Source organism: Cucurbita maxima, unplaced genomic scaffold (assembly GCF_002738345.1).
Source record: "Cucurbita maxima cultivar Rimu unplaced genomic scaffold, Cmax_1.0 Cma_Scf00019, whole genome shotgun sequence".
Lineage (NCBI taxonomy): Eukaryota > Viridiplantae > Streptophyta > Magnoliopsida > Cucurbitales > Cucurbitaceae > Cucurbita > Cucurbita maxima.
Genome location: NW_019272035.1, coordinates 3,850,895 through 3,922,685, shown reverse-complemented (window position 1 = coordinate 3,922,685; position 71,791 = coordinate 3,850,895). Strand labels below are relative to the sequence as shown.

The 71,791-nt window shown below is 34.7% G+C and overlaps 5 protein-coding genes and 1 long non-coding RNA gene across 9 annotated transcripts in view; 3 read left to right on the top strand and 3 right to left on the bottom strand.

Moving 5' to 3' along the window:
• Positions 1–7,689: 7,689 nt before the first annotated feature.
• Positions 7,690–8,082, top strand: LOC111493759. The gene is made up of 2 exons (XR_002720061.1): positions 7,690–7,842; positions 7,920–8,082. It is a non-coding gene; the product is annotated as an uncharacterized LOC111493759 (long non-coding RNA).
• A 3,341-nt stretch (positions 8,083–11,423) lies between these two features.
• LOC111493514 lies at positions 11,424–12,064 on the top strand. Its single transcript, XM_023143218.1, has 3 exons — positions 11,424–11,429; positions 11,534–11,739; positions 11,827–12,064. The coding sequence occupies exons 1-3, from the start codon at positions 11,424–11,426 to the stop codon at positions 12,062–12,064; spliced, it is 450 nt and encodes a 149-aa protein (XP_022998986.1).
• A 28,485-nt stretch (positions 12,065–40,549) lies between these two features.
• Positions 40,550–42,776, bottom strand: LOC111493886 (trafficking protein particle complex subunit 4-like). Its single transcript, XM_023143790.1, has 3 exons — positions 42,564–42,776; positions 42,166–42,334; positions 40,550–40,975 (listed from the first exon to the last, which is right to left on the bottom strand). Exons 1-3 carry the CDS (start codon positions 42,621–42,623, stop codon positions 40,779–40,781), a joined length of 426 nt encoding a protein of 141 aa, XP_022999558.1. The 5' UTR covers positions 42,624–42,776; the 3' UTR covers positions 40,550–40,778.
• A 1,442-nt stretch (positions 42,777–44,218) lies between these two features.
• On the bottom strand, positions 44,219–48,395 carry LOC111493775 (peptidyl-prolyl cis-trans isomerase NIMA-interacting 4). The gene is made up of 4 exons (XM_023143621.1): positions 48,083–48,395; positions 47,828–47,937; positions 44,822–44,964; positions 44,219–44,539 (listed from the first exon to the last, which is right to left on the bottom strand). The coding sequence occupies exons 1-4, from the start codon at positions 48,234–48,236 to the stop codon at positions 44,497–44,499; spliced, it is 450 nt and encodes a 149-aa protein (XP_022999389.1). The 5' UTR covers positions 48,237–48,395; the 3' UTR covers positions 44,219–44,496.
• Positions 48,396–52,137: 3,742 nt separating this feature from the next.
• LOC111493557 (zinc finger CCCH domain-containing protein 13-like) lies at positions 52,138–64,614 on the top strand. Of its 4 annotated transcripts, none has more exons than XM_023143284.1 (22): positions 52,139–52,276; positions 52,406–52,512; positions 53,188–53,385; positions 55,810–56,106; positions 56,213–56,316; positions 56,545–57,258; positions 57,354–57,399; positions 58,338–58,430; positions 58,518–58,573; positions 59,142–59,259; positions 60,027–60,238; positions 60,320–60,383; positions 60,502–60,675; positions 61,281–61,311; positions 61,398–62,449; positions 62,549–62,623; positions 62,764–62,838; positions 62,919–63,257; positions 63,565–63,855; positions 63,949–63,990; positions 64,112–64,174; positions 64,264–64,614. In XM_023143284.1, exons 2-22 carry the CDS (start codon positions 52,438–52,440, stop codon positions 64,351–64,353), a joined length of 4,209 nt encoding a protein of 1,402 aa, XP_022999052.1. In that variant the 5' UTR covers positions 52,139–52,276; positions 52,406–52,437; the 3' UTR covers positions 64,354–64,614. The 4 variants fall into 4 exon arrangements, with proteins under 4 accessions (XP_022999056.1, XP_022999052.1, XP_022999053.1 ...); XM_023143285.1 differs by having other exon boundaries at positions 52,140–52,276; positions 61,428–62,449; XM_023143286.1 differs by having other exon boundaries at positions 52,140–52,276; positions 62,919–63,224.
• Positions 64,615–67,547: 2,933 nt separating this feature from the next.
• The window catches only part of LOC111493558 (anaphase-promoting complex subunit 2), a 13,808-nt gene continuing 9,564 nt past the window's right edge, over positions 67,548–71,791 (bottom strand). The window contains exons 9-16 of the mRNA XM_023143289.1: positions 71,587–71,701; positions 70,054–70,133; positions 69,593–69,712; positions 69,381–69,469; positions 69,208–69,289; positions 68,402–68,593; positions 68,160–68,228; positions 67,548–68,080 (exon numbers count right to left, since the gene is read on the bottom strand). Coding sequence (XP_022999057.1) covers positions 67,958–68,080; positions 68,160–68,228; positions 68,402–68,593; positions 69,208–69,289; positions 69,381–69,469; positions 69,593–69,712; positions 70,054–70,133; positions 71,587–71,701 — 870 coding nt within the window. The 3' untranslated portion in view covers positions 67,548–67,957. The remainder of the gene's footprint in view (positions 68,081–68,159; positions 68,229–68,401; positions 68,594–69,207; positions 69,290–69,380; positions 69,470–69,592; positions 69,713–70,053; positions 70,134–71,586; positions 71,702–71,791) is intronic.

Sequence of the window (71,791 nt, the reverse complement as noted above, 5' to 3'; positions counted from 1 at the left end):
TCAAAGGAAAGTGGAGGAGCTCATGGAGAAGGGCTATGTACGAGAAAGTTTGAGTTCATGTTCTATACGAGACTTATTGATGCCAAAGAAAGATGAAACTTTGCGCATATGCATGGATAATAGAGTCATCACAAAATCACAGTAAAGTATTGACATCATATTCCTAGGTTAGACGATATGCTTGATTTATTGCATGATTCGTGTCTATTTATAAAAATTTTGAAATCTGGATATCATCAAATTTTATGAATGACTTGTTATGCCTTTTAGGTTAACTAATGTTCGTAGTACACCTATGCACTTAACATATAATGTTTTGAGAAAATATCTGAGAAAACATGTTGTTTATATTGATGATATTTGAATTTATTTGAAGATTTTGCTTGAGCATGTGGAGCATGTTAAATTAGTTTTGATTACACATAGAGAAATTTAATTTTAATAGGTGTAGTTTTTGCATGGAAAAAGTTCACTCTCTTGGCTTCCTAGTTGGTAAAAGTAGAGTAGCATTAGATAGAAACAATGTTAAATTCATTATGGATTTACCAACACCAAAAAGTGCACGTAAAGTTCAGATCATGAGTTAGCTAACCTCTATAAGAGATTTATAAATGATTTTAGAACCATAACTGAACTATTGAATGACTTAGTGAAAAAAGAAGGTTGTTTTTAAATGGGGAGAAATGCAAGAGATTGCATTCAATTTGCTTAGGAAGAAATTAAGCAATGCATCATTATTTGTTTTGCCTAGCTTTTATAAAACTTCTGAAATTGAATGTGATGTATGTGGTTTGGTCATAAGTGTTGTTTTAATTCAAGATGGAAAGACGTTAATATATTTGAGTGACAAACTAAATGGGGCAACATTGAAATGTCCTACTTGTGACAAAAAATTGTTTGTAGTTCATAAATTGCATGTGTCGCAACACTACTTATGACCTAGAGAATTTGTGATCCACTTTGATCATGAAAACTTGAGTATGTGGAGGGTCAAAGAAAACTGGGACGTAGACATGCAAAGTGGGTGGAATTTATTGAAATATTTTCGTATGTCATCAAATATAAGCAAAGTAAAGATAATATGCTCATGTGTTATCTAAAAGGTATGATCTTTTTACTTCTCTTACTACAAAAATTCTTGGATTTGAGCCTATTACAGAATTATATAGAGATGACCAAGACTTCAGAACTATTTATGCATCTTGTCTTGCAAAAAAAGTGATGGATGATTATTATGTGTTTCATGAATTTTTAATTAAGAAAAGTATGTTTTGTATTCTTAAATGCTCTATAAAAGATTTGTTGTTGAGAGAAGCGTATGGTGATGCCTTAATAGGACATCTCAGGATTAATAAAGTTTATAAGACGTTGCATAAACACTTTTGTTGGCCGAAAATGAAGCATGATGATTCGATTCTCAAAACATTTCAAAAGGAGGTGAAAGAAAGAGGTAAAGGAAAGAAGGGGATGATTTTTCTGATTCGAGGACGAATCCTTTTGAAGAGAGGGAAGATGATGAGAATGATTCGAGGACGAATCCTTTTAAAGAGAGGGAAGATGATGAGAATCACGGTGTTCCAAATGGACATATTGGCAAGAAGATTCAAAAAATGTCAATTAAAAAATATCAACAACAAAATTCAAACCTACACACAGAGAACTTAATTGATTTCGAACCTGTTGCATTAGCCACTCAAGCACATCAACATTTATTAGAAAGAACTATTTTTAATTTCATAAATTATGTAAAAGTCAAATGGTCAATTTGACTTATTCTTTTGTGGAGATTAAAGGGGATTCGGAATAAATCTCATCCACAAACGTCTTTTGTCGGGAGACTATAAATACCCACAATATGTTATGTAAAAATTTAGATGGGTGGATGAATGTAATTCATATCTCAAATTGAGATGTTTCCCTTAGAAATCCGAGCATCATATTTGTCATTTCTAAGTTTCAAGCAATTCTTGTGGTAGAATTGCACCCGAGCCATTCAATCAAGTCTTGATAAGTTAGATTGTGGAGTGACTCAATTTAGAACAATATTCCAAATCTTGCTCCTAGATCTTTGATCGTAAGAGGTAATCTAATTCTAGCCTTATTTCTTGGTTGATCCAAATTTTGTATAAGGAAATGTTAATTACTTCGATTCAAGGGTTCTTGTTAAAACAAAAGCTTGGATCGTTGGGCTGAGCATTAGGGTTGCCTTATCAGGGCATCACTATATATCACATATCTCTTTGAGACATATCTCTTTGAGCTCTCTTGCACAGTAAGCACTGTGGCTGACATGAACCTCTGTTTTAGGTCTTGAAAACTTGTTTCACATGCATCGCTCCATACAAATGGAACACCCTTTTTCGTCAAATATGTGAGCGGAGAGGCTATTCTAGCGAAGTCTTGCACAAACCACCGGTAGTATCCTACAAGCGTAGAAAACTGCTTACCTCAGTAACTGTGGTCGGGTGGTCTCACTTAGTGATTGTTTGGCGCAACCTCCTTGTTGGATGAGATTTTTGACATTCATCATTGAAACTACACTAGGGGTAAATCTAGTGCATGTACCCATGAATATAAAATTTGATCCGAACGGCAGTGAGAATACCTTTCTAACAATCTATATTGGCCTGATTCTCAGCTGACCAATCCATCTCTAGTATTACGTCAAAGTCCGACATATTAACAACTATCAGGTTTACATTCAAGGTTCGTCTCGCCACTATTAATTGTCCATCTTTTACTTTATCCTTAGCAACTAGGTCTAATGATGGAGTACTAACAGTCAATACATACCATAAGAGTTCTAGTTCAAACCCTGCTTAAATGTACCGATATAAACCAAAGTGTAGAGCTTGAACTCAATACCAACCTCCATTTTTCAAGATAGAGGTAGTAGTTGAAGTTTATTTGAAAACACATCTATAAACTTTATTACTATATCTACCAAGGTCACCTAAGATATTATATTAATGTTGTTGGCTTATTGGCCCTTGATCTCACATTAATTAATTTCAATGAATTAATTATTGATGTTTTGATGATAACAAACCTACTTTTAATTATTAACTATTTTCAGTTTTTTGAACTGTCCACAGTATAAGGTCGGGAATAACGATTACAACAACTTTTCAATTACTCAAATCAGAGCTAAAACGAAGAAATTAGAGTCGAGACAACATACCCGACGTGATGATGTGGCAACAAAATCAAAATGATGGACAAATCAAAATATATCAAAGTATGACATTTATAATATTGGAAGAGTAACACATGGTGGAGTTTTTCTTATTATTACATTTCTAAATAAAATTATTTTTACAAATATAAATTTGAATATAACCGTTACTCACATCGAATTTTATTATTACTATATTATATTATTATATTATTATATTTTAAAATTTTGGTAGTTACTCACATCATTTTTATTATTATTATATTATTATATTTATAATAAATTTTGAATTACATTTTACCGTTACTCACATAACTTTTTATTATTATTATATTATATTACTATTATATTAAAATTTTGAAATAAATGAATTTAGAAAATTTTCTTACTTAATTACTTTTAATCTCCACCTTCCATTATTCCTAACACAATCCAATGGTCAATATTCAATCCTACATTTTGCCACTTTTCTCCTCTATATAAACTCATCTTCCCCACATTTTTAAAAGATACAACTTACATACATTCTTCAATCCTCATTTGTTCAAAGTCTCCATTGTTTATTGCTCTCTCCAAGCTTACAAGTTTATTTCTTTTCATCTTATTCTTGAGAGGGATTATTATTATATTGTGAGGAAATAGTTGTCAGTATCCCAAATTGTAAATCTACTCTTTGAGAGAGTTGTGGTGTGTTATTATCAAACTCAAATACTTGTATCGGTTTGATCCTGCGTCGTTGAAAGGATTGAGTTTGCTCTTGAACTCGTAAAAAGAGCGGTGTACCGGTTTGGCTCTGATCCGTGGAAAGAGTCGGAAAAGTTCTTTATTCAAATTCCCAAGAGGCGCTTGGGGAGTGGAGTAGGTCGAGTTTGACCGAACCCCTATAAAACTACGGTGTCATTTTCTCTAACTCTTTCCTATTCAATTTCAAGATTATTATTATGTTTATTGCATGTTCTACTTGATTATTGTCTTGACTTGAATTATTTTGTTTTAGGAATTATCATCTTCTACTTATTTGTAAAAAGTTTTATCATTAGAAAAATTAATCAAGTTTAAACACTTTTATCGTTAAAACCCTATTCACCCCCCCTCTAGGGTTGCCATACCGATCCAACAATTGGTATCAGAGCAGGTTGCTCCTATAGATTTTTTATCTAAACTTTATTGTTCGAGCTTATGGCAAACCTACGTGTTAAAAATGGTTTTAGTGAAGGACAATCAACTTCTAGGCCACCTTATTTTGATGGAACAAATTATACATGTTGGAAAGCTAGGATGAAAATTTATTTGCAATCCGTTGATTATCAATTGTGGTTAAATGTTAGTAATGGTCCTTACATTCCAATAAAAATTGTTAATAATATTGAGGTGCCTAAATTAGAAAATGAATTTGATGAGCATGATATGAAAAAATGTTCTTTGAATGCTAGTGCTATCAATTGTCTGTATTGTGCCTTAAGTAATGATGAATTTAATAGAGTATGTATGTGTTCTTCGGCATATGAAATTTGGAAAACTCTTGAAGTAACTCATGAGGGAACCAATCAAGTTAAAGAAACAAAAATTAGCATGTTAGTTCATAATTATGAACTATTTAAAATGGAGGAAAATGAACCTATTGGTGATATGTTTACTAGATTTACTAATATTTTAAATGCTTTGAAAAATCTTGGAAAAGTATATTCTACCTCCGAAAATGTAAGAAAAATTCTTAGGTCTCTGCCTAAAAGTTGGGAGGCAAAAGTGACGGCGATTCAAGAAGCAAAGGATCTCACAAAGCTTCCTTTGGATGAACTCATTGGTTCTCTCATGACACATGAGATTACCATGAACGGGCACATGGAAGAAGAATCCAAAAAGAAGAAAAGTATAGCCCTAAAATCCATCAAAGTTGACTCTGAAGATGAGGACGTCCTTGATGAAGATGATGTCGCCTACTTCACACGTAAGTATAAAAATTTTATTAAAAGGAAGAAACAATTAAAAAAACATTTCACAAATCAAAAAGAGTCAAAAGGTGAAAAGAGCAAAAACGATGAGGTAATATGTTATGAATGTAAAAAGCCGGGTCATATAAGAACGGATTGTCCTCTCCTCAAATCATCTAAGAAATCCAAGAAGAAAGCAATGAAGGCTACTTGGGATGATAGTGATGAAAGTGCAAGTGGAAGTGATGAAGAAGTTGCAAATTTTTGCTTCATGGCTCATAGTGACAAAGAGGATGAACAAGAAGATGAACAAGAAGATGAGGTAACTCTTGAATCTCTTTCTTATCATGAATTATTTAAACTTGTTGATGAGATGACAATTGATTTAGAAAAACTTAGTTCAAAGTATGTTGTGCTTAAAAAGAAATATAAGACTTCAATTATTGAAAATAAGTCTTTGCTAAATGAAATTTCTTGCTTGAAGGAGAAGGATCATAATATTGTTAAAATTGATGTACCTTGTGAAAAGCATGTATTTGATTGTGATGAGAAAAAAGCATTAATTGATAAAGTCAAGACTCTTGAGCATGATTGTGGTGAAAAAGATAAATTAATTAAATTGCTCAAAGAGAATGAATCAAATAATTTGCAAGAACTTGGTAGGGCTAAGGAATCTATTAAAATGTTAACAATAGGTGCTCAAAAATTAGATAAAATACTTGAAGGAGGTAAGTCATATGGTGATAAAAGAGGATTAGGCTATATTGATGAATGTTCTACACCTTCAAGTTCTAAAACAATCTTTGTTAAAGCATCCCCTATCTTGCCTAAATCTAACACATGTAAATTTGTATCTAAGTATGATAAATCTAGATTTGTGCCTATATGACATTATTGTGGTGTTGAAGGTCATATTAGACCTAAGTGCTTTAAATTGAAAAATTCTCAAAATATTCATTTAGGAAGAAAAGTTTCTCAAAATACAAAGTTTAACAATGTTTTAGAAAATAATTTTTCGAATAAAAATAGAATACACAAATTTAGTCCAAGAAATAAATTCTTGCATAATGTCGTTTGTTTCTCGTGTGGTAAGTTTGGACATAAAGATTATTCTTGTTACTTATCTAAATACAATGTCTTTAATATGAATGCAAATATGAAATGGATTCCTAAATTTGTGAATACTAACTTTCTAGGACCCAAACAAGTATGGGTACCAAAAGGTCAATTTTGAATATCTTTGTTTTTAGGTTTGTTTGAAAGCCTCCAAGAAAAATAAGTGGGACTTGGATAGTGGTTGCTCAAGACACATGACGGGTAATCCATCCAAGTTTGTCAATCTTTCCAAGAAGGATGGTGGCTTAGTAACCTTTGGTGATAACAAGAAGGCTAAAATAATTGGTAAGGGTACTATAGGTAATGACTCTTGTACTCTCATTAAAAATGTATTGTTAGTTGATGGTTTAAAGCATGACTTACTTAGCATTAGTCAATTATGTGATAAAGGTTTTAGAGTTGTATTTGATAAGAATAATTGCATAATTGAAAATGCTAGTGATAGAAAAGTTTCGTTTGTAGGAAATAGAGACGATAATGTGTATACTATTGATTTGAATGATTGTCCTACAAATGATAAATGTCTTTCGGTTTTGATTGATAACTCTTGGCTATGGCATAGAAGACTAGGACATGCTAGTATGTACTTGATTTCAAATATTTCAAAAAATTCATTAGTGAGAGGTCTCCCTCAACTTAAATTTGAAAAAGATAAAATTTGTGACGCTTGTCAAATGGGTAAGCAAACTAAGTCTTCTTTCAAATCTAAAAATATGATTTCTACTACTAGACCTCTTCAACTACTCCATATAGACTTATTTGGCCCTTCTAAAATAGCTAGTTATGGAGGAAATTATTATGCTTTTGTGATAGTGGATGATTTTTCAAGATTTACTTGGGTTTTGATGATAAAACATAAGAATGATGTTTTGAAAAGATTTGCTAGTTTTGTAAAAAGAGTTCAAAATGAAAAAGGGTTTTTAATTACTAAAATTAGGAGTGACCATGGGGGAGAATTTAACAGTGTTGCCTTTGAAAAATTTTGTGAAGATAATGGTTTTTCTCATGAATTCTCCTTTCCAAGGACTCCTCAACAAAACGGTGTGGTTGAAAGGAAAAATCGTACTTTACAAGAATTTGCTAGATCAATGTTAAATGAGTATGATTTACCTAAATATTTTTGGGCGGAAGCCGTTAATACCGCTTGTTATATTTTAAATAGAGTTTTAATTAGACCTTCATTAAATAAAACTCCTTATGAACTCTGGCATAACAAAATTCCAAATGTTGGGTATTTCAAAGTTTTTGGTTGTAAATGTTTTATTTTGAACAACAAAGAAAAACTTGGAAAGTTTGATTCAAAAACGGATATTGGTATTTTTCTTGGTTATTCATCTACCAGTAAAGCTTATAGAATTTTCAATAAGAGAACTTTAGTTATTGAAGAATCTATGCATGTGGTATTTGATGAATCTTGCAATAATATTTCTAATGAGTCTATTTGTAGTGATGATTTAGAAAGAAATTTTGGAGATTTACTCGTTAGTGACAACGGCAAAGAAATTGTTACGAGTAAAGAAGAGATGAGCTTAAAGGAAGAAGGTTCTTCATCAATGCCAAAAGAATGGAGGTATGCCTTGTCTCATCCCAAGGACTTGATTCTTGGTGATCTCGAACAAGGTGTGAAAACTCGCTCTTCTATTAATTTATTTAATAATCTTGCTTTTGTTTCTCAAATTGAACCAAAAAGTCTTAAGGATGCCGAAAATGATGAGTTTTGGATTTTAGCCATGCAAGAAGAGCTAAATCAATTTGAAAGGAACAAAGTTTGGGAATTAGTCCATAGGCCATCTAATACTTCTATTATTGGAACCAAATGGGTTTTTAGAAATAAAATGGATGAAAATGGGAATATCATTAGAAATAAAGCTAGGCTTGTAGCTCAAGGTTATTGTCAAGAGGAAGGCATAGATTATGAAGAAACTTTTGCACCCGTTGCTAGATTAGAAGCTATTAGAATGTTACTTGCTTTTGCTTCTTACAAAAATTTTGTGTTATATCAAATGGATGTGAAAAGTGCATTTTTGAATGGTTATATTATGGAGGAAGTTTATGTAGAACAACCTCCCGGATTTGAAAATGTAGAATTTCCTCATCATGTCTATAAGTTGAAAAAGGCTCTTTATGGCTTAAAACAAGCTCCAAGAGCTTGGTATGATAGACTTAGTAATTTTCTTATTGGGAATGATTTTAAAATGGGCAAACTCGACACTACACTCTTTATTAAGATTAAAGAAAACGATATGCTATTAGTGCAAATATATGTGGATGATATCATATTTGGTTCTACTAATCCTTCTTTATGTGAAGAATTTTCTAAATGTATGCATAGTGAGTTTGAGATGAGTATGATGGGAGAACTCAGTTTCTTTCTTGGACTTCAAATCAAACAACTCAAGAATGGTATCTTCATCAATCAAGAGAAATACACTAAAGATTTGCTCAAAAGATTCAAGTTCAATGGAGGTAAGATTGCAAGAACTCCCATGAGCACATCCACTAAGCTTGACAAGGATGAAAAAGGTAAAAGTGTGGATATTAAAGCTTATCGAGGTATGATTGGATCTTTACTTTACTTGACCGCTAGTAGACCCGATATTATGTTTAGTGTATGTCTTTGTGCTAGATTTCAATCTTGTCCTAAGGAATCTCATTTACATGCCGTTAAGAGAATATTTAAATATTTGCTTGGAACTATTGATCTAGGATTGTGGTATCCTAGAAATGTTGAATTTAAATTGGTAGGATATTCTGATGCAGATTTTGCCGGAAGCTTACTTGATCGTAAAAGTACTAGTGGAACTTGTCAATTTCTTGGTAGTTCCTTAGTTTCTTGGTTTAGTAAAAAGCAAAATTCGGTTGCCTTATCTACTACCGAAGCGGAATATATTGCGGTTGCTAGTTGCTGTGCTCAAATTCTTTGGATGAAACAAACTCTTTGTGATTTTGGATTAAAGTTTCATAGTGTGCCTATATTTTGTGATAATACAAGTGCTATTAATTTAACTAAAAATCCTATTCATCATTCTAGAACTAAACATATTGACATTAGACATCATTTTATTAGAGAGCATGTGCAAAATGGACATATTATTCTTGATTTTGTAAACTCTAATAATCAACTGGCCGATATTTTCACCAAGCCATTGAATGAAGAAATTTTTTGCAAAAATAGGCTTGAGCTTGGTATTATTCGTTGTGATATATCTTGAATTTTATAATTTTTGAATGCATGTTTTTAGGGGGAGCCATTATGTCATTATTAAATGCATTCTCTTTCAATTGTTCATTTTGATGATTACAAAGGGGGAGAAAATTAAGAAAAATATGTTCTAAATTTGTTATTTTATAATTTATGAATCATTTACTTGGTGTTTCATAATTTCTTGAGGCATTAATATAAGGGAGAATATGCTCTTGAGTGAAATTTATGATAATATATTAGTATGTAGTGATATTATTACATGGATGTTGCATTATTGGTTTTTATGAATTTTTCTTTAAATGATTTGTCATCATCAAAAAGGGGGAGATTGTTGGCTTATTGGCCCTTGATCTCACATTAATTAATTTCAATGAATTAATTATTGATGTTTTGATGATAACAAACCTACTTTTAATTATTAACTATTTTCAGTTTTTTGAACTGTCCACAGTATAAGGACGGGAATAACGATTACAACAACTTTTCAATTACTCAAATCAGAGCTAAAACGAAGAAATTAGAGTCGAGACAACATACCCGACGTGATGATGTGGCAACAAAATCAAAATGATGGACAAATCAAAATATATCAAAGGATGACATTTATAATATTGGAAGAGTAACACATGGAGGAGTTTTTCTTATTATTACATTTCTAAATAAAATTATTTTTACAAATATAAATTTGAATATAACCGTTACTCACATCGAATTTTATTATTACTATATTATATTATTATATTATTATATTTTAAAATTTTGGTAGTTACTCACATCATTTTTATTATTATTATATTATTATATTTATAATAAATTTTGAATTACATTTTACCGTTACTCACATAACTTTTTATTATTATTATATTATATTACTATTATATTAAAATTTTGAAATAAATGAATTTAGAAATTTTTCTTACTTAATTACTTTTAATCTCCACCTTCCATTATTCCTAACACAATCCAATGGTCAATATTCAATCCTACATTTTGCCACTTTTCTCCTCTATATAAACTCATCTTCCCCACATTTTTAAAAGATACAACTTACATACATTCTTCAATCCTCATTTGTTCAAAGTCTCCATTGTTTATTGCTCTCTCCAAGCTTACAAGTTTATTTCTTTTCATCTTATTCTTGAGAGGGATTATTATTATATTGTGAGGAAATAGTTGTCAGTATCCCAAATTGTAAATCTACTCTTTGAGAGAGTTGTGGTGTGTTATTATCAAACTCAAATACTTGTATCGGTTTGATCCTGCGTCGTTGAAAGGATTGAGTTTGCTCTTGAACTCGTAAAAAGAGCGGTGTACCGGTTTGGCTCTGATCCGTGGAAAGAGTCGGAAAAGTTCTTTATTCAAATTCCCAAGAGGCGCTTGGGGAGTGGAGTAGGTCGAGTTTGACCGAACCACTATAAAACTACGGTGTCATTTTCTCTAACTCTTTCCTATTCAATTTCAAGATTATTATTATGTTTATTGCATGTTCTACTTGATTATTGTTTTGACTTGAATTATTTTGTTTTAGTAATTATCATCTTCTACTTATTTGTAAAAAGTTTTATCATTAGAAAAATTAATCAAGTTTAAACACTTTTATCGTTAAAACCCTATTCACCCCCCCTCTAGGGTTGCCATACCGATCCAACAAATGTCATATCCTCTCAATTATGTTTGGATCAACACACCTTTAAAGTGAATTAACAACCAAGAATGTCTTTCATAAATATATAAAATTAAAAACTTTAGAATTTATTTATAAAAACTAATTGGGATGTTTAATTATTTTTAAAAAAATAATTTTAAGATTTATGATATTAAGTTTAATTATAATTAATAGAAGAATTTTAGAGAATTTTGAACTTTAATATCAACTTCCACACCTTCCACTTCCACAACTATATAAAGAGCAAATTCTTCTATTTTTATAAGACAAAGAACATTTGTGAATTTTTTCTTAATATATATATTTTTTTATATGAACTAAGAATACAAAATGCAGGTAAATATAAAGTTTTCATTTTATTTATTTATTTTTCTATAATTAGTTACGTTAATATTGTTGGCATTTTCATGATTTTTTATTTTTTATTTTTATCTTCTCAGTCGTTGCTTGTCTTTTTCATCGTCTTCCTTGCGGTTCTATCAACTAGGGCCGATAATGAAACTGAGGAGAGGATCAATAAGTTGCGCCATCAAAGGGAGGAATTTGGATTCGGTCGCCAAACCTTCCCTGAGAATTTGAAGGGTCCAACAGATAATATAGAATTAACCCAAATAGCAATGGTCCAAACCACTGGCAATGCAAGCAAGTATTCTTATTAAAAGTATAAATAAAATCTAAAAATTTAAAAGCATTTAAGTTGATAGGTTACGATAAATACTTGTTTTCTTAATAGGTATATTCAAGAGCTTCTGCCATCGACAACTGATCTTGCATTGAAGAACCACCTTATAGTTTGTGAAAATGCATACAAGGTAGTGAGTAAAGCATTTCAAGAAGGAATTGAGTTATTCTTCAAAAAGGATTATAGAAGCATGTTGATGGCTGAGAAGATTGCCCCGAAAGAACAGGAGAGTTGTAGCGTAATTTACAACACCACCTCAGAAACAAAGCCCATTAGAGGAGAGGAATAGGGAGATGAGGATTCTCATTGCCATGGCTACAGTTTCTGGCAACATCATTGCATTTTAGTGACCTACTCTAACTCTATCTACTCTCTTTTCGAGTTTCAAAATGATTTCTTCTCTATTTTAACACATGTTTATTTGGAAGGATTTATCTGATATAATCTACCATGAAACATAATCATAAAACATGATCACAAAGAGATGTTTGGTTTTTATAATTATTAATATACCTTCGTTTTAGTTTAAAAATGGGCAGAGATAAAAGATTTGAATTTTTGATCTTTTGGCTAATGATAATAACTTAATCGGGTTAATCTATTCCTATTTAAATGAAAAATGGGGAGGGAATGTGAAGATTGTTTTGTTAGTTAAATGAAGCTGGATGAGGGAATTATATTCTCCATCTGTCTATGCTCTCAACCCCACCAAATCATTGCCCCGTCCTTCTCACTTTATATATATATATGAATTTGTATTAAAAGTAAGGTTAAAAACTAATTTTTATATATTTATATTATACAAATATATTTCTTTCTTTATTTACTTAATAAATAATATATATTTCTGTATATGTCTTTAATAGAAATTATATTAAAAAATGAAAATTATACATAAAAAGCACATTAAATAATATATATCTATGTGCAATAATGTATTAGTAATATGTTCAAAAATCATATCTTTAGATAAAGCACAGTAGAATTGACCAACACAATATTCGAGAAAAAATGGCTTACAAAGACATCTTATAAGACTTGCATGTGCAACTCGTTAACCTTCGACCCTAACAAAAAAAATGCAACCTAAACCTGATCTAATGACTCCATGACTATCCAGGTCTACAAAAAACCTTCGTGTGCGAAATTGTACGTGAAAAGCCTTTGTCGGCGTGTGTAAGTGCATGTGAGTATTATTTTGTCTCGTTCGACCTCCGTTTGCCAGTTTTTCATCTTGATTTTGATATAACATAATTATGCTTGAATTATTAGGATCTACCAGAGAAATTTCATGAATTATTGAGCTCCAAACACGTGGAATAGCTAGCTCAAGAAGGCACGCGTCATTCAAGTAAGTAACCATAGAGACTTTAGGCAAGTAATACTTGTACGGATCGCTAGGACATGCTAGCATTCCTTAACTCGCTAGGACATGCTAGCATTCCTTAACTCGCTAGGACATGCTAGCATTCCTTAACTTAGTTGGTCACAAATACATGTTAAGGACCTGAGAAATGTTTTTTTTTTTTTTTATGAGTATGTAATGTATGTGTGTGTGTTTTTTTATGTATTATATGCATGATTGAAGTACAAATTGAGTAATATGGATGAGAATCTTATGCATGGGGTAAGAAATTACTAAAATGCCCCTATGATGAAATTTCGGATGAATGTCGTTTTCGTAAGAGCAACTTGTGCTCTAGGTGATTGATAGATGTTATCTCTGTTAGATGAACACGACTCTCCACAATGGTATGATATTGTCCACTTTGAGTGTAAGTTCTCATGGTTTTGCTTTGGGCTTCCCCAAAAGGCCTCAACCAATGGAGTTAGTATAAACCCATGATCATTCCCTAAATTAGCCGATGTGGGACTTTCATCATCCAACACCTCCCCTCGAACAAAGCACGCCTCCCCTTAATCGAGGCTTGACTCCTTTTTTCTTTTTGGAGTCCTTTGTTTGACATTCGAGGATTTGCCAATATATTGGCACGGCTAAGTTTAGGGCATGACTCTGATACCACGTTAGATGAACACGACTCTCTACAATTGTATGATATTGTCCACTTTGAGCATAAGCTCTCATGACTTTGCTTTGGGCTTTCCCAAAAGACCTCAACCAATGGAGTTAGTATTCCTCACTTATAAACCCATGATCATTCCCTAAATTAGCTGATGTGGGACTTTCATCATCCAACAATCTCCTTGTTGAACTTTTGTGCTCGTATGTTAGCTCAAGGTGTTTGACTGTGTGTCCTCCTTGTAGAGCATGTTTATCGACACAAAGCTAGAGCGTTAGACTTAGGTTCGCTAATGATGACCTAGGTCATGACGCCTCCAATAGACTAAGCACCGTAGGATCGTGAGCGCCCCAAGCGCTCCCATACTAAGAAAGATTGGAGGAGTCTAAACAAAGAAATCCTGTCCTAGAAGTCTACGTTAAGCCACATAGCCTCGCTAGGAATCCAATAGACCTTCTCAACTCACAGGAATGACCCAAATGATGTTTAGATTATGTTATCTTATCCATTAGGTGATCAGTAAGTTTATCTCCCTAAAAAACATGCACTAGAGAACCTTGATAAGATTAGGACGCGATAGCTTGTGCAGTTTACATGTTGACCAAGGTCAATAGACTTCTAGTGGACTAAATACCTAGGATAGTGAGCGGTGATAAAAAAAAATCTAGACTTGTGTTTACCCAAACATGTGATTAGAAGCCCTCTAATAAAATAGTAGACCTCCACGACTCCAAAGAATGACCAAGGTAACTATCTAGGCTATGAGCAGCGTGAACGCTACACTATCTTCAGACCCTCGATATCCTTTCCACTCCAATATTAGTACTATTGAGCTAGGCTCATGCTAGTTAGGGTAGTTTGAGCTTCTATTTCGCTGAATGGCCCGTAGTCTTTTGAACCGACCACTTTGTTGATAACCTTTTCTTTAAAGGGGAGTGTGGGACAACATCAAATAGCTTAGTAGCTGGGTAGTGCAAAAGAATCGCATCCCCCAAACAAAGTTGACTCTATTGTCCTAAGCAATAAACCAACCAACCTCCTTTCGATGATGTTAAGACTAGAAATCACTGTATTGTATCGTCGGAATTATATGAGGTCGTGCCTCAACCCAGGTATTTGATCATTCACTGCATAAGTAAAACAAGTTGCCATGGTCAAAAAATAGACATATGGTACAAATAAGCAAGAAAAGGTCGCATCTAAGCCGTCAACATTGCTTCAACTTCCTTTTTCACTTTGGTACAAGTACTGTCGAGCCCGGCCTAGGCCAACTAGGATTGTGTGAACAATAGTTCATTTTGATTATTTTGCATAATAAATCCGTCAAGAGAGGGGATGTAGGATTATGCGGGTAATCTTAGTAGTTGACAAGCATAGGGGATCACTTCCCTAACCTTGGGTAACTTGATTGTCCTGTGGGTAGGGTTCGCCAACTAACCTCCCATGGATGATGAGAGCAGGCAAACACTTACCATGCTATCTCAACTAGACGCCTCGACCAAGAATATCAGTTACTTTGTGCTTAGGCAGAGCAAGCTACCTAAGTCTAAAAACAAGAAAAGTAGTTCAATCTAGAGATAAGATTTGTCACCTAACAGATCTGCAATGGTAGAAATTGGTGAACCACCCTCTCCGTACCAAGATTGGATCAAGAGCAGCTAAAGTACCCAGATGCTCAAACTTCCTAAAGCCTAGAGAATAGTGTGTGGATATCTACTACGTTAAGGATGGGATGAGAGACTATAAATAGGTTTCTTATTGAGTATATTTTTATTTTCACTCCTTTTAACTTTCTTTTTCAGTTGTTCACATGTTGTTGGTCGAGATGGATAAGCATTCGAGAACTGTGCAGTCATAGAGAGGGTTGTTGCGAAGCGTTAGTCTACTTTTAAATTTTGGAGTCTTTGGTATTTTGATTTATAATGGTACCCGAAACTCGTTTTTCCTTTGTAATATTTTAGACAACACAATCTTGCTTTAATTTTGCATATACTTTTGGTGTTGTTGACATTATTTGGATTCAAATTTAATCAAATTTTCATCTTTTATTTTATTTTACTTTTATTTTTTCTTTCGTCTTTTTAGTCAAAGTCCGAGAGTCAAACCCTGGATATGTGATACAAATGTCATGATAAACACTTTGGTGAAGGTCATCAAAGTGAGAATATTTTTTGGCAAATTAAAAAAATAGTTAACGTGAGTAACGAAAATACTTTTCTCGTGTTATTGTTACAAACATATCTGGGAAGCTTTTAATACAAGTTCAAGTAAAAATAGTTAGACTTTAGAACATTTACAAAAAAAGCTGATATTATTTTTTTTGGAATCTAAGAAAACTTAATAGCATATGAGACTAATTTTAAATCAAACAACAAAAACTTTGATTAAAAAAACTCTACGAAGTCAAATGAAAAGCTAAACAAAGTAACATATTTTGACCCCAATGAGTAAAAATGTTAGAAAATGTGGAAGCGGACTACAATGAATTGTCCAAACCATAATAACCAATGCATCACTTGTCTAGTAGACACTTGCCTTCACCCGAAAAAAGTTGATTTTTTAAAAATACCAAAAAAGTGACTTCATTTTTTTGTGAGTTGAATTTTTTGAAAATAGAAATAGGAAAATTAGTATGAGAAGTTCTGAAATTTAGATAAAAATTAAAAAAATATCATGTTCAAGATAAAGAGTAAGTATCATCCATCTTAAAGCTTTTGGAAGAGAAATTCCTCAAAATCATATGCACAAGTCACGAGTTTTATGATTCATAATGGATTATTTTCTCAAAAGCAGCGCGTAGGCACAGATGTCCTATGAGTACTAGTAGATGTAAACTTACACTTTGACTTTTGTTGGTGCCCATGTGGCATGTAGGAGTTGGCAGTAGACGTCGAGTTAGACAACAGGTCGTCGGATCACTTCACGACATGTGCGTCGATTATTGGTCGACAGTTTGGGTAGCAAGCGAGTGACGTGTTTCCCTCTCGCTGGTTGTCATGTGTTCGCCGTCAATTGCCTACAACATTTTCATTTTCCAAATTGCGGCAAGTTTCTCATATCAATGTATTTGTTTCTTATTTTTGTAACTTCCTATTCATAATTCGAATCAACTAGCTTCTTTCACAAAAATTCAAGACCCCATGTCTACCTATCCATATATATTTTTCTTGTATTTATTTCAACTCACTTTTTTTTTTTTTTTGTTCGTTGAGATGTATATTTTATTTTGGAACTAGGTCTCAACCGAACGAAGAGGGAATTTCCTATTTAGACAGGAAGGGAGTGGAACATTTCCGCTTAATATCAATATATATAGTTTTTGTTATGAAATATACTGATTTATTATAATTATTTTTACAATTTTTGAATAAAGATTCATGTCTACTAAAAAGTTTAACCAACTGGGGGTTTAAGGGTCTTAAAAATGTTTCCATGTATTACCAACTAGACTACTCTCTCGTATAATGTTCTTTTACATCATTCAACCTTGGAATTTTTGAACAATTCAAATCATCGTCTTCATGACCTCTATCGTTGAGATCGTAAAAACTATACCCATCGTCAAAAACTCTGAGATATTTTTGAGCAGACAATCTATTGCTTGTGATACACCTTCCAGATCCTCCAAGAAATCCACGTTGATCCATTTCAATAAATCCACCACAATCATTTAAAGTCTTTCTCCTTAAGTCACGATTGCCTTTTAATTTATCACATATAGCTTTGGCGAGTGTAGCCTCTGCAGATGTCATCCATTCCACGAATCCTTGTAACACCATGAGTTGTTACATGTAAGGGAAAGTTCAAAACTTGTTTTATTTTGGAATCAATTTCAACTGAGAAGTCCTGCGCATGCAACATTGCATTGCAATCTGATCCAGCAGAGACTTCTTGAGCGAAGGATTTGATAACATCCCTATAGCAATTATCTAACATCCTACCTAAAAAAAAACTTACAAATAAACCTTCCTTATTTAGTGTCAAAATAAGGAACCTAATACAATTCTTTGGGGCAAGACAGTGATTTGGATTAGGAATAGAATAAACCTTTTAGAAATTAATAGGCTAAATTAACAAGCCTTCCTATTCAGCTGCAAACGAAGGCCCACATAGGACAACCAACCTCAGCGTAGATGAACAAAGAACTCAGGTAAATTTGTGGTTAAAAGGGGGAGAGAAAGAGAGTAATATTATCGCTGAAATGTTGTTCAACTTAATTTCAGATGACTTTATGGTGTATGGCCAAGTCTCCAATTATGTATGGAGGAGATTTGAGGAATATTGACGATGCCACCTTTACTCTCATCTCAAATCCAACGCTTCTGGAGATTAACTCCTTCAGCTCAAATAACATGGAGGCAAGTTGAGTTTTTTCAAGTTCGGATGATCGAATATCTCAATGCAAAAACATTGTTTGAGATTCGAATCACTCCACAAGCAAGATCGATCATGTCTAGCTTGAATGATTCTTGTTGATCAAATATCTCAAGGCAAGAACACTTGATTGAGATTCAAATCACTCCACAAGCAAGATTGATCATGTCGAGCTTGAATGATTCTACATGTAACCTAACTACATAGAATTGCAAGAAACTTAACAATTGGCTAAAGAAGAGCACAAATGCTTCTTTTACTATATTTTCCAAGTCTTTACACATACAACATACATGCGCCTCAAAATGAAACTATTAAAGGCATTCCAAGAGTGTTAACATTTTAATGACCATAATTATCCATTTTGTAATTGTAACCTATATTAAATAAAAAGTCTTAAAATACATTAATAAAATACAATAACTCTAAATTACTCTAAATTGTAATCCACTCAAAATTTATGACATGAAACTTTATTGTTCTTCAATGTGGAATGAATTGAAATATCTTTTAATAATTTCAACAATATTTTCTTCACATCTTTATTGAAGTATATTGTATAATTGATGTCTCTCAGTTTATATCAATAACTATAAAGGAAAAGAAAATCTGAGATAGAATTTTACCGTAATAACCGACCAAAATCTCTAAATCTGCATCTGCCTATGTTGAAAGCAATTTTACTCTTTCTCAAATCTTACCATTGTTGTCTTTTTGTTTCTTTTTGTAGTAATTGTTACTCTATCATAAGGATGGGTTGAGGAGAGATAATTGTGGGAAGGGATGAGAGGATATAGTAAGGATGGCTTGAGGAGAGATAATTGTGGGAAGGGATGAGAGGTTAGTGGAGAGAAGGGAGAAAAGTTGTTTTTTTTATTTTTTGTTTATTTATTTATTTATTTATTAATATTAATATTATTGTTATTTAACTTTTTTTTTTTTTGTTTATAATTATTTTTATTTCTTTTTTTTTTTTTTTTTTTTTTTTTTGATTTTATTTTATTTTTTAATTTTTTGGTTATTACAAAATATGACTCTATAAATAGAGTGATCAAGGTACATTGAAATTCTTCCTTAAAAAACTTTGAGAAAATTTCTTAAAATACTAAATTCCTATCAAGTTTCATCACTCACCGGATTCCACAATCCCATTCTAAGCCCGAAGAATAGTAGGAAAGACACTAGCGGTAGGTCAAAATCGGTTCGTGAGGAAAAAAAAATTGAACTACAAAAGGTTAGTATTCAAACTCATTGAGTTTTAATGTTTTTGAACATGATAGCTAATTTACTATAATTGATGTACTTAGAGTGCCTAAGATCCAAATTGCTTCCGTATGTGTTATAGTAACACCATCAAGTATATGTATTTTTAATAATATATATGCATAGTGATAAACCTTAGACTTAAAAGATGTTATCTTGGTTTCTAGAACCATGCTGCCTAGAGCGAAAGAGTAAGACAAGGAAGGGGACAATCTCCTATTAGAGGTAGAGAACGAGGTGAGATTGGAGAGAGTCCATCTCAAGAAAGATCAGAGTTAGGGTTTGAATTAGAACCCTTATTGCATGAAATGTCTTTAAGCACCCCTTTGGGGATAGACTTAGTAGCTAGGGATAGAGTAAAGAATGACCAAGTAATCATAGGGAACCAAACTCTAAGCGTTGACCTGATGATAGTAAACATGATGGACTTTGACGTCATACTAGGCATGGATTGGCTAGCTGAAAACCGTGCTAGTATAAACTATCGTAAAAAAAAAAGAAGTAAAATTTTCACTATTGGTGGGACCAAACTTTAAATTTAAAGGCACCAGTACTAGGATTACCCCCAAGGTAGTCTCAATGATGAAAGCAAAGAGGTTAGTCCAACAAAGCAGATGCGCTATATTAACATGTGTCGTAGACGTAAGAGGAAAAGAAAAGATCCTAAAATACGTGCCAATAGTAAACGAGTTCTCGGATGTATTTCCAAACGACCAACCTGTAATACCCCCTTTCCAAGAGGTGTACTTCGTCATCGAACCCGAGCCAAGAAATGGGCCTATTTCCAAAGCACCCCTATCGCATGGCGCCAGCAAAGTTGAAGGAACTCAAGGCGTAATTACAAGACTTACTGGATAAAGGGTTCATTTGACCTAGCATATCCCCCTGGAATACACCAGTGTTGTTTGCTAAGAAGAAAGATGGATCGATGCGTATATGCATCGATTACAGAGAGCTAAACAAGAGAACCATAAAGAACAAATACCCTTTGCCTAGAATAGAAGACTTATTCGATCAACTAAGAGAGACAACAATATTTTCTAAGATAGATTTGCGATCAGGTTACCAGTAAATATAGAGTAAAAAAAAAAAAAGATGTACGAAAGACAACATTTAAGACAAGGTACGATCACTACAAGTTCGTAGTGATGTCATTTGGCATCACCAATGCCCCACCTATTTTAATGGAGTTAAAGAACTGAGTGTTCAAGAACTGTCTAGACATTTTTGGGATCGTGCTCATTGATGACTGTTAGGGTCGCCCAACAATGCACACGCTCGATCTAAATGAACACAAAGAACAGAATAGAGAAAAGTGCAAGGAGAACTCTGGCTAAAAGAACTTTTTTTTTTTATTGAAGACTTCACGTATGTACAGTAAGAGAGAATTACAAAGAATACAGAAAGTACATTTTCAAAGCTCTACCGGACAGGATATATATATGGTTCAGTTTACTATATATAGCTTTACCAGATTTAACCATCTACTATATATAGCTATTTATCATATATAGCTTTTGTTAAGGATATTTAGTAATAAATTATTGTTTACCATATATATTTTATTGTTTACCATATATATTATATTTGATATTTTATTATAAGGCAAATATTAGACTAATATTTGCCTTATTATCGTATCTTTCTATTTATTGTTATTTCCATTTATTACTATTTCCATATCCTTGTAATTCATTTGATTATAAATAAGATACTTTCACACCATTTAGGTGTGGTGAATTAATCAAACATTCACAGCTTTACTATATATAGCTTTACCATATATAGTTTACCAAATATAACAGTTGATCAAGCTATAAATAAGAGAGTAGACTCCATAACCTAACAATTCTCCCACCTAGAGATTGGTCCTACATCATACCAATTAAGGCTTTGCATAACCTTAATTTTCCAACATCAACACATTTTGTCAACATGTCTGCTGGATTCTTTGCACCCTCTATCTTCTCTAAACACATATCGCCTTCTTCCACTAACCTGCGAGTGAAATGGTATCGTCTTCTAATGTGTTTTGTCCTTGAATCATAAACTTGGTTTTTCACCAACTGTATGACACTTTGACTATCTGCATAAAGGATATTCTTGCACTGCTTCCGGCCTAATTCTTCTAGATAGTCTGTCATCCATATCATCTTCTTTCCACCTTCAGCTATGGCCACGTACTCAGCTTCAGTAGATGAAAGAGCAACGCATTTCTGAAGTTTGGATATCCAACTCACTGTTGTTCCATCTATAGTGTAGATATATCCAGATGTGCTCTTATTGAAGTCTACATCTTTACTCAGATCAGCATCCACAAAACCTTGCATAACTACTTTGTCATTGTCATAACAAAGTGAAGTATTGCATGTACCTCTCAGATATCTCAGAAGCCACTTCACAGCTTCCCAATGTTTCTTCCCTGGATTTGCCATGTACTTGCTAACAACTTCCACTACATGTGTTATGTCAGGTCTAGTGCAGACCATAGCATACATCAAACTCCCAACTGCAGAAGCGTACGAAACTGATGTCATGTGCTCACATTCCTCAACTGTCTTGGGAGATTGCCCCTTAGACAATTTAATATGATTTTCCAAGGGGGTAGTCCTGGGTTTAGCGTTATTCATCTTGAATTTGGACAACACCTTCTCAATGTACTGCTTTTGGGATAGATTTAATGTGCCAGCAGTTCTATCTCGAGAAATTCTCATCCCAAGAATCTGCTTCGCTGCACCTAAATCTTTCATCTCAAATACTGAAGACAAGCTTACCTTCAGGTGGTTTATCTCTCTCATACTTGATCCAGCAATTAGTATATCATTCACATACAAGAGTAGAAACACATAAGAATTAGTGTATTTCTTGAGGTAGCAACACTGATCCTTTTCACTCCTGTGGAAACCACTCTTGCACATGAAGGAGTCAAACTTCTTGTACCATTGTCTCGGTGCTTGTTTCAGTCCATACAAGCTCTTATTGAGCTTACACACCATGTGCTCCTTGCCTGGAGCTGCAAACCCTTCTGGTTGTTGCATATAGATCTCCTCATCTATAGCTCCATGTAAAAACGCCGTTTTTACATGCATTTTCTCAAGGTGCAAATTCTCCGATGCAACAATACTCAGCATAATTCGGATAGTAGTTAATTTCACCACTGGAGAAAAGATCTCAGCATAATCAATGTCTTTTCTTTGTGAATATCCTTTAACTACTAACCGAGCCTTAAACCTCCTTCTGCCATCTGGTTGAACCTTGATTCTGAACACCCATTTGTTCAACAAAGCTCTCTTTCCTGTAGGCAACTCACTCAGCACCCACGTATTATTCTTTTCAAGTGAGCTCATCTCATCATCCATGGCTTGCTCCCACTTGGTTGAATCTTCCACTTGTAGGGCCTCATCAAAGAACTCTGGTTCTTCTTCGTTAGTCAGCAATAGATAATGTAATGAGGCTGAATATTTATCTGGTGCTCTGATAGTTCTGGATAATCTTCTCAACACCTGCTCAGGTGCAACTTGCTTCACGTCTGGTTCTTCAGCAATAGGATCAAGAGTTTCTTGAGCTTCGGTTGTAACATCACTACTTGAATTTTCCTGCCACTCAAGTTCAACACCCACTTGTTTTGTAGTCTCAGAGTTTATCTTCTCTCTGTTCTTGTACATGACATTTTCATCAAAGGTCACATCGCAGTGTCTTAGGATTTTCATATTTTCTCATCCCAAAACCTGTACCCGAACATGTTAGAGCCATAGCCTATGAAGTACAACCTTAGCATCAAGCTTATCTCTCTTCTCTGGATCAACATGAACATACGCAGTACAACCAAAAGTTCTCTAGTGAGAGTACTTGAGTTCTTTTTCTGTCCATACTTCTTCGGGCAATTTGAACTTCAAGGGTACTGACGGCCCTCTATTAATCAAATATGTTGTTGTCTTTACCGCATCAGCCCAGAATGTCTTTGGTAGTCCAGAGTGAATTCTCATGCTTCTTGCTCGCTCATTCAATGTTCTGTTCATTCTTTCTGCAATACCATTTTGTCTTGCCTTACCGAGAATTGTTCTTATTACTCTAATTCCCTCAGCTGCACAAAATGTTATAAACTCTGATTTGTTGTACTCTCCTTCATTGTCAGACCTCAGGCATTTGATCTTCAAGTCGGTCTGATTTTCAACTTCAGCTTTCCACTTCTTGGTGGTAAACACATCTGACTTGTGTTTCAGAAAGTAAACTCATACCTTCCTGCTGAAGACCTCGATGAAGGTGACGTAGTACCTTGATCCACCAAGTGATGAAACTGCTGAAGACATTTTGTGCTTTCCACTTCTAGAGCAAAGATTTAATTTTGAATTCTTGGTCGATTAAAAACTAAAAAGATAAAAATAAATAAAAATCAAATTGAGAAAAAAAACGCAAAGGAAACATATATCTGATCTTGAGCCTGAAGTTCTGATACCAATTGATAAGATAAGAAACCAAATCATTGCGCTTATCTCTTTTAATTCTTTTATAATTTTTTTTCTCAATTTGTGTAGAATTGTTCATATTCTATCACAAAAATATATAACAAAAAAATATATATATATTTATTACGTTCTTTAAAGTGTTAGATCTAGATCTTATCAAACTTTGTTCTTCTTTCTAAATCAATTTTCTTGTTGGTAAATTGTTACTACGTCTAAATTAGTCCTTAATTATTTTCTTTCTTTAATTCGTTTCTTTGTCGTTATTCGGATGGCTCTTTCAATACCCTTGTTTATGTGTTGAGTGTGCTGTCTATTCATTTTAAATTGCACTTATTTCTATAACATAGCTTGTCTCACATCCCAATTTGATTTTTGGAGTGTGATTTGTGTGTGCTCAATTGTGAGGGTGAGTTTGTAAGGGAGTGACACATTGATTTGAGTGTTGAGTGCTAAACACGAGTGAACTACATTTACGAGTGAATACACGTGAGGGAGTGCTTGTGAGGTCCTTTTTTTTTTTTCTTTTACCTTTCTTTTGTAGCATGGAAAATCCAAACGACAATACTGACATTACTGATGCACAATTGAGAGAAGCACAACAACAAACCACGGAAAGACTAATTCGAGGAATAGTAGAGATGAATAATCGAATAGGAAGATTGGAGATTCAAAATCAAGCTCGACAGAGGATTTCACTACCTACGCTCTCAACCGATACATATGAGGGCGACAATACTGATCACCACGAGGATAATCCACATGCGGTTGGTCATGGCTTGATGCTAGGGAGAGACCATGGAAGAAGGTATCATAATTTACAACAACGAGTTCCTTATGGTGATAGAATTGATCGTAACGTGGGGAGCATCAAATTAAAACTTTCCAAGTTATATGGCAAACCGATCCAGAGGAGTACCTTGAATAGGAGAAAACGGTGTAGTCGGTGCTCAACTGTCATAATTTTAGTGATGAAAAGAAGGAACTGTTATGCATTGCTCAATTCAAACAATATGCTCAAATTTGGTGGGATAAATTGATATCAAGTAGGAGAAGAAACCTTGAAGCACCAATTGATTCATGGAACGAGTTCAAAGAGTCCATGAGGAAGCGTTTTGTTCCAAACTATTTTCAACGGGACATGGAGGCTCTCATGGCGCGGTTTCTTAATGGGTTAAACATAGAGATTGCAGACAAGACTGGTTTACAGCCTTATTCTAATATTGAAGAGTTGTTGCACATTGCAATTAAAATCGAGAGGCAAATCCAACGACGGTCAAAACGGTATTCTTCTAAAAGTTTTCTCAATTCTACTTCTACATGGAAAAATGATAGTAAGAACATTGATTATAAGCATAGAAATCAAGAGATTAATGAGAAGTCTCAAGCTAAATTTGAGAAAGGGGAGAGTTCTAGAACAGGGAAAGAAAAAGTAGAAAAGTCTAATGTTCGAAATAGAGATTTAAATTGTTGGAGATGTCAAGGGGTAGGACAATATAGTAGAGATTGCCCATATGCAAGAATTATGACCATCAAGGAGGGAGAAATTGTTACGGATGACGAGGCACATGACGACATAAATGAGGAAACTTATGAGAGTGAGGAGTTTAGTGAAGAGAACCCTACACATATATCTTTGGTTACTCGATGAGCTCTAAACACCCACATTAAGGAGGACGGCCTAGACCAACGGGAGAACTTATTTCAAACTCGGTATCTTGTTCAATCTGTATCTTGTAGTGTTGTCATTGATAGCAGTAGTTGCACCAATGTTGTGAGTTCCATTCTAGTCAAAAAACTTAATTTAAAGACACAACTACATCCACGACCCTACAAGTTTCAATGGTTGAATGATCATGGGGAAGTACAGGTAACTCAACAAGCTCTTGTTTCTTTTACTATTGGAAAATATATTGATAATGTTTTATGTGATGTTGTATCCATGCATGTTGGAGATTTACTACTGGGGAGGCCTTGGCAATTTGATCGTCGGGTAATGTATGATGGGTATGCAAATCGATACTCTTTTACTTACAACGGTAGAAAAACTACTCTTATTCCATTGTCTCTAAAAGATGTATTTATTGATCATTGCAAACTTGAAAAGAAAAGGCAAGAGGCGGTTGCAAAAGCAGAGATTGAAAAAAATCAAGTGAAAAAAGGAGCTTGAGTGAAAAGCAAGAGAGTAACACTCAGCCTAGAGAAAAAAAAGAGAGAACCAAAATGAGTAAGCTTGTATGTTAGATCAAGTGAGACTATGAATGTTTTGCTCTCTAACCAGACTATTCTTGTACTTATGTGCAAGGGGGGTTGTTACTTTACTAACATGCTTAACCCTTCTTTGCCTAGTGATTTTGTTGTGCTTTTGCAATAGTTTGAAGATTTATTTTTCGAGGAGATGTCTAGTAGTTTTCCACCACTTAGAGGGATTGAACACAAGATTGACTTCATTCCTGGTGCGCCCATTCCAAACTGACCAGCTTATAGGACTAATCCAAAGGAGGCTGAAGAGATACAAAAGCAAGTAAGTGAACTCCTTGCTAAAGGGTATGTACGTGAAAGTTTGAGTCCTTGTTCTGTTCCAGTTATTCTTGTACCTAAGAAAGATGGTTCTTGGCGTATGTATGTTGATTGTAGGGCTATAAACAAGATAACTATAAAGTATAGGCATCCAATTCCCAGATTAGATGATATGCTTGATGAATTGCATGGATATAGTCTTTTTACTAAGATTGATTTAAAATCGGGTTATCATCAAATTCTCATGCATATTGGGGATGAGTGGAAAACAGCTTTTAAAACCAAGTATGATCTTTATGAATGGTTGGTTATGCCTTTTGGATTAACTAATGCACCTAGTAAATTCATGAGACTAATGAACCATGTCTTACGAGAATACGTAGGTAAGTTTGTGGTTGTTTATTTTGATGACATCCTTGTTTACTCTAAATCTTTAGTTGATCATATTACCCATGTACGCAATGTTTTGACTACTTTAAGAAACAAATGTTTGTACATAAATTTAAAGAAATGTAGCTTTTGCATGGAAAAAGTTAACCTTCTTGGGTTTGTAGTTTCATCTAATGGTGTTGAGGTTGATGAGGAGAAAGTGAAGGCTATAAAAGATTGGCCTACACCTAAAAATGTAAGTGAGGTAAGAAGTTTTCATGGTCTTTCAAGTTTCTACTAGGTTCATTAAGAATTTTAGTACAATTATTTCACCCTTGAATGAACTTGTTAAGAAAAATGTATCCTTTATATGGGAAAAAGATCAAGAACTTGCTTTTAAAACTTTGAAAGAAAAATTGAGTTCTGCTCCCTTGCATGCATTACCTAATTTTGAGTCTACTTTTAAAATTGAATGTGATGCTAGTGGAGTAGGGATAGGTGCTATATTAATGCAAAATCAAAGACCTTTAATGTTCTTTAGTGAGAAGTTGACTGGTGCATCTTTGAGGTATCCAACTTATGACAAAGAGCTTAATGCTTTGGTTCGTGCATTGCAAACCTGGCAACATTATCTTTGGCCTAAGGAGTTCATTATTCATACGAATCATGAAAGTTTAAAGCATTTGAGAGTACAAAATAAACTCAACAGACGAAATGCTAAGTGGTTAGAATTTATTGAAACATTCCCTTATGTCATAAAATATAAACAAGGTAAGGAGAACATTGTTGCAGATGCTTTATCACGAAGGTATGTCCTCCTCAATACTTTGAATGCTAGGTTGTTGGGTTTTGAACACAGAAAGGATTTGTATCAACATGACATGTTCTTTGCTCCTTTTGTTGAATCTTGTGAAAAGGGACTCATTGTAGATAATTACTTGTTGTTAGATGGATTTTTGTTCCAAAAAGGCAAACTTTGCTTGCCATCTTGTTCCATCCGTGAGCTACTTGTGAGGGAAGCTCATGGAGGTGGTTTAATGGCACACCATGGAGTTTCTAAAACTTATGATATGCTCTCTAAACATTTTTTTTTTTTTTTTTTTTTTTTGCATAAAATGAGACATGATGTTCATAAAGTTTGAGCTCGTTGCATAGCATGTAAACAAGCTAAGTCTAGGCTTCAACCACATGATTTATACTCCCCATTACCAATTCCTAATGGTCTTTGGATTGATATATCAATGGATTTTGTTTTAGGTTTACCTAGGACTAGGAAAGGTTATGATAGCATCTTTGTTGTGGTTGATCGATTTAGTAAAATGTCTCATTTTATTCCTTGTCACAAAACTGATGATGCAAAACATATTGCTGACTTGTTCTTTAGGAAAGTTGTACGATTGCATGGCGTTCCTAAAAGCATCGTTAGTGATCGTTATGTAAAATTTTTAAGCCACTTTTGGCGTGTTTTATGGGGTAAGTTAGGAACTAAGCTAGTATATTCAACTACTTGTCATCCTGGATGGACAAACTGAAGTTGTTAACAAAACCATGACTGCTATGCTTAGGGCTATTATTGATAAGAATCTTAAGACTTGGGAGGATTGTTTGTCATTTATAGAATTTGCATATAATAGGGTTGTTCATAGCACTACTAAATGCACACCTTTTGAAATTGTTTATGGCTTTAATCCTTTAACCCTCATTGACTTGTTACCTATACCGTCAAAAGAGTTTGTGAATTTTGATGCAAATGTCAAGGTTGAGTTTGTTTATAAACTGCACAAGCAAGTAAAAGAACAAATTGAGAAACAAAACTCCAAGGTTGCCACCCGAATTAATAAAGGACGTAAGATTGTCATCTTCAAGCCAGGAGATTGGGTTTGGGTGCATTTCCGAAAAGAAAGATTTCCTACTCTAAGAAAATCTAAGTTTTTACCACGAGGAGATGGACCTTTTCAAGTTCTTGAGCACATCAATGACAATGCTTATAAAATTGATTTACCAGGTAAGTACGGTGTTAGTGCAACTTTTAATGTTGTTGATTTGAGTTCTTTTGATGTAGGTGATGGCTTGGATTCGAGGACGAATTCTTCTCAAGAGGGGGAGAATGATATGAACCACGACCAAGGAATTTCCATACCTCAAGGTCCAATTACAAGGACGAGAGCCAAGAAGCTACAACAAACCTTATACAATTATATTCAAACTATGGTGAGCTCCTCAAAGGAAATTCTAGAAGACGTTGGAGACCTCCCTTATATGTTATGCAAAGTTGAGCTTCAAGAAAGAACTCCGCTGAATTTATGAAACTAGTCAAAGAATGACTAATAAGCACATTTTATTAATTGCATTATTTAATTATAGTTTAACTATTTGTTTGTCATATTTAAGTTAGTTTTAAATATAGGAGTTAAGGTTATATTGTAACTCACATAGGTTACTATATTTCACCATTAACTAGCCATTTTAATATGGAGATTATGGGTATTTCTCATTTACTACCTTATTTAATTTGGGAGTTATGTATCACATACGTTAAGGTTGTAAATATAGGAGTTAAGGTTATATTGTAACCCACATAGGTTACTATATTTCACCATTAACTAGCCATTTTAATATGGAGGTTATGGGTATTTCTCATTTACTAGCTCTTTTCTTTAATTAGACATCAGATTTTGGAATTAAGAATTCTATTTTAGCTTTGTTGAGAGATAAACTTTCTTTGCAAATTATTGTTTTTAGAACTTGCATGTAGAGTCATTCAAGTGGTATTGATCAAACCTCTTGTGGAGTGATTCGAATCACGAGTTTTCTTTACTCTTGATCTTGATCATCAAGGTAATTTGTTCCATACTTTTCCTTGGGTTGATTTCCATATCAACAAGAGTTTAAAATATTTCTTCACCTAGATAGAGTTAAATATAAGGCAGAAAACGTGGCTAGAATTGGTGAAGGACTACGATGTAGATATCAGTACCACCCTAGAAAAGCAAACGTGGTCGCAACGCTTTGAGTAGAAAGACGGCCCACTTGTCGACCCTCATTACAAGGGAAGTAAGGGTGCAAAGAGAATTCGAGCGAGCCAACATAGCTGTAGTGACAGAGAGAGTCATAGCACAGGTGGCCCGACTCACCGTCAAACCTACGCTTAGGCAGAGAATTATTACCTCCCAACAACAGGATCTTAACCTACAGAAAGTCCTAGGCCAACTAGACAAAAGTCCAGTAGAAAAATTCTTGAAGTCTTCAGATGAAGGACTATTGTATCAGGGACGCCTACGTGTCCCGACAATAGAGGAGTTAAGGAAAGAGATACTAACGGAAGCTCACAACTCGCCATTTGCCATGCACCCAGGAGGTACTAAGATGTACCAAGATTTAAAATAACATTTTTGGTGGAAGAGTATGAAGAGGGACGTGGTTGAGTTTGTGAGAAATTGCTTAGTTTGTCAACAAGTGAAAGCTCCTAGACAAAAGACAGCGAGGATGTTACAGCCCGTACGTATACCGGAGCTGAAGTGGAAAACATAGCAATGGACTTCATAGTGGGATTTCCCAAAATGCTTAAAGGCTATACAGTGCTCGGGGTAATTGTCGATAGGTTGACCGAGTCGGCACATTTCTTACTTGGGAAAGCAACATATATAGTTGATAACTGGGCGCAACTGTATGCGTAAGTAATAGTAAGATTAAATGGAGTTCCAGTGTCTCTAGTGTCGGATCGAAATCCACGCTTTATGTTAATATTTTGGCGCGGACTTCAAAAAACATTGGGTACTTGGCTCGACTTTGGAACCGCCTTCCACCCCCAAAAAGATGGACAAACGGTGCGCCTAAACCAAATCTTAGAGGACACGCTACGGCTTGCGTATTAAACTTAAAGCGAAGTGGCACTTTCAAGCCACTATTGGAATGACACCGCTCGAGGCCTTATATGGGAAACAGTGCATGTCCCCACTATGTTAGGACGAGGTAGGTAAGAGAGAGCTAGTAGGACCCAAGTTGGTCCTAGTCGCCAATGAAACTGTCCATAAAATTTGAGTGAGGATGCTTATCGCTCAAAGTAGACAAAAAAAAAATAAAAAAGTTAAGCCGATGTAAGACAAAGAAACTTAGAGTTTGAGGTAGGGGACCTAGTATTCCCAAAGGTGGCACCCATGAGAGACGTCTTGAGGTTCGGATGTAAGGGCAAGTAAGTCCTAGATGCATTGTACCTGTCAAAATTCTCGAGCGAATTGGTCCATATTATAAGTTAACCCTACCTCCCTCCCTCTTAAAAGTACAAGAGGTAGTTCACGTGTAGATGTTGAGTAAATACATGACGGGCTCTATACACACAATAGACTACGAGTCCCTCCAAATCAACGAAGATTTAAGTTACGAGAAAAAACCAATCGAATTTTAACCTGAGAAGTGAAAGTGCTACGCAACAGGTGCATTGCGTTCGTTTAGGTGCTGTTTTTCTTGTTTTAAATTCATAAGTTAGTGGAAAAGTGAAAGACCAAGAGTTTCTAGATGAAAGGATAAGAGTGGTTATAAGAAATAGTGGCGTTTTATTAGCTTTTATTATTTCAATTTTAGAAGTGCATGAGAATGCTTAAATATAAGAGTGGTTGTTATTTGTGTTGTGAAAAAGCAGAGAAAAAGGCAGAAAACAGTGAAACAATATAAGAGTGTTTTTTTAGGAAGTTAGAGAGTTTTGTCTCAACACAAAGGAAAATAGTGTGACTGAGATTTTTTTTTTTTTTTTTTCCTTTTACAATTTGGCACCAAAGCCAATGGCGAGTGTGACGAGTCAAATGCCGCTACCATGACTAACGAAGATAAACTATGAGAATTGGAGCATTCAAATGAAAGCTCTTCTTGATTCTCAAGATGCATGGGAGTTGGTCGAAGAACGTTTCGAAGAATCAAAAGATACCACGAGTTATACGAAGGCACAAAACAAGGCATTGAAAGAGGTGCGATCAAAGGATAAGACGATACTATACATATTGTTCCAAGTCGTTGGCGAGCCAGGCTTTGAGAAGATTGCTAGTACAACTACTTCAAAAGAATCGTGGGACATTTTAGGAAAAGTGTTCAAAGGAGCTGACTGAGTCAAGCAAGTGCATCTCCAAACTCTTCGTGAGGAGTTAGAAAGCATGAAGATGAAGGAGTCGAAAAGTGTATCTGACTACATCATGCGTGTACAAATTGTGGTAAACAAACTCAACCGAAACGAAGAAATGTTAACCGAGACGCGAGTTGTGGAGAAGATTTTGAGATCGTTAACCAACAATTTTGAGAACGTTGTATGCACGATAGAAGAGTCAAAGGACCTAGCGACGTTCACGGTCGACAAGCTCACCGGTTCTCTTGAGGCATACTAGAAACGCAAGAAGAAGAAGAAGGAAACACTCGATCAAGCACTTCAAACCAAAGCGTCAATCAAAGATGAAAAGGTACTACTCTTTTCTCAAATGTTCCAAGGTAGAGGTCGTTGGCGTGGAAGTCATGGAAATGGTTGCGGTGGTCAATGCAACAGTCATGAAGGATACTATAAGGAGAAGGGACAGTTGAGCCAAGCAAATTGGCGTGGAAGAGGATGCGGTCGAGGAAGAGGCGACCAATCAAATTATTCCAACATTGAGTGCTACAAATGTCACAAAGTTGGTCACTATGCGAATGATTGTAACTCCGACAAATGTTATAATTGTGGGAAAGTGAGGCATTTTTGCAAAAGATTGTCGAGCCAATTAAAAGGTGGAAGGAACAACCAACCTAGTCTTGGAAGACGTAACAAATGAAGGTCTTCTCTTGATGGCTCAAAATGAAGACAACATCAATAATGACACTTTGTGGTACCTCAAATCAGGGGCAAGCAACCATATGGGTCATGAGTACCCATTCAAAAAGATGCAAAAGATTGAAGATGGTCATGTGTCATTTGGAGATGCTTCAAAGGTGGAGGTCAAAGGTCGAGGTACGATACATTACTTGCAAAAGGATGGCTTATTAGGGTCAATCCAAGATGTTTATTACCATACCTCAAGACCAACATATTGAGTATGGGGCAACTCACAGAAAAAGGTTATTCGATATTCTTAATAGACCGGCTGCTACACTTGAAGGACAAGCAAGCGTGTTTGGTTGCTCGAGTCGAGATAGGAAGAAATCGGATGTACAAACTGAATTTAAGAAGCAACGATGATATGAACCAAGAGACATCAATCATACAATATGCTTCAATGAAGATATAAAGAAAATATTGTTGAAATTATCAAAAGATATTTCAATTCATTATCAAAAGATATGTTTCATTCCGCTTATCTCTTTTAATTCTCTTAAAAAAAAAAAATTTCTCAGTTGGTGTAGAATGTTCATGTTCTATCACAAAAATATATAACAAAAAAAAAAATCAATTTTCTTGTTGGTAAATTTTTACTACGTCTAAATTAGTCCTTAATCATTTTCTTTCTTTAATTCGTTTCTTTGTCGTTATTCGGATTGCTCCTTCAATACCCTTGTCTATGTGTTGAGTGTGTTGTCTATTCACTTTGAATTGCACTTAGCTCTATAACATAGTTTGTCTCACATCCCAATTTGATTTTTGGAGTGTGATTTGTGTGTGCTCAATTGTGAGGGTGAGTTTGTAAGGGAGTGACACATTGATTCGAGTGTTGAGTGCTAAACACGAGTGAACTACATTTACGAGTGAATACACGTGAGGGAGCACTTGTGAGGTCCTTTTTTTTTCTTTTACCTTTCTTTTGTAGCATGGAAAATCCAGACGACAATACTAACATTACTAATGCACGATTGAGAGAAGAACAACAACGAACCATGGAAAGACTAATTCGAGGAATAGAAGAGTTGACTGATCGAATAGGAAGATTGGAGATTCAAAATCAAGCTCGACAGAGGATTCCACAACCTACGCCCTCAAGCGATACATATGAAGGTGACAATTTTGATCACCACGAGGATAATCCACATGCGGTCATGGCTTGATGCGAGGGAAAGACCATGGAAGAAGATATCATAATTTACAACAACGAGTTCCTTATGATGATAGAATTAATCGTAACGTGGGGAGCATCAAATTAAAACTTTCCAAGTTTTATGGCAAACCGATCCAGAGGAGTACTTTGAATGGGAGAAAACGGTGGAGTCGGTGTTCAACTGTCATAATTTTAGTGATGAAAAGAAGGTACTGGTATACATGAAACAATATGCTCAAATTTGGTGGGATAAATTGATGTCAAGTAGGAGAAGAAACCTTGAAGCACCAATTGATTCATGGAACGAGTTCAAAGAGTCCATGAGGAAGCGTTTTGTTCCACACTATTTTCAACGGGACATGGGGCAAAAGCTTCAAGCATTGAAACAAGGACGCAAATCTGTAGAAGATTATTACAAGGAGATGGATACATTGATGGATCGACTTGATCTCGATGAGGACATGTGATAAGATAAGGAACCACTATAAGGGGAGTAAGATTCGGATTACCTTGTTGATCGAATATCTCAAGGCAAGAACATTGTTTGAGATTCGAATCACTCCACAAGCAAGATCGATCATGTCTAGCTTGAATGATTCTTGTTGATCAACTATCTCAAGACAAGAACACTTGTTTGAGATTCGAATCACTCCAAAAGCAAGATTGATCATGTCGAGTTTGAATGATACTACATGCAACCTAAACTACATAGAATTGCAAAGAAACTTAGTCATTGGCTAAAGAAGAGCACAAATGCTTCTTTTACTATATTTTTCAAGTCTCTTACAAATACAACATACATGGCTTTATATAGCCTCAAAATGAAACTACTAAAGGCATTCCAAGAGTTGTAACATTCATACTTAATGGCCATAATTAACCATTATGTAATTGTAACCTATAGTAAATAAAGTCTTAAAATACATAAATGAAATACAATAACTCTAAATTGTAACCCACCCAAAATTTATAACAATCAAACTTCATTCTTCTTCAATGTGGCATGAATTGAAACATCTTTTGATAATTTTGACAACCTTTTCTTCACATCTTCATTGAAGTATATTGTATGATTGATGTCTTTTGGTTCATATCATTCTCCACTTCTTCAAGAGGATTCGTCCTCGAATCTATTTGTGAAACTTTGCTGCAAAAAATAAGTTATGGAAATACAAAGGACCTCATAACACTCTCTCACGTGTATACACTCAAGGAATTTTAGGCCACTCTGTTTGCACTCATTTACACAAATGAATCTCTCATCCTCACCTCTCAAATTTTCTAGTAGAGCCCAGATTTGATTTTCTTTATTTTGGGTCGATTAAAAACTAAAAAGATAAAAACAAATTGAAAAGAAATGCAAAGGAAACATATATCCGATCTTGAGCCTTAAGCTCTGATACCAAATGATAAGATAAGGAACCACTATAAGGGGAGTAAGATTCGGATTACCTTGTTGATCGAATATCTCAAGGCAAGAACATTGTTTGAGATTCGAATCACTCCACAAGCAAGATCGATCATGTCTAGCTTGAATGATTCTTGTTGATCAACTATCTCAAGACAAGAACACTTGTTTGAGATTCGAATCACTCCAAAAGCAAGATTGATCATGTCGAGTTTGAATGATACTACATGCAACCTAAACTACATAGAATTGCAAAGAAACTTAGTCATTGGCTAAAGAAGAGCACAAATGCTTCTTTACTATATATTTTACAAGATCTCTTACAAATACAACATACATGGCTTTATATAGCCTCAAAATCAAACTACTAAAGGCATTCCAAGAGTTGTAACATTTATACTTAATGGTCATAATTAACCATTATGTAATTGTAACCTAAAGTAAATAAAAAATCCTAAAAACTCTAAATTACTCTAAACGGTAACCCACCCAAAATTTATAACAATCTAACTTCATTCTTCTTCAATGTGGCATGAATTGAAACATCTTTTGATAATTTTGACAATCTTTTATTTACATCTTCATTGAAGCATATTGTATGATTTATGTCTATTGGTTCATATCATTCTCCACTTCTTCAAGAGGATTCGTCCTCGAATATATTTGTGAAACTTTGCTGCAAGAAATAAGTTATGGAAATACGAACGACCTCACGACACTCTCTCACGAGTATACACCCAAGGAATTTTAGGTCACTCTTTTTACACTCAGTTACACAAATGAAGCTCTCATTCTCATCTCTAAAAATTTGAAATAGAGCAAAGATTGAATTTTGAATTCTTGGTCGATTAAAAACTAAGAAGATAAAAATAAATAAAAAACAAATTGAGAAAAAAACGCCAAGAAAACATATATTCAATCTTGAGCCTGAAGCTCTGAGACCAAATGATAAGATAAGGAACCACTACAAGGGGAGTAAGATTCGGATTACCTTATTGATCGAATATCTCAAGGCAAGAACATTGTTTGAGATTCGAATCACTCCACAAGAAAAATCGATCATGTCTAGCTTGAATGTTTCTTGTTGATCAAATATCTCAAACACTTGCTTGAGATTCGAATCACTCCACAAGCAAGATTGATCATGTCGAGCTTAAATGATTCTACATGCAACCTAAACTACATAGAATTGCAAATAAACTTTAGTCATTGGCTAAAGAAAAGCACCAAGTGCTTTTTTTACTATATTTTTCAAGTCTCTTACAAATACAACATACATGTTTTATATAGCCTCAAAATGAAACTACTAAAGGAATCCCAAGAGTTGTAATATTCATACTTAATGGCCTTAATTAACGATCATGTAATTGTACCCTGAAATAAATTAAAAGTCTTAAAATACATTAATGAAATACAATAACTCTAAATTACTCTAAACTGTAATCCATCCAAAATTCAAAACACCAAACTTCATTCTTTTTCTATGTGGCATGAATTGAAATATCCTTTGATAATTTCAACAATATTTTCTTCACATCTTCATTGAAGCATATTGTATGATTGATGTCTCTTGGTTCATATCATTCTACACTTCTTCAAGAGGATTCGTCCTCGAATCTATTTGTGAATCTTTGTTGCAAGAAATAAGTTGTGGAAATACGAAGGACCTCACGACACTCTCTCACAAGTATACACCCAATGAATTTTAGGTCACTCTTTTCACACTCAGTTACACAAATGAAAATCTCATTCTCATCTCTCAAAATTTGAAATAGAGCAAAGATTGAATTTTGAATTCTTGGTCGATTAAAAACTAAAAAGATAAAAATAAATAAAAATCAAATTGAGAAAAAAAAAAAAGAATAGAAAACATATATCCGATTTTGAGCCTGAAGCTCTGATACCAAATGTTAAGATAAGGAACCACTACAAGGGGAGTAGGATTCGAATTACCTTGTTGATCGAATATCTCAAGGCAAGAACATTGTTTGAGATTCGAATCACTCCACATGCAAGATCGATCATGTTTAGCTTGAGTGATTCTTGTTGATCAAATATCTCATGTTTGAGATTCGAATCACTCCACAAGCAAGATTGATCATGTCGAGCTTGAATGATTCTACATGCAACCTAAACTATATTTTCTAAGTTTCTTACAAATACAACATGCATAGCTTTATATAGCCTCAAAATGAAACTACTAAAGACATTCCAACCGTTATAACATAAATACTTAATAACCTTAATTAACTATCATGTAATTGTAACATAAAGTAAATTAAAAGTTTTAAAATACATTAATGAAATACAATAACTCTAAATTACTCTAAATTGTAATATTCCCAAAATTCAAAACATGAAACTTTGTTCTTCTTCAACGTGGCATGAATTGAAATATCTTTTGATAATTTCAACAATATATTCTTCACATCTTCATTGAAGCATATTGTATAATTGATGTCTCTTGGTTCATATCATTCTCTACTTCTTCAAGAGAATTCATCCTCGAATCTATTTGTGAAACTTTACTGCAAGAAATAAGTTATGAAAATACGAAGGACCTCATAACAATCTCTCACAAGTATACACCAAAGAAATTTTAGGTCACTCTTTTTACACTCAGTTACACAAATGAAGCTCTCATTCTCACCTCTCAAAATTTGAAATAGAGCAAAGATTGAATTTTGAATTTTGGGTCGATTAAAAACTAAAAATACTAAATAAAAATCAAATTGAGAAAAAAAAAAACAAAGAAAACATATATCCGATCTTGAGCTTGAAGCTCTGATACGAAATGATAAGATAAGGAACAACTACAAGGGGAGTAAGATTCGGATTACCTTGTTGATCGAATATCTCAAGGCAAGAACATTGTTTAAGATTCAAATCACTCCACAAGCAAGATCGATCATATCTAGCTTGAGTGATTCTTGTTGATCAAATATCTCAAACACTTGTTATAGATTCGAATCCTCCACAAGCAAGATCGATCATGTCGAGCTTGAATGATTCTACATGCAACCAAAACTACATAGAATTGCAAATAAACTTTAACCATTGGCTAAAGAAAGAACAAATGCTTCTTTACTGTATTTTCCAAGTCTCTTACAAGTACAACATATATGGCTTTATATAGCCTCAAAATGAAACTACTAAAGGCATTCCAACCGTTGTAACATTCATACTTAATGGCTTTAATTATCCATCATGTAATTGTAACCTAAAGTAAATTAAAAGTCTTAAAATACATTAATGAAATACAATAACTCTCAATTACTCTAAATTGTAATCCACCCAAAATTCAAAATATGAAACTTCGTTCTTCTTCAACGTGGCATGAATTGAAATATCCTTTGATAATTTCAACAATATTTTCTTCACTTCTTCATTGAAGCATATTGTATGATTGAAGTCTCTTGGTTCATATCATTCTCCACTTCTTCAAGAGGATTCATCCTCGAATCTATTTGTGAAACTTTGTTGCAAAAGATAAGTTATGGAAATACGAAGAAATTTTAGGTCACTCTTTTTACACTCAGTTACACAAATGAAGCTCTCATTCTCACCTCTCAAAATTTGAATTAGAGCAATGATTGAATTTTGAATTCTTGGTCGATTAAAAATTAAAAAGATAAAAAGAAATAAAAATCAAATTGGGAAAAAAAAAAGCAAAGAAAACATACATCCGATCTTGAGCCTGAAGCTCTGATACCAAATGATAAGATAAGGAACCACTACAAGGGGAGTAGGATTTGGATTACTTTGTTGATCGAATATCTCAAGGCAAGAACATTGTTTGAGATTCGAATTACTCCACAAGCAAGATCGATCATGTCTAGCTTGAGTGATTCTTGTTGATCAAATATCTCAAACACTTGTTTGAGATTCGAATCATTCCACAAGCAAGATTGATCATGTCGAGCTTGAATGATTCTACATGCAACCTAAACTACATAGAATTGCAAATAAACTTAGCCATCAGATAAAGAAAAGCACAAATTCTTTTACTGTATTTTCCAAGTCTCTTACAATTACAACATACATGGCTTTATATAGCTTCAAAATGAAACTACTAAAGGCATTCCAAGAGTTAGTAACATTCATAGTTAATGACCTTAATTAACCGTCTTGTAATTGTAACCTAAAGTAAATTAAAAATCTTAAAATACATTAATGAAATATAATAACTCTAAATTACTCTAAATTGTAATCCACCCAAAATCAAATTGTAATCCACCCAAAATTCAAAACATGAAACTTCTTTCTTTCTCCAACGTGACATGAATTGAAATATCCTTTGATAATTTCAACAATATTTTCTTCACATCTTTATTGAAGCATATTATATGATTGATGTGTCTTGGTTCATATCATTCTCCACTTCTTCAAGAGGATTCATCCTCGAATCTATTTGTGAAACTTTGTTACAAAAAATAAGTTATGGAAATACAAAGGACCTCTGATATCGACATAAATCATACAATATGCTTCAATACTTGCTAGGTTCCTTTCACGAAAATCCAAAGAGAATAATATCTGCTAGGGAAAGCCCAAAGATGACAATATTTGCTAGGGAAAGCCAAAAAGGACAATATCTGCTAGTGGTGGGATTGGGTTGTTACAAATGGTATTAGTGTCAGACACCAGGTAATGTGCCAGCGAGGACGCTGAGCCCCAAAGGGGTGGACATCGGGTGGCATGCCAACGAGGATGTTGGGCCTCGAAAAGGAGTGAATTGTGAGATCTCAAATTAATTGGAGAGAGGAATGAATGCCAACGAGGACGCTCGACCCTGAAGGGAGGTGGATTTGAGATCCCACATCAGTCAGAGAAAGGAACAAAACATTCTTTATAATAGTGTGAAAACTTCTCCCTAACAGACACGTTCTAAAAACTTTGAGAGAAAGTCCAAAAGAGAAAGCTCAAAGAGAACAATACAGGACAACATCAGCTAGCAGTAGACTTGGGCAGTTACAAAATAACTTTGTTAGTCGAATCTTTGTTCTTCGACATATGTTATCTCTAGAGAAAGAAAAGAGATAACTTATAAAATTTAGCAGTTGATGTTGACCTGACCTTAATAGAAAGGCTTCCAATACCTATCAGTTCATAGTGCAACGATCCAGCAACAGAGCTGCTCTTGAGAATTGCAGAATTGGTTCATTGTCCTGACACACTCTTCATCTGTTGAGAAGGCTTGATCTACAGCTAACCCTTTATATACACATACAAGAACGAGCATCGAGTCAGTAATAATATCATAACAATGCAGCAAAATTTAAGATTTGGCTGACATGAAAACATGTAACGACTACAAACTGATCTAAGTAAAACGTTGATTATTTGGGTGCTTGTGTTCATTTGGTGGCGCATTGCTGCAACTCATGCCCCAAAAGCTCAAAAGCCTGGACTCAGTTCTGTATACCATTGACAAAAAATTGGCCATAAAATTAATCATGATTATCCGGTGAACACTGAAAAGGACCATGGAGTACATGGAGTACATTTAGCAGGCAAATTATCAAGTATTTGGACAACAATATCATGAGCCTTTCTTGAATTATGGATGGTTAATACTGGCAAAATGAAGGATATTCAAAGTTCATCGGCCAAGCAAAGCAACACGATCCTTTTGCACTGCCTGCACGAGGTTGATATCAAAGAGCTCACACCGAATAGGCATCTCCATCTCATAGAATGGATTCTTCAAGACATAATCTGTGTATAACTCATAAATGTACTTCAGAAGACCCTCCATGTGCAGTGTCCCGGGCTCACACACAACAAAAAACTTTGTTCCTAAAACACCCAATTTCATCCATGATTCAGCTTCTTAATTAAGAACTACAAAATGAATATAACATGAAAGTTGATGTCGAGAGACTTTGAAAATATCAGACAGCACAATCATATCTGTGATGAAGACATTGTAATATGATTATAAAGAAGCTACATTTTTCTAAAACAAGATCAACATCATTCATTTTTACCCAACCAAATGGAATATAACTCAACTAATTAAGGCATTATAATCTCAACAAAGGTTAAGTTTGATACCCCATATATTGTTGGTCTCAAGACAAGAAAGATGCAACAGCCCAAACTCACAGTAGCAGATATTGTCCTTTTTGGGTTTTCCCTTACGGGCTTTCTCTCAAGGTTTTAAAACGCGTCTGCTAGGGAGAGGTTTCCACACCCTTATAAAAAAAAATGTTTCGTTCTCCTCTCCAATCGAGGTAGGATCTCACAATCCACCCCCTTGGGGGCCCAGCATCTTTGTTAGCACATCGCCCGGTGTATGGCTCTAATACCATTTGTAACAGCCCAAGTCCATCGCTAGTAGATATTGTCCTCTTTGAACTTTCCCTTTCGGGCTTCCCCTCAAGGTTTTAAAATGTGCCTGCTAGGAAGAGGTTTCCACACCCTTATAAGAAATGTTTTGTTCCCCTCTCCAACCGATGTAGGATCTCACAATCCGCCCCCATTGGGGGCCAACGCTTGCTAACACATCGCTCAATGTATAGCTCTAATACCATGTGTAACAGCCCAAGTCCACCGCTAGTAGATATTGTCCTCTTTGAACTTTCTCTTTCAGGCTTCCATTCTCAAGGTTTTAAAACGTGTCTGCTAGGGAGAGCTTTTCATACCCTTATAAGAAATATTTTGCCCGGTGTATGGCTCTGATACCATTTGTAACAGCCTAAGTCCACCGCTAGCCGATATTGTCCTCTTTGGGCTTTTCCTTTCGGGTTTCCCCTCAAGGTTTTAAAAAGCGTCTGCTAGGGAGAGATTTTTACACCCTTATAAGAAATGTATTGTTCCTCTCTCCAACCGATATAAGATCTCACAAAAGATCAATCACACTTCTAGAACTTCAATTGTGCTTTCACATTAGGAATTTGATTGCATGTCTATGAAACAGAATTTGAGACAGAATCCATGCGTTTGAAGCACAAATTAAACAAAGTAGTGGAAGAAAAAAAATGTACCAGTAAGTGACTGGAAGCAATGGAGGTCGAATGTGTCGGCTTCAAGGAGTTCAGTACCCGAACAACCGGAAATAGGCGAAAGCTGCTGGGAAATGGCATGCATCGAATGCCATAAACTCGCCACTCTTAAGCTATCGTTTGTGTCCATTCGTCCAGCAGACCCATAATCCTAAATTTTCAAACAAACTCAATAACAGATTCAATCCACATAAAATACTCAATGAAGATTAAAATAATTCCACTGATAACCGGTCTATAATTCATAAGTAAAAGAAACTGGAAGCATGATTTGGGGTTCGTATTTGTTTTTCGTTTCAGATACCAAATTAAGCATCAAAACTCCAAATCCAGAGGGGAATTAGCAGAAAATTAGTTTATAATTGCATTATGTTGATTACCTTGTAGAAGATCAAGCCACCAGATTTGTTGATGATGTAGAGGCTGTAAATTGCTGCCATCCTCTTCAGATATTTCCGGGTTGAAGCTTCTGAAGTCTTAACGAAAGAAATGGAATGAATGTGATTGTGAGTGTGGGGAAGAACGTAGATTCAAAGGCTCAAAATCCAGACCCAGTTTCAATGACGCCGAACTTAAGCGAGTGGGTGAGTTTTGGGAGCTACCCAAAATTAATGATTAAACTAATTTTTGTTATAAATTTTACAAATCAAGCTTAAAAAAAAAATTAATACATAATTTCACATTCGTATAAGATGTTTTTAAAATTAAGTTTAGAGAGAATATGAATATCAATTTGATTGTTTTTTTTTTTTTTTGGGGTTAAATTTGAGTTCTTTTAAGTGATTAATTATTTAACTAATTTTGAGCTGATTTTAAAATAATATTTTTTTAGAGGATATGTTTGTGCTAGTTTGCAATTTGTCTCCAACAAATCAAGTCTAAAGTATTTTGCAATTTGTCTCCAACAAAATCAAGTCTAAAGTATTTTGCAATTTGTCTCCAACAAAATCAAGTCTAAAGTATCCGGTCTAAAGTGGGATAGTCTATAGTATGCCATGCTATTGTAGCCGGTCTATAATTGGAATCGTCATATGTCGAAATTTATTTATTTATGTTGCTTTTGTTAATATTCATTTTTTATTAAAAAAGTTATTTTTGTTCTCTTTTATGGATGTTCATATGATTTATCCGACAAACTTGACTAGTTGAACTGAGTCAGTCCAACTTCTCTTCTTTTTCCTCTTTTTTTTTTTATGGGTGTTCATATGAATTGAGATTTCAAACTAACTCAAACTATTGAATTCAAATCATGGGTTCAATTGAACTTTTAGAATATCAAAAATTTCTAGTGGATATGCGATATGACATATTTTTTGGGTCGGATTAACCCAATTAACTTGAAAATAGCATTACAATTTAACCCGACCATACTTCTAAAATTATTATAAAGATTAAGAATATTTAACATTTGAGACAAAGGTTAATAACCCATGTGAATACTTGAGTTTGATTTGATTTTAGTACACCCAACCAATCTAGAAAATTAATAATCCAACTGTTAAATGTACAAGCTCGACATCCAATTTATGCAGCTTGTTTGTGTGTGTACATGTAGCCACAGTGTAGAAAGTTCCTCCTCATATAGCTAGGAAAAACTACAGATACAGAGAAACAACCATATCAACGTGTTGATGGCCTAATACAACCATATCAATGTGCGGATGGCTTAATAATCAAATCAGCACAAGACCGTCTATAAGCACGTAATCTTACAGGTATTGTGTGCTGAAACAAGATAAATCATTAACCACATGAACAGTAACAACTACACAGCTACAAATGAAAGCTATTCTTAAAATGTCACAAAAAAAAAAAAAAAAGAATGTAACCGTCTAAACTCACCTCTATCGTTAGCATATATTATCCTCTTTTGATTTTCACTTTCAGACTTCCTCTCAAGGATTTAAAAATAAGAAGAGATTTCCACATCTTTATAAAATAAATGTTTTGTTCCCCTCTCCAACTGATCTGGAATCTCACAATCCACCTCAAACCACCCCTCTTTGAGGCTAGCGTGCATCCTTGCAGCTTGAACAACAAGGGATAGTTCCATTACTAAATATTATTAAAAACAGACCACCAAACTACAAATACACGGTATAGTTAAGGCAGGAACATGCATATGCATTGGTTTTGATCACTCCATGGCTCTAGAGAGAACAACGCAGTAAACGAAAATTTTTGTAGAGTTCTTTTTTTCTTTCTTTTTTTTTTATGTAGAGCTCTTAACGAAAAAAGTAGTACAAATCAACTGGGAATTATTATTATTGCTAATGGCCAAATGTAGGATTTTCCCGAATTGAGTCGGATTTCCTAATTCTTCCTCCCTTCACACAAGATGATATGGTACCCATGCCTGCATTACACCAAACCAAAGCACAAATGTGAGTTCTGCAGTGTATTCATAGCTCATCCACAGCACCAGGAGAATCTTGACTTTGCAAAAAGAATCCAAACACATCTTATTATATCAAGAGTCACTCTAATTAATCCAAACCTTAACCCAGACTAACATATAAAGGATGAATTTTCAGTATTAAGCAAAAATAGAAGTACATGGTCATAAAGGAAAAATTCAGAATAGAAAACCCAATGGAAACAATCAATTACAATAAAAGAAATTGGAGAAAGGACATACGTTGACTTGAATGGTGCACTGGTTGCTCCAATTAAAGTGCTGAATGCAACGTCTTGAAATGGGCCGGCCATTTTTCCACGAGGAAACCATCCCAGGTCCCCACCTTTTTTCCCTGATGGACACTCCGAGTATTCTGCTGCTAACTGAGACACCAACCAGATTGTTATAACGTGTTGTTATCAGTTGGAAATATACCTAAAGAAACCCCTAATTTCCATCAGAAAGAAAGGTACCTTTGTTCGGACAATGTGGAAATATTAATCTTTGCGATGAAATATAGATGAGTATGAAAACAACTAACTAATAGAACCCAACTTTATTGATATGAAAGATAAAAGAAATTACAATATCAGTCTCCAAGTATTCAAGGTACTTGGAACCGCCCGTCCCTCTTGAGAGATCCTTCAAGACCTAATCTAAGAGAATGGACGACTTCACAACCAAGCAGATGAGCCCAGCCCTCCACTTCCGAGCATTGAAATTATTCCTAAGACTCGACACTTTTCTTTGTAGATGATAAAACTGAGATCTCTTCAGACATAATGAACACTTTAACCATTGTCTGACATATCTTCTCTATAAGAAAACCTTGTATGACATTCTAATCTTGGAATAAGATATATAATGTAATCACAAACAAAGTTTGTATCAAAGTAGGAGGTCATACGTTCAAACTCTTCTAGTCTTAGTTCTCCAAATCATCTTGTTTCTCACAGAGTCAGTCAAGGAAGTAAGTTACAGGAAGGACGACTTCAGTCAAGTAAAATGAGACTCAAGTCCACACATGAGAGGGAGTGTTAACAAAGATTAAGTTTACTCAAATCTACCCATTCAAACCTTTGAGTTTACCAGTAATTAAAACCCACGAAAAAAGAAAGAAAAACAAACAAAACTCAATCATACCTCCAAATTCATCTCTATTAACACCCACTAGCAATGTAAACAACCAAAATAAAGGAAAACACATCACCTTGCCTCAAACTCTACCCTGTCATTTGTTTGGTGGGAAGCTAAAAATCTCTTAGTATAAGTATCTAGATTCTTGCATTTGTTTGACATGAATGTAGTGTACCTAAACAACTTAGGATGACCATTTGTTTGACTTTTGATGTCGTCTTGAATTCTATTTCTTTTTTTCTTTTTTCTTTTTTTCTTTTTTTCCTTTTTTCTTTCGATAGGCAACATAAAAGATGAGATAAAATTAAAAACGGGAGTTCCTATCAATGGATTACAAAAAAACTTCTCCAATTTGTCATAAGATTAGAAAGACCATAATACCAAAAAAGGGACTCGACTCACACCAAGTGAGAAATAAAAATGTAGTAGAAACGAGGACAACTAAAAATACGAGAGTTCCGCTTATGCGAAGTAGTCCAGTGTCATGGTCAATTCATGAATTTCAAAGATTCCAATGTCTAGGGAATCTTCTCATGACAATTTTGTTTTCACTCTTTTATATATATGTTCTTTCACCATTTTTCTTTATTTGTGCTTTTTTCTGGTATATTTAAAACAAATCAACACGTTTTTCAACAAAATCGAAAAAATAAATCAAAGTATTTATTCGCTTGCAAGGATTATTTGCAATTATCTCTATTCATTAACTATATTTATATATCTGTACATTTAAAATAGAAAACCATTACGAAAGACAATGGTTCGATCCTCCACCTCCACGAGTATTTAGCTTAAAAGAAAACTTTAAGAAAAAATAAACGGCAGTTGCCTTAAACAACGGAGATTGCTCTAGTAGTAGAAGTGGACTAATAATTGAAAAAAAGTATTTGGCTACAGGAGATTATGCTTGTTTGAACTTTAACCATATAAGCTAAGGACTTCGGTAAACCGATTGAATACTAAGTTAGTTCCTTGGTTTGTCCAACCATTTACACAGCTCAAATCAAATCAGGTAAATATAGGTTACTATGGAATAATAACAACACTTCTCAATGACAACAGCCCTATCCCTATATAATTTCTCATCCAAACCCATGAAAAGACTCTGCTTCAACACAAACTGACCTCAACCACCCATGACACCATTCATACACCTAAACACAAGAAAATAAAAGGGATATACATATTCTCGGTCTCTCTATCAAAGTGTTTGAATGTATCCCATAAATGTCTTGATAATCTTATGTGTACAAGTGATACACCATCTGAGCATTAAATTATAAGAAACAAGACCTATCTTGGAAAGCCAATTTACTAGAGAGGGATAAAACATTCAGCCCTTGGAATAAAATTCAGTTGCCTAGCACATAGAATTCAATAAAAAGGATTGCTTCAATTGCTACTTTGTCCCTCCTCACGAGCATCTTAACCAGCTTACAAAGTACAAAATCTTAATTAATTACATAGTACTGTAGGCTAAATCAAAAACCTTTGAAGTTTAAAAGGCAATCTTAAGATATTAATATTCCAAGTAACCCCATCAGTGACTTTGAGACCTAATATGCAATAAGGTAACAAAATATCGTTTAGACCATTAGTAAATTCATAGTGGTTATCTCCTGCATTTACCATTTCACCACATTTAAAAAAAGAAGACGAATGTAATAATCTTTCCTCTTTGAAACTGTTAGGAATCACGGATCTCCACAATTGTACAATATTGTCCACTTTGAGCATAAGCTCTCATGGACTTGCTTTGGGCTTCCCCAAAAACCTCATCCCAATGGAGATGTATTCCTTACTTATAAATCTATGATCATTCCTAAATTAGCGAATGTGGGACTCCCTCCCAACAATCCTCAACAGAAACTACGGAAGGGTTGAGGAAAACAAATTTAATTGACCTAGAGTACCAATTCACCCCTTTTAACATTAGAATATCCAGACACAAAAAGGCACAAGCTGAGTGACATGTGTATTGAGTTAAGCGAAAGGATATAATATCAAGCATCTGTAACTAAATACTCAATTCCGTTTTTCTTTAACAGAACTGCAAATGATCGACAAATCGACGAGGCCAAAAATAAGAAGAAGAAAAAGACATCCAACCTTAGCAAACTCAGCAGGAGGAACCTTGTCCCCATTGCTAAGCCAACCGTCCTGCAACTTCTTGTACGCTTCATTGATTTTACCCTGCTTCTCGCACAGTATATGCCTTGCTAAACAACAAATTGAAGGAAAACAAAATAAGAATCGTCGACCGAAATCCTTAAACCTCCAGAGATTGAGCGTAAACGCAATTTCTACCCCTGCAAATAGGATTGAAGAAAGGGAAATAGAAAAGAGAGAGAGAAAGAGAGAAACCTTTGACATAAGTGCAAGTTCCAAGGCCATCGGAAGCAGCTTTTCCGGATTTTCCCTTCCCTTTGGAAGCACTTTCATCGGCTCCGGAAGCTGCTTGCTTCGCCTTCCCCTTCCCTTTACCACCCGCGTCCTTTGCCTTCGAATCTTTCCCCATGACCTACACAGTGGATTCAATTGCAGAGAAATTCCAAGTGATATCGATTATCACGCAACTCATAAATCTAGTATATATCCAAGAAAGAATCTTCGACGGAATAGAATAAGATTAATCGACCTACACTTCGGGGTTTGCACCTGGGAGGTTTTTAGGGTTTAAAACAAGATTAATCGAGAGTCTAAATGGATTTAGTTTACTATTTTAATTGATTTAATTATTAATTTACAGTTGTAATTTATTTATCTTCTATTCCAAAGTTTTAACGGTGTCATCAAAATAAACCATTGAATTGAAAAAACTGAGTAATTCAACTAAATGTCCTTCATTTAAGAATATGTCGGAAAAAAAAATTAAACTAATAAAAATATGTAATATTGAGTAGATTTTTAAAACTGCCCTAAAACATGAACGAACAACGTTGATGAGACTCGATGAAGAACGATTCGAAAATTGGACGAGAGCGAAAAAAAAAGTTTGGGCATTAGGTTAATAATCTTACGTGTTCAAATCATCAAATTTGAACATTCCTGTTGAAAAATATTAACAGTGTTTCAGATTTTTTTTTTTTAATTACATAAAAATTGAACATTCCATCCTTGGAAAACTATTGTCAGTGATCTAGGTTTTCACAGAGTGCTCTAAATGGCCATATTTAGGCTTTCAAATTAGGGTTTCAATTTTAAGTTCGTGTACTCGTAACTATAGCTTTTTTTTTCCTTTGATATCAAAGTCCTAGAATTGTTTTGTATGTAAATATTAAGATATTAGAAAATGAAAGTAACTTTTCATAACTTCCTTACTGTAGATGGAAAACTCGAAGATGGTACTCTAACGGAAAGCAAACCAACAATACCATTTTTCGGAGTTGTTTATTAATAATATGTGTCAAAACCATCAAATTTGAACATTACTCACAATAATGTAGAAAAAAATTAATAGTAACTTACTTTTTTTTCTCTCCATGCTCTCCGTGACTCAACTAGGGTTTCTAAATTTGGCTTTATGTTTTAAGCTCATATATAGGACCTTTAGGCTTTTTTGCTTCAAATCTAATGCTATTTCTTACTTCCTATGAAAATTTTAAGATAATACAAAAAGAGAGTAGCTTTTCAGAGCTACTGTAAAACACGAATAAAAAATCGTCGATGGTATCCGACAGAAAATGAACTGAAAATTTGTTAAGTGCGAAACAATTTTTTAGTGTTGGCTACTAATCATACGGGTCAAAGCAATCAAATTTAAACATTCCTCACAATAAAGTTTTGACCATAACTTTTTTTTAGTGAGGGCTCAAGTTAGCCTAATTAGGACTTAATTTTAAGCTCATGCATGCAGGGATAGGCTATTTTTCTTCAAAATTCAAGACCGTGTGTTGCTTCCTATGAAAATTTTAAGATATTAAAAAGAGAGTAGTTTTTCGAAAATGTCCGAAAACACGAACAAAAAGTCACGGATGGTACACCGACAAAAAAGCAAACAAAAAATTGGTCGAGAGTGAAACAACTTTTTGTTGTAGGCTACTGATCATACGTGTCAAAACCATCAAAATTGAACATTCCTCGCAATAATGTTAAAACCATTATTTGTTTTTTTAGTATTCTAAATAACCCAATCAGGGTTTTAGTTTAAATCTCATATTATAGGTTTTTTTTTTCTTTCGTTCTTAGAAATCTAAGTCTTACTGATGTTTCTGAGGAAATATTAAGATATTTTAAGGAGAGAGCAGTCTTTCAAAACTACCTTAAAAGTACGAACAAAAAGTTAGCAAAAGTACCCAATAGAAAATCATCGGAAAATTGGCAAAGAGCAAAACTTATTTTATGTTTTGGCTAATCATCATACATGTCAAAACCACCAAAATTGAACATTCCTCGCAACAATGTTAAAAAATATTGAACATAACTATGTTTTTTCACCGAATGCTCTAAATTGCCCAAGTTGGGTTCCCGACTTCGGGGTTTGATTTTAAGCTCATAAACGCCGTTATAGGCTCTTTTTCTTAAAAAATATAAGTCCTAGTACTTTTTCATATGAAAATATTAAGATATTAGAAAAAAAGTAGTCGGTACCTTGAAAGAAACAAAAACTAGTCGGTACCTTGAAAGACAATGAACCTAAAATATGTCAACAATGAAACCATTTTTGGTGTTGACCAGTGATCATACGTGTCAAGACCATCAAATTTGATCATTCCTCACAATAATGTGAAAAAATATTTGATCATACGTGTCAAAACTCTAAATTGCACAATTTAGGTTTCCAAATTCGGAATTTGGCTTTATGCTCATATATTGTCACAACCCAATTTTTACGAGTTGTGACTAGTTAAAAACTTGAAAAATAGATGGTATAATTTTTTACCGTTTAAAATAACATATAAATATATTTTATTTACAAATTCAAAATAAAGTTATAATATAATGGGCATAAACAACTTAAAACAAAAAAAAAAAACAAAAGAAGAAGAAGAAGAAGAAGAAGAAAACGGTGTGGATCGGTAATGCACTTGATCCAGATCTGCTTCCATCCTCGACCAGCTTCTTCTTGTCAAGTGAAAAACATGGGAGAATGAGCATGAGTACAAAAACTAAGTAGTCTACTTGTAGGCTTTTAATCGTGTCCTTAAGGTATGCTAGGGTACCACACTCTTTCTTGTCATGTTTTTGTTTTTGTCCTAAGAACTTAGATCTCTAAGTTTTATACTTTGAGTTCTGAGTTCTTGTTATAATCTTGCCCAATGACCTTGGACCTTAGTGATGAGGTTCTAGATTTTTAGTTCCGAGAACTTGATCTTGATCCATATTCTAGTCCTTGACATTGATTTTGTGTCTTGGTTCTTGTTCTTGTTTCTCTTTTAGTTCCCTATGACACTCCCCTAGGATTTACGGTACAAGACATGAACTTGACGACCTATTTCCAAGACTTGATGTGTTTTAAGTCACACAATTTTAACCTACGTCCAAGACTTCATGTGTTTCAAACAACGTAGTTTAATCCTACATCTAAGGCTTCCTGTGTTCCTTACGATTCAGTTTGAAATCTACACTCAAAGCTTCTTACTTTCTAAGCGATGTAGTCTAAGACCTATGTCCAGATTTCATAAGTTCCAAGCGACATAGTCTGAAAATTTTTGTCCAATACTTCATATGTCCCAAACGACATAGTCTAAATACCTATGCTAAGGCTTCATACATTTCAAGTTATGTAGTCTGAAACTTGCATCCAAGGCTTCTGATAAGGAATCACTACTAAGGAAGTAAGATTCAGATTACCTTGTTGATCGAATATCATAAAATAAGCAAACTTGTTTGAGATTCAAATCACTCCACAAGCAAGATCGATCATGTCAAACTTGAATGATTCTGAACATGCAATCTAAATTACACAAAATTGCAAAGAAACTTAGCCATTGGCTAAAGGAAAGGTAAGAATACTTAACCCTAATGATAACTCAGAGGGAAAGTAAAATTTGAATTACCTTGTTAATTAAATATCTCAAGGCAAGAACACTAAAAGATTTTATCGTACGTGGGCTGTGTGTGGGGAAGTATCGCACATCCAACCCTGCCCGGAACTTGAAAGAACTTAAGGTCATGTTACAATTTTAAAGGATAAGTCTCAATCATGTCATGTGTGTAATTGCATTACTAACCCCAACAATGGGTGACTTGCCAAGTATTTCTTAAAATACTCAAATCATGTAATACTCTAAAGCCGTAATATGCATGTTTTCATTGAGTAGTTAATAGAAAAAAATAAAAAATCTTTTCAAAATTAACAATAAATTAATAAATAGAAGATACTAAAATTAGGATTTAACGGACATTAAAAAATTAAATGTTCAAAATAAGACCAAAATAATATTTGAAGTGGAGATAATATAAATCAAATCTGTAAGCTTCCCAGTCCATCTTCTTGGTGTTAGGGTTTCTTATATAACTCGCCAATCCTTATTGACGAGCTCCAGTTCGTTGGGTTCGAGTATCGTATCTCTCGACCCAGAATCAATTAATCTTCGATCATTATTCCTTCGTTTGGTAATCTTGATGCCACTTTTCAATTTTCGATCTCTTATAATGTCATGGTGCTGTCAATTTCGGTGTGACGATGGCTTAATCCTTCAAACGAGAATTTCTAATTTATAGCTTCTTGGATTTTCACCTTAGGGTTCCTCCGTTGTTGCTGAACGTGATAGAATATGTACTCGTCTAAAGGCAGTGGTAAATACGGACAGCAGTCATCATATGCTGCGCAGACTGGATATGGCCAAAATGTACGCTCTCCGCTTTCTTTTCCACTTCTGCATGTCTTTCAAACCTTAATCATGGATTTGATCGTCGATTTTTGATCGATTGATCGTTTTCCTTTTTATATTCAAATTCTGCATGTCTTGGCATTTTATTTTGACACCCCAATCGTCAACTTTTGATGTTGTGATACGCTCTACGAGTTACCATGTCGTGGTTACAATTTTATACAGGACGTGTGTTATGTGATATTTCTAGTTCTCTCATGCGCTGAAAACCTGTTTTGGTTTGTGTTTAGCAAACGCCGTTGACTCGATAACGTTTCTCCATATTCTATTTTCAGTAGCGGATAGCTTTACCCATTATTTTGACAGTCTATTTTCTTTGTATAAATCTAGCATTGATGAATACCATGTTATGGGGTTTTCCATTCCTTTTATTTCAACATTCAATAGTTTATGTCTGTTTTCAGGGATATTTAAGTATAATAAGTATTAAAATAGGAAATGATTTTTGTCAACATGATCAGAGTATACTCCTCCCCTTGAGTTTAGAGATTCAAGTCTCCACACTCTACATTTGTTGACCGAAAAAATAGGAAATGATTATTCCTCCTTTTTCTTTTTTTGTGGATTTGTAAACTTTTATTTCTACTTCCGTCCTTGTTCTCATATTATGACAATTTTCTGGTGCTTTTGTAGTTGGGTACTGTCTACCCTGGGAATTCTGTTGGGGGACCTGACTCGCAACAGCACTCCATGGCCTCTAGGCACTCCTCAATGTTGGGAGCTTCACAGGAAGCTGATACTGCATATAGGTCACATCCATCAAGCACCACTCATTATGGAGGGCAGTATAGTTCTGTGTACAGCTCAGTTGCATTGAGTAGCAAACCACAGGTTGGGTTCTCGCTCATTTGATTGTATTTTCCCTTGGACTATTATATTATTTTTGTATACATCTTTTAAGCCAGTGAGTTTCTTAGCCTAAATTTACTAGGATATGGGGAAGTGGATTTCTTAGTATGAAAGAATTGACAATCATCATGGTTTTGTTCAAACGTTCTGTTCATGTTATGGTGAAGATTTATTGCCCTTTTCCTTGACCTTGCACTCTTTCCAATGTCGTGTTCTTGTGAAATTTATAAAGTACTTTATTAAGATTCAGTCCATTAGATTGCAAATATCCCTACCTTCTTATAAGGGGGGAAGCTGGTTACAAATTGGTGTCTGATAAATAAATAGAATACCTCTTAGTTACCTTTGGTTAAAGATAGTTCTTGACTAACATAGCAAGCAACCTTCCCAATAAGGAAGGAACGTTCCAATCATATCATAGGGTAAAGATGGGTGCTTGCGAAGAATCTGATTACAGCGTATAAGAATCTGAAAAACATACATTTTGAATGTGTGTTTTTTTAAATGAGAAATAATACTTTTTATTGATGATTGAAAAGATAAAAAGGAGTACAAAGGCTTCAAAGTCTACAAAGTGTAGACTGAGAAACAATAAGAAAAAAAGAAAAGGGAAAACTAAAGATTGCCCCTAGAAAAGAAGCCTCCCAATTGTTGGAAATATCATTAAGAAATTAGACAACAAAAATATTATACAAGTAATTCCAAGGAGAACCTTTGACCTTAATAAATTCAAAATGATCTACACCATTAAGGAATTAATCTAAATTTATTTGATTTCTTTCCCACCAAATCTCCTATAGGTTTGCTTTGGTAGCATCAATTCAAAGAATCTTAGCTTTTGTGAAAGAGATGGACTGCAAAGGAGTGCTAAATTGAGCAGGAATCCTCTCCGAAATCTCACTCATATTATATTGATGGGAAAAAAGCATTCCACCAATATATGAATATGGAAAGTGAAACAAAATATGGACAGTGAAACAAAATATGGTTATGATCTTCTGGATTTAAGATCCTTACTGAAAGTCCATTCATTTTCTCTTTTCAGAAACAATTTTGTCCTCAATTTAAGTACTGTGAGTATTCCTTGCCTAATCTCAATCACAGCTACTGACCTTACAAAATTTGATTGTCTAGGAAACTCATAGGATTACATTGGGCACAATTGTTTCAACAACAACTTCCTTGTGTATATGAACGATCTGCAGCAAGGTTCTTAGCTTCCAAATTTAGACCAAATTACTTTCCCTTTCTTTGAAACATGAAATTCACTTTTAATATATCAGTGGAAAGTAGCAATTTATACCCTAAAGGAAAGTTCATAACCGGGAGAGAAACCAAAAGATACATACAAATAGGCCTCATTTGTTTTTTGAATCTCCTGTATTCTTTCTTTTTTTTTTCCGTCAATGAAGTGTGGTGGTTCATATAAAAAAAGGCCTCAAGTGTATCTTTTTAGTTACAAGAGCAAATAATTTTTTAGCCTAAAAACTATATATATGTATAAAGAAATAAAGAAATCAACCTTGTGGGTCAGGGTAGAAGAAATTCCCTCCTAAGAAAACTTTTGCACGGGAGCTCCATATAGGTTGATGAAAGAAGGGATGTTATTCGTAAAAAAAAGACACTTCAACATGTTATCAATAATGGAGGACACTGCTCAAACTATTTATGGGCTTCAATCTGCACTAAGAGAGCACCATCTTGAGTTTCTTTCTAACAAAAAATGCCATATAAAATCTCTAATTGCACATTCAAAGACGGTGAAGGTGGCTTCAAGGCCTTTCTAATAGAAAGGTGTGGTGTAAGCCTTGAGAGCCTCATTTTAAATGAAATGAAATCATAAATTGAATAATATTGTATTCCTAGCTCTGTATTCTTATTGTAAAACCACAACTTTTAAAATTATAATTGGAAACAATATCTAAAAGATTAGGGAAATAGACAAAGAATACAAAAAATTATTGAGTAATAGCGAAGGAAAATTATGGGAAAAAGAAACTTGAAGACATGTTTCTACCATCTTTCACTTGTTTCTTTATCGTATTCTTGTTTTTGTGTTACTTCATGGGCTTGACTTGATTAGCGTGTTACCGAAGGCCTGGCGAGCTAGCCTATTTGGGTTGAGAATTTCTTACTAGAAGCATGAATACCTTTTTTTGGATGGTTTGGCTGTAACATAATCAATAGCCATCTGAATATGAGTTTTGAGGACAGTAACTTTCTTTTGCAGATAGTTAATTTGTTGCGTCTATGAGTTATCAATTAGTGGTTTCTGTAGATTTATAATAATGTTCAAAAATTGGAATTGCATATTACGTTTTGCATTAGAGGTTTCTTTGTCTTAGTATCGCCAGTTTCTAATTATCCAGAATCAACTAAATTATTGAGCTATTTTTCTGAATACAGGGTCCTCCACTGAGTGCCAAAGGGAGTAGTGTTGCATCAGCTTTGGACGGTCGAGGAGGCTATGCCCCAGCCATTCCTGATTCCCCCAAGTATCTGTCAAGTGACTATATATCATCTTCAAACCATGGCTATGGTCATAGAACTGATCAGTTGTTCACTGAAAAGGTCACTGAATATCCTACTCTTGATAGGCGGCAATATAGTGAGCATCAGAGTGCTTATTTAGGGAGGGATTTGAAAACTGATGCAGCTGGTAGATTTTCTGAATCTTCTGTTGGCTTTGGGCATCAACGTCATGTATGGTTTCTATAGGAATTTTTTTTTCTTTCAGAAAACTATGAGCTTTGGTTGTTCAGTTTCTGCATGTTTTCTTGATGGTATTCTCTCTATTGTATTCCAACAGGCTGACTCGTATGACCGTGTTGACCAGATGTCCTTGCTTCGTCAAGAGCAGTTACTAAAAGCTCAATCTCTGCAATCAGCAGATGCCCTTGATGGGAGCTCAAGGTACAGTACTTTTGTCAGCACATTTTTTTGTTGCATTTAGTCAAGGTTGGTTTGCTTTTCCTATGGAAATTTGGACGTCTGTGGTTGTATGACTCATCCAATAGTCAAAACGATATAACAGCTAAATTCTTCAGGTTTTTCATTCTGCTTTTATTTGTGTTAATCTATACAATGAATGAGATGATTGTCTGTTTCTTATGACGCTAAGTAGCCGGACATTTCTGGCAGACAAAATGATTATCTTGCAGCAAAGGCTGCTGTTAGTCGTCATTCCACCCAAGAACTTCTCTCTTATGGAGTAAGAGTAGATGCCGATCCTCGCAACGTGTCAGTGCTTAATGCTTCTTATGGTGGACAACACTCGGCATCAATTTTAGGGGCTGCTCCGCGTAGAAATGTGGATGAACTTATCTACACCCAGAGTTCATCAAATCCAGGTTATGGAGTGAGCTTGCCACCAGGTAGAGACTATGCTGCAGGGAAGGGCCTTCATGGAACTTCTCTTGAGTCAGATTATTCAGGTAGTATGTTGACACGTAAAAGCCATCCAAGGATGGATGAGCACAAAAATAATAGAGCTGGTTATCTTCGGGAATTCGAGCTTAGGGGGGAGGATCACCAAAGGGAGCGTTTTCGCATGAGAGAGAAAGAAAGAGACAGGGAGAAGGCACGCGAACGTGAACGAGAACGGGAACGGGAACGTGAACGTGAACGTGAACGGCGAGAACGTGAACGTGAACGGGATAGAGAACGAGAAAGAGAACGGGAAAGAGAGCGCATCTTGGAAAGGCAGAAAGAAAGAGACAGAGATCTCAAATGTGGGCCTGAAATTAGGCGTGAACGCACTCCACCAAGAGTTTCTAAGGACAGATGTGGTTCCTCTTTGTCAAAGGAGAGGAGACCATTACGACGTGATTCTCCGCATTTTGAAGCTTTGCATAGGTGGATCTTGATGTTTATTTGATCCTCCTATAGTTCCCCATGCAGAATCTTTTATTGGTCCGTTTTAACTAACTCGGTGTTCTTTAATGCTGAAGGCATCACTCACCTGTTAAAGAAAAAAGGAGAGAATATGTCTGCAAGGTAAAAAGATCTGGAGCTCAGTCATTCAATGATTTTGACAAGATATATCCCATTAAATATCTGGTTCCTTCCTGTTCGAGTACTTTAGGGACTGGGCTTTATAGGATTTAATTCGCTTGCTCCAGATTTTCTCCTCATTCTCTCCATTGCTTCTTGGCTCTGGAATTAGTGTTGAAGCCTCAAATTATCTAAACCTTGGTTCTTCTCCCCCTTTTGTATATTGCTGCATCTGATTCAGAGTTCCCTCACTTGCCAGAATTTGTTTTTCCCTACTGGTTTTCTTGTTTTGTTTTTCATTGGTTGCTTAGATTCCGTTTGTTCATTACCTTCCTTGGCAAAAACAAGGGTTTCCGAGATTCTTCATGTTTCAAAAGTTTCTCTTGCAATTTTCTTGTTCAGTCCTCTATTTGCTCCACCAAGATTCCATTTGTTCATTGCCTACCTCCACTTTCCCACTTTTGTGGAACAAATTACTCTACATTTCTTTTTTCCCCCCTTTTTGATTGCAATATTCCATTTGCTCATTTCCCCTTGAGTCCCCATTCTTCTTTAACCATTTGCTTTTAAAGCATATAGTTCGTTTTGCAATCGTGATAAAATCATGCCTTGTTTCTGGGAGCAGCGTGGCCAATCTTCTAAGCTCCTGGAATACATTTGGAGTTGATCTTTATCTTGTACATCCGTTGTCTATCTAAAAATGCTGGAATTATTTGTTTTTCGTTTTAATTTGACTTGAATGATCTTTAATTTTTCCCGTATGTATAATGATTGGTAAGAACATGTTAGGATTGTGATAATCTCATGAAATAAAATTGTTTTTACTTCCCTAAGGGAATGCTTGTTAATCTGTTCTTTGAGCTTTCTTCTTACTTTTGCATGATTGTGTTTTTCTTTCTGTTGCAACCAAAGATTCGATTCTTTCCTTCCATCACTTGCAGGTGTACGCGCACAGTTTAATAGATGTACAGCGGGATTATTTGTCATTAGAAAAGCGATATCCCCGACTCTTTGTATCCCCAGAGTTTTTGAAGGTGCATACATCACGTTTTACGTGTTTTAGGAGATTTCATAATTGATTGATGGTGGATCTTTGGACCTGATGTTTTCAGTTAATCTAGGTTATTGTGAATTGGCCAAAGGAGAAACTCAACCTTTCCCTTCATACTCCTGTCAGGTATTTATCTTTTCCTCATGTAGTTTGAAACTTTTCTTGTAGCTTCTTCGAGAGAGTTCATGCACAAATTTATTTCCCCCACTCTTTCTTCTGTCAAAGCTGACGGTTGAAAATTGTATTATATAGTTTATTTGGGTTGAGCATTTTATTTCTGTCTACTTTGTGCATGTCTTTGTCCACGCTTATTCTGCATCAAGTACAAGCTGCTTTTTTATTTTTTTTATTTTTTATATTTTTTATATTCCTCTCAATGTGGGTTCTGCCACTTTGATGGAGCTTCTGGGTTTTATGAGAAACTAAAATCATCAGCAAAGGTTTTATTTATTTCATCAAGGACGAGGTGACATGATAAAAACAGAAATTTAACCTATCTCCTAATTTTCCAACGCTATATAATTACCTGATTTTTTTAATTTTTTAATTTTTTTATTTATAAGACAGTTTCTCGAGCATTTGTCTCCTCTTTGCATACTTGTGGATTTTATGATTGTGAGTTTTGAATAATTGATTGTTGAAGAAAGAGTGTATTAGGAAAGAAAAATGGCAATCTAACTCCTTGTTGCTACAGTTTCGAACATGATTTTATTGAAGAAGGGACTGTATCTGGCTCAAAAGTGCTTTCCGATGAGCTTAAGGCTAGAGAACCTGAGAAATCAGATCATGTGAATATAGTATGGAATGTGAAGGTAGGTTGCTTGGAACATCTCTCTAATGTTTTCTTCAATCACTCTGTTTCTCATGAAATATCCCTTTATGTTCTTGTCCCTTCTGCAAACTTTTTTGTTCTGTGATTTTCAGTGTGTTATTCAAAGAAGTATAATCTGCTGGCCAATTTATGCCTTCACCATCTTTAATGGTCCTTTTCTTATTGCATTGTCCCCTCAAAAATTTTGGTTTTTTTTTTTTTTTTTTTTTTTTTTTTTTTGTCATTACAAATGTTAGAACACAAATTTATTTCCCTGAAAGATGTATATTGAAGATTTCCCAAGGACAAGGAAATGTTTTCTTTGGAGATATGCTTGCTGCTGCTGTTCTCTGTTATATTTGAATGGAGGAAAATGATGTTTTATTGTCCAATTTTTTTCCGATAAGAACAGACACTTCACTTGTTCTTAGCTAGAAGGCCAATAAAGGTTTAACTATGGACCAAGTTTTGGAAACCCTGCTTGAGCATTGAAGATTTAACCACTTTGTTTTTAGCCACCTAAATTATGTATGCAGAATGAGTAAGATGAAGTGGATGCTAATGAATCATAGTAGATACAATCATTAATTCACAAAAAAAACTGGTCAAGTTGTACATGAACAACTTTATCTGAACATATTTTTCTCATTGCGATGGATCATTTTAGTTTTTATTCTCCTCTTCACATTCATTTTGAATTTAAACCAGGTGAAGAAAAAATAGTTTAGTATCCTGGTGCTTATGTATTTATATTATCTCCTGGATCAGATTATTTTGATGAGTGGTATCAGCAAAAATGCTCTTGAGGAGTTATCATCTGAGAGAAGTTCGGAAGACCGCATTCCCCACTTTTGCAATATCCTTAGGTTTGCCATTCTTAAGAAAGACCGCAGTTTCATGGCAATTGGTGGTCCATGGCAATCGTCTGATGGTGGTGATCCTTCAGTTGATGCTGACGCTTTAGTTCAAACGGCCCTTAGGTTTGTGCTATGTCCTACTTGTGTTTGTATGTGAGAGAGAGAATTGCTGTTTTGTCTTACTTGTGCCTTCTTTATATCCAGATATGCAAAGGATGTTACACAACTAGACTTGCAAAACTGCCACCATTGGAATCGTTTCCTAGAGGTTCGTATGTACAATACTGTTAATCCCTGATTGTGTTTTGTGCTCGTATATTGAGTATCTAATTTTGTTTATTTTTCAAAATTAAAGTGCTGACACTAGAGGGTATTTGTCTCATCAGATACATTATGATAGATATGGCAAGGATGGGGTTTTCAGCCATAAAGAAGTCTCTGTACTACTTGTTCCAGAATTATCTGATTGTCTCCCTTCATTAAATGTATGGAAGGAACAATGGCTTGCACATAAAAAGACTGTTGCTGAGAGAGAGCGCCACATTGCACTGAAAAAGGAGGTTTGTGTTTATATTGCTTTAAGTAGAAGCTTTCATGAATATTGGGGCATTATTTTTCTGAAGAACTCGTGGCTGTTAGCAAGGTATTAATGAAAACAACTTTTTAAATGCTTCCATGTTTAATGGCAACTTGGACTGGATCATTCCAAAAGACAAGGATGATATTCCAGCTGCTGTGTCATTATTGGGATAAACTTTTGATAGGACAGATTGCCAAACATGCAATAATATTATGAATTTCTTATTTATATAATTTACTGGAATTTGTATATATAATTTACCATCCCTGTCGTTGAAGATTCCTTGATTCCTTTCAAGCCTATATGTATATATATATATATTGGTATTGTGTGCTTTTCCAAATAGAAGTTATCTATTTTAAGTTTATTCTGCATTGCCCTTAAGAAAACATCGGTCATGGGGATGGCTAGTTTTTAACTTCCTATGTAAGTGTGGGGCCGCATTTTTGTTTAGTCCTTTACTAATTCATTATCCTTGTATTTCCAAGCCTTGGCTAACATGGCAGCCTTTTGTCTCATACTAAATTTATGACTCAGGATTTCTTTTTATATTTCTGCACTAATATAACAATGTTGAATTCTCAGATATCCAAGGAGGCAAAGGAAGGGATGGAAGGTACATTTCCGTTGAAGATACTATTGATTTTATTTTTTACTACCAAAATGCTAACATCCCCTTGTTATTTGTTTTCTCAATCAAAGAAATGGATAAAAAGGAAAAGAGGGAAAAAGATGATAAGGTGTCAACCAATCAAGCAGACATAGATGAAAAGGAAAAGAGTGACAACGGTGACAAAAGGAATACATCCGAGGGAAGGGGTAATGAAAGCAAGGATGCTGAGAATGTTGAGAAACCAGATCAAGTAGAAGTTGCTGGTGATACACAGAAAGTTGGCACTGTGAAATCTGGAAAAAAGAAGATTGTGAAGAAGATTGTCAAAAAGGCCAAAACGGTTGGTGATGTAGCCAGCAAGAATAATGTCAAGCTGGATGAAAAGGCTAGTGGAGAGAACTCTGACATTCCTTCGGATCAACCTTCCAGTGATTCTCCTGCTGTGAAGACATTTGGAAGGAAAAAAGTAACTAAACGGGTGGGCAAAAGTCCTTCTCAAAATGAAAAAAATAAAGATATACTTCCAAAAGTAGAAAATGAAATGGACTGCTCTGAGGATAAGTCTAAGGATAATTCAGATCTCAATGCAACAGTGGGTCAAGATACTACTGTTGTGAAAACAACTGTGAAAAAGAAAGTTATTAAGAGGGTTCCTAAAAAAAAAGTTACTGCAGTGGTATCTAGCGAGGAAGTTTCTAAAAAAGATGAAGATGGTGATGGGAACGAGAAGAAGGTTACAACAGATGAAATACATGATGTGGAGAAGTCCACTATAGATGATAAACAAGAAACGATGATTCCTCAATCAAAGTCGATATCACCTACTTCATTGAAACCCCGTGATTCTGTAAGTTTGAAGAAGGCTGAGAAAGAGAATGTGAAGAATGACAATGAAACTGGCAAGGAAATCAGTCCTGTGACCAATTCGATTGACAAACAAAAAGTTGGTGAGAAGGATAGCAGTAACGGAAAGAGAGAAAAATCTAAAGATAGCGAACAATCAAAAGATGAGAAAGAGAAAATGGGTAAAGATGAGTCTAGAAGCAAACCAAACAAAGAATTAAAAGAAAAGAGAAAGCCTGAAGAACCTCATCGACATCCGGGGTTGATACTACAGACAAAATGCAGCAAGGATTCCAAAGTAGGTTGATTTTAGCCAGATCCATTTACATTAACAGTTTGACAGTGATCCTATAACAACATATCTTAATTATATCACTTGTTTCAATATGCAATACAGTTTCGGTCATTGTCGCTTTCCCTTGACTCACTCTTGGAGTATACAGACAAAGACATTGAAGAATCAACTTTTGAGGTACCCGTCCTGCAGATAGGAAGATTTTCACTGTCTTCTCTTGCTAAAAATTTTCTGTTAAAATCTTTTCTTTACTGATTGAAGGCAATATTTACTGGTTTATTGCTATACTTACATTGCGTTTTCTTTTCCCTTCACAGCTTTCACTCTTTGCTGAATCACTCTATGAAATGCTTCAGTATCAGATGGGATCCCGTATTTTAACTTTCCTCCAGGTTTGCCTTTGAGTCAGTTAAATTATTGTTCTGATGATTAAAGCTTTACATATTTATTCTATCTTTTATGTTGGCAATAGAAATTGCGTGCCAAATTTGTGGCAAAGAGAAATCAGCGAAAGCGGCAACGTGAAGAAATCCAAACGGAAGACGATAAAAAATCATCACCGAAACGGCCAAAGACTACTGACATTCCTATTGAAAATCAATCTATCGAACCAGAAACATTACATCTATCTCAAGCAGGTGCTGAAACACCTGCAGTGGAGGGAAATGACTCTGCTGGTCATGTTGATGAGATAAAGATGGAAACTGAAACAGATAACGGTGAAGACCCAGAAGAAGACCCTGAAGAAGATCCTGAAGAAGATGAGGAACTGGGCGATGTAAGTTCTCAACACAATTCAACTAATAATGAGGCATCTCTCTTCTCTCTTTCCACTCCCATCACAGAATCATTTGGAAAGAAATATGTGCTGCTTACTTTGAATTTAATGTTAAAGGTCAAAAGTTGAGTTTATTATTTGAGGCGGGACTATCTCAGAAAGTTGCATGTCTAGGCTCTGAAATGTGCGGTGTGCTTGTGCTCTTCTACTTTATTTCTATGTCTAATGTATTGTATTATATATTTTAGATCTCTAATGTATTGAGTCTAATTATTCTATAAAATTCTTTTTCATGAGATAATATTTTGAGATCATGTTTATGTTTTCCTTGTGATAATAGAATGAAACGGATGCTACAGTTGAAACTCATGATGAAAAGGATGCTACAATGCAAACCAATGAAGAGGATGCCAAGACTGAATTGAACGAGGAGGCAAAGGCAACAGCAAATGTTGAGCCTGAAAAAGTTGCAGCAAATCAACCTGACGAAGCCAAGGTGTCAAACCAGGAGACTCTTAGCAAGAAAACGACAGAGTCTGATAAAAGAGGGGCAGATGAAGAGTTGAAGAAGAAAGAAGTTTTGCTTTCGCCTCCTAAAGAGGCAGCAGTGGTAGACAAGGAGCTACTGCAGGTGCTTTATGAACCTTTCCAACTTCTTCAAAATTAAAATTAGTTTGCGGAAACTTATTTTTACATTCTTTCTAATTATGGTTCTCTGAAACAGGCTTTCAGGTTCTTTGATCGAAACTTGGTTGGTTATATTCGGGTAAATCTAATTGTTCTTTAGAACTTCTCTGATGGTTATATTTGGGACACGAACTACAGATTTTCTCTAGTAAAGGAATTGAAAATTCACATTAAACAGTCAACCTTGTGTGGTATATCAGGTTGAAGATATGAGAATGATGATCCACAATTTGGGGAAGTTCCTTTCGCACAGGGATGTAAAGGTGGGTAGGAAATAACATCATTCTAACATCGTACTTGTGAATACAAATCTTGATAATAAGGTCTTTTCCTTCCCCTACAAATGTATCAGGAACTTGTGCACAGTGCATTGTTGGAGAGCAATACTGGAAGAGACGATCGGATCCTCTATGGGAAACTTGTACGAATGTCTGACATTTGAAATTATAGTTTAGTATAGTATTGTTAGCTTTTTTGCCTGAAACTTAGAAGATTTGGGCGCTTTTGAATTTTTCCATATTCATATTACATTCACACTTTCATCCGTTGAAGATAAATTTGATTTCTGTTTTCTTGGAACCTATTAGATTCAAACTTGGATTATTCTTTTTAATTGCCTCTCATTTAAACAATCACGAGGCATAATTTGTCAAAGCCTTTGTAACCTTTTTTTTCATGTAATACTAAACAGATTGGTTAAAATATATATATACATATGTATACTCACTGCCAGTGGCAACGTTATATCAGTCTATCTAGTCTCTAAATTTTTATGTAAAGATTTATTTATTTTATAATCTTAAAAAGTACCAGGGTTTTGAGGAAGTGTTGGTTTGGAGGAGTGAGCTAACGGCATAACAATTCTAGATTTCTACTTGTTATCTAGAAGGTGCTTAAATAATAAAAATTGAAAATAATGTATAGTGAAAATCCCCTGTATGCTACTAAATGGACATGCATACTAACATATAGTCTACTAAATTCAAATGACAAAACTATTCTATGCATGTGCAGTTTTCTAGGTTATGATGTCACCGATAGTCGTATAAGAGTCTTATCTTTACCTGAAAAAAAAAGAGGAGTATTTTAAGTACCTTTAACGGTCGGAGTATTTTAAGAAATACTCAGTACGTAACTCCGCTATTAAGACTAGGTGCAAGCACATATAATCATGAGTGAGACCTATCATATCTGTCTATATTCCTTCGGCAGCTATCTTAAGCAGGTAATTGGATGTGTATTTACTATTCTACACACGATCCATACATGTGAGTATGGTCCTACTAGTCGGTTCGCACACCTTCTAAACCCCTTTCTTGTCGAGGAACATTCTCTAGTAGCTGTTGTTGTCGAACACTTTTAAGGATTAACGGTCGTCATAGCAGCATTATGGTAAACATAATGATCATTTCCCTGCTTTGTAATGTAAAGGAGAAGGGGTATCCCATGATACATGAACACATAATCATGGATGAAGTCCCAACATTTTTTTCCTTTCATTATCATGTATAACAAGCCCTCTAGCGTTTTCTTTTATGTCATATCATTTTATCATATCTCCACGCATATATCGGGGTTGTGCATTATACCAATTTATCATATTGCATATCGGTCATATCATATATCATTCACATCAAACATATGTCATATCATAAGCTTATCATATATTCTAACATATAAAATCATATCATGCACATACCATATCATATATCATCATATTCTCCTATCACGAGCACATCTTCAAACATATTCTATCTTAACATATCATATCGTAAACATATCATTTTATCACATACAACATAACATTCACATATTATAGCGTACACATATAATTTCATAACCGTTCAAATATACGAGCATATGACATGTGCGAAGCCACCAGTACGTGTCATCATACAACATACCATCATTATGACACATTATGAGATGGATAACAACTCGTTCTCCAAAAGTTGTAATATCATATCGTTCTTTTTTGAGAAAACTATCACGAGCGTGTCTCATGCTTCTTTCGGCTTCTTGTCATCCCAAATGTGTTCTAATGTCTCTATTTGTGTAAGATGTCATAATCATCCTCCTCTAGTGGTGTAGTTTCACTTCCGTCGACAACCAAAGGTCTTGTCCTTGTAGATAGGACATCATGCTTGTTGCCCACCTGATATAGTTGTTGTTGAGTTTCTTTTGATAACTTGGATATTACAATCGTGTTTGCAGTATCTCAATAATATCAAACAAGCTTTACTGACATAGAACTTACAAAGTCACAAACTACTCATCACAAATAAACTCACTCACTAATAATCTCAATAAATTGTTTCTGATATGGAAGATTAGGTAGAGTCCAACCACATAGCATACAAAGAGTTTCAAGAGATCTATAACCTATTACAACATTGCTCGGATATCAAATTATTGAGTGCATCATTTTTTTTTTTTTTTTTTTTTTTTTTTTTTTTTGGGGGAAACACTTACATGTTTTATTAAAAACAATCAAGAAGGAACTATGAGACACTCTTTAGGATATTAATTTGGTAGGTTAAAAAAAGATATTTGTAGTAAAGGCTAGACCATGTGGACCACTCATTTGTTTCTTCTAGAATATTTCTTTAATAACTAGATATCTAGAAACTTCTAGATAATGGACTCATGCTCTAAGTGGGCTTATTAGATTTCTTGATAATTGGGCTCTCACTATGGGTTTGACCCAGTTGGGTTCGTGATGATGTTTTAACAACAGAAATATCATGACCGTTTATGTATCCAAGGGATATTTTGGCAGGATCACAAGGGACATAACGGCTAGTTACAAGTTCAAAGACTTGAAATAGTAGATGATGGCAGATGTCAAATCTTGTCTCATGACTCGTGATCAGTAGTTTCAACAAGTTTCCGTATGGAAATAATTAGCGGATTTGTCAACTCACTCCTAATTGTGAACTCATCTTATGGGGGTAAGAGTCATCCCTTACAAGTTCTATGATGGATTTAGTTGAACCAATAGTGTTCCTACCGCAGTGATGAGATATGCAACCTTTCATAGTTAGTATTAGATTATCATGACTGGAAGAAATTATTCTCACTCAAACCATAGAAATTCAGAACTTACTCAATATTAAAGATCGAGTTGCATATGATCCTGTGAAATAGTAAGCTTCACAATTAACGAATTTTTAAAAATAGATTATATATTTCATGGTTCAGTCGTAGTCGTATAGTAAGCTTGATGCCAAAGTTATCAACCACCTTATTGAGTTTTCTAAACAAAGCTTATGGACACTACTATAATCCATACAAGGATTTGCGAAGGTGACATCCCATTCCATTTTCTCCTTGAGCAGCAAACTCACAAAAGTCAATTCAGTAACCGGAAAAAGTATCAGAATACTCAATTCCATAAATTTATGTGGTAACCAAGCTGTATGCATCACAATTGACTTTAACTTAACCCATTTACAATCAATGCAAGAACAGAAAACAAATTCTAGGTAAAGGCACCATCGCATCATGCCAACCTGGATACAAACTGACCTTCACGAATCATTTTAGGAATAGATAAAGACTTTAGTGATGCAATGAAAGAACAGGTAGGAGATGATAAATTGTTATATGAAACAAAAGAAGAAATAATATATCATTACTAATAAGTAACAAAACATTACAATAATGTATGTGTTCTTTAAATCTTCACAATAACTCGCAAGAGATTTCTCATCATAATTAAGTTGATAGAGGATCTTACACACACAAACACCTACGGACTACCCTAAAGAATCTCACTCTAAATAGATTTCTTGATCTACAAAACCATTCTAAGATACACAATTTTTGCCAGTAATGGTACCACGTTCGTTCTTTAGACAGGTTGATTTAAAATTATTTTAGGCTGTTCATAATAATCCCTAAATATTCAACCTAATCTTCGATATCTATGGGAAAAATTAGAGAACTTGTAGAACATTAATTGAAAAAAATAGTACATAGGAACTAAATCATATAAATTTTCCCTGATGTAATGCGTGTGCCAGAATTTGATTGTGGGGAGCAGTTTATTTCTTGAGCAGGTACATTCCATCTCTGAGTTCTAATTTCTCTTCAGAAACAAGGCCAGATAAAAAGCTTTGTAGCTGTTGGATTGACTTGTCATAAGAAGGATCCGCTACACAAAACATCTGCACAAATGTTTTAATTTTGTTAGCCTTCTATATTCTTCACATCCAATTATCCACATAATGTTACAACTATTCTTACCTTGAGAGTATTGTGAATTCGATCTAAAGCCATACTTCCAAAATTTGTGAGCATCCCCAAGATGAATTTCTATTAACAAAGTGACCAAACAAAAAGAAGAGAAGAATAGCATTTGTTAACAGACTCCAATTGAGAGAGGAAGCTGCTTCTAAATCAAGAAACTCAATTTGTATGGACTAGAAAGGAACTACCCAAAGAAAATAGGCCAATATATGTTACACTCTGGCATTCTGATTACTTACCTCGTAGATAGTCATTTCTTTACGTATTTGGTCCTCAACAGAAGCAACAGAACCCTCTCCCTCATCCTCGCCAACCATGAGGTCCTCATTATTGCCGTTATTTGAAACATTTTTACTTGTGTCGATCATATTTTCTATGAGGACATATACATGGTCGGTGGAATCTGCAGCACGGGACTCCGTGAGAATTCCCTTCAATAAAAACAGCATATGACATAGTTAGTTTTGCAAACTGGGAAAGTTAGCCATGTGAGTCTCTTTCAGTGCAATACAGAACTCATCAATCCGGTACTATAGCAAGTACCATGGTATGTAGCATTTAGGGAAAAGAAAAGTGATGAAAAGAAGGGTGGAATTGGCTGTAGCCCTTGGTGAAATATTGGCAACTCTCCATCAGATAAAGGTAAGAAACATTGGGTCCCTGAATTCAAATTGTTAGATCTCATATTTATGTGACTCCTTTTCTAGGCTATTGTTTTTGTAGGCCTCTTTGTTTAAATTCAATTGATTCTTGGTTGTTCCATTAACTTAAACGAATAAAACTATGGAGGGTTTGTTTAAAAAGTAACAGAGTGTTCAAAGATATGGAAAGGGTAGGATAGAAAAGTGTGAGTTAGATTTTTTTTTTTTTATTTGGTTACCAATCCCATCAGATTTCTGTAAACAGTGACTTCAGCCCCTTGAAATCAATACTAACTGGGCAGGATTTTCGTATTAGTTTAGGGAGCGGCTAAATTTTAAGTAAATTTTTCTTTCTTGGTGCTTTCCTTTATTTCACTTTTCACTGCAAAGAATCTCAAGAACACCTTATTAACCCAGAAGTTTATCCGCCGAGAAAGTACATCTACTGGCAAACCAATTGCAGCTGCAAGACTCTTAGCACTCCAACTGTAAAAAAAAAAAAACGTTTATATTAAGCACATATAGTTCTGTCATACACTAAGTATAACTAGTTGGGCTAAGTGTAACAGATTTCTACCTTTTTTGATGTTGGAATTGCATAATAATCACTGCATGAACGGGAGCTACAGTGAACTGCACTTCTCTATCTTCAAATTGCAACTCCAACTACAACAGATGAACCATAAGAGTATTTAAGGTAAAAAGAAAAATATTCTCATGAGTTTCAATTCCGAGCACAACAGTTTGCACATTCATATTAATAGTAGATGATGAGGACCGTTAACTGACCTTTACTGTACCAAGATTTCTCTTCCACTGTAGCTTACGAGGTGTCTTAATTTCATGAAACCTCTGAGCATAATCTGTAAGCAGATGATCCACTGATGCAGGTAGGTTTAAGTTTTCATCCTAAAATTCACCGTGGTTAGAAGGTTCCCCAAAGAAATTGAAACATCTGAAATCTACTTCTAAGAACAAGTGCTGACAAATGAAGAGTTTTTTTACTCCCCCAGAATAGTTCACTTCTGCGTAGAAACCTCCTTCCAATGCCCAAGGAAAATCAAGAAACAAGCATGCCGAAGTATAAGGAAGGTCGTATATTATATGTATACACATATATATGAAATGTTTCATTCCAATGGATCTTTCAATGCTAAGACAACTAATGCATCATCATTCAATATAGGGCAACGAGGTGTGAATGTTCTGCATAAATATCACTACATTTTTACACGAAAATATTTTCTCACCTGAATTGGAGGCCAGAAATTTGAAGACAAGATAGTTGCATCAAAGTCATTCATTGAAATCGTGCTCTCCTTGAGATCAACTAGATGAACATACATGAAAAAGGAAATTAGTCAGTACTTTCAGAGTATAACATGATACTTCCGGTAGAGTAGCAAGAGTGCTAAACAATATGATGAGCTTATATATGACGTAAGAAACAGATGTCAAGAGACATTGAGCTGTCAGGTTGGGAAAATTGTTGTGTACGAGAAGCACTATTTTCAGAACGACATTTCTATATTTAGTTCAGTGGGCAAAGGGGCAAGGAGGGAGAAAGAGATGGAAATAATACCAGTTTACCTTCTGGATTATTTAGAACAATCTTTCTTTGGTTTCCTCACTACACAACTATAGTACATGTTTCTTCTACTTAATTAGATAGTTCACATCTCATAGTCTTGGCCAATGATTTATCAGGCCATATGAAGAGGATACTTTCATAACTATGATTTCAAATATCAATCTACCTTATTAATTCATGGAAGATGGAAATTAGACATAATACTTATTGCAAAAAAAGTTTAGGGGGAGCAAAACAACCGAACTTTCAGATTTTTCCATTTTAAAATCCATTGAATCGGTTGATTTCGATTTATTGGTACATAAGCTGAATTTAAAAATCAAGCTAACTGAAGTATCCTATACGTACTCAGCAGCCCAGCCCTTCACGCCATTGTTCAGCCTAACCCACACCAGTGGAGCATCCACTCAATAAACTGTACAGTTTTCTACCCACCCAGCCCCAGTCCACGCTTACACTTGATTTCCAAGCCTAATTTTTTTGTCTAAATCTCTCTCTCAAATTTCAGTGTCTCATGCCTCTATCACAGTTCCTTGCCACTCAATCTGATCTCTCACACCTTAATCGCACCTCATATTTTCGTCTCTATCCTCTCTCTCTCCCGAAGTTCTTATCCCCACCTTCTGCAGCTATAGTTCTATCCCAAGTCCCTCTCTTGCTTAAACCGACTCAAGTAGTCAACCTAGCTAAAACACTCTATTTGTAACAATTTTTGTGAAACCACCCTCTTGATCAGAAAGCTTAAATTTTATGGGGGCATGTTGTTCTGGCAATCTTTTAGGAGATTTTAGAGAGAAATGTGAAGATTTTTGTTGATTCATTTGAAGAATACGAGAGTTCTTATTAGACTTATAGAACTTTCCGAAGTTCTTTCCCAATCCTTTTTTATAATTATGATTCCCTCCTGCTAAACCGATTCTCTCGACTCTCTCCTCAGCCGTGTGAGCTAGAGAGATCCTTTTTCTCACCTGACATGTTACAAATGTCAAATATCAACCTTAGCCTCCCACTCTCTGTTGCAAGTAATTATTAAGAACTAAATTTCCTACTAGAGTCTGCATTGCCTAAAATACCAATTTTCCCAACCCAACAGCTTGAAGTCTCTCTCTTCTCCTGTTACTTACGACATGGCTAAGGTAAGATAAGCAGATGGGAGTCATTTCAAAAAGACCACGGGCATTTTTCAACATACCTGTTTGTGATGGCACTTTTATTGTTGCTTTAATATTAGAGTTAGTCCTCTTGGAATCAATTAGATCATTGAGCATAATTTCACACTTCTGCATGCTACTTTCTCCAAAATGAATCTGAAAAATGACAAGGGTATGATAAGAAAAACATTTGAACACAAGAAAACACAGAAAAATTCCTTATTTCTTATTCTTGTGATATGCTAA

What these genes read in the sequence shown, in the direction of transcription:
- LOC111493514 (XM_023143218.1), top strand. An exon ending in ACCACTGGCAATGCAAGCAA is followed by an intron (nt 11,740 to 11,826) that starts GTATTCTTATTA and finishes TTTTCTTAATAG; the next exon opens with GTATATTCAAGAGCTTCTGC.
- LOC111493886 (XM_023143790.1), bottom strand. Translation starts at nt 42,623, where the DNA reads ATGGCAGCAATTTACAGCCTCTACATCATCAACAAATCTGGTGGCTTG. An exon ending in GTGGCTTGATCTTCTACAAG is followed by an intron (nt 42,335 to 42,563) that starts GTAATCAACATA and finishes TTGAAAATTTAG; the next exon opens with GATTATGGGTCTGCTGGACG. An exon ending in TTGCTTCCAGTCACTTACTG is followed by an intron (nt 40,976 to 42,165) that starts GTACATTTTTTT and finishes TGGGTGTTTTAG; the next exon opens with GAACAAAGTTTTTTGTTGTG.
- LOC111493775 (XM_023143621.1), bottom strand. Translation starts at nt 48,236, where the DNA reads ATGGGGAAAGATTCGAAGGCAAAGGACGCGGGTGGTAAAGGGAAGGGG. An exon ending in AACTTGCACTTATGTCAAAG is followed by an intron (nt 47,938 to 48,082) that starts GTTTCTCTCTTT and finishes TTTGTTGTTTAG; the next exon opens with CAAGGCATATACTGTGCGAG. An exon ending in AGTGCACCATTCAAGTCAAC is followed by an intron (nt 44,540 to 44,821) that starts GTATGTCCTTTC and finishes GGTGTAATGCAG; the next exon opens with GCATGGGTACCATATCATCT.
- LOC111493557 (XM_023143284.1), top strand. Translation starts at nt 52,438, where the DNA reads ATGTACTCGTCTAAAGGCAGTGGTAAATACGGACAGCAGTCATCATAT. An exon ending in ACAATTCAACTAATAATGAG is followed by an intron (nt 63,258 to 63,564) that starts GCATCTCTCTTC and finishes TTGTGATAATAG; the next exon opens with AATGAAACGGATGCTACAGT. An exon ending in TAGACAAGGAGCTACTGCAG is followed by an intron (nt 63,856 to 63,948) that starts GTGCTTTATGAA and finishes TCTCTGAAACAG; the next exon opens with GCTTTCAGGTTCTTTGATCG.